Source organism: Drosophila willistoni, unplaced genomic scaffold (assembly GCF_018902025.1).
Source record: "Drosophila willistoni isolate 14030-0811.24 unplaced genomic scaffold, UCI_dwil_1.1 Seg169, whole genome shotgun sequence".
In the NCBI taxonomy this organism is placed as follows: domain Eukaryota; kingdom Metazoa; phylum Arthropoda; class Insecta; order Diptera; family Drosophilidae; genus Drosophila; species Drosophila willistoni.
Genome location: NW_025814128.1, coordinates 3,784,365 through 3,856,453, shown reverse-complemented (window position 1 = coordinate 3,856,453; position 72,089 = coordinate 3,784,365). Strand labels below are relative to the sequence as shown.

Below are 72,089 nucleotides of genomic sequence, written 5' to 3'. Positions count from 1 at the left end.
AACATTACACCCATAGAGCCAACTCCTATACGCACACGAAAAATCTTCATAGATGCCAATTTTTCCAAAGGTGCCTTTAAAAACAAAAGAGATGCAAATGAAACAATGATACTCTCCCTGTATAAAGAAAAAATTATGAACTTAAATTCAAAGAATTTTGTACCTGATTTACACAGATGGTTCAGTTTCTGACGATTTTACTGGAAGTGCTTTTTTCTACTGGGGTCCAACATCACAAAAAGCTATTACAGCAATAAAAAACTGTCATCATTGACTGCGGAACTCACAGCTTTGGAAAAAGCAGTGGAGTTTGCTGATTCGAATCACCTCTGCAAAGTAGCGTTCCTAACAGACAGTCTTGGAGCAATCCAAACAATTAGAAACCCAAAGAACAATAATTGCATTGCTCAAAGCATCCTTAAAAATATAGAAAATAGTTATAATATCATCTCAGCCGAAGTACACCACATACCTAGTCACTCAAACATAAGAGAAAACGATTTAGCTGATACCGCAGCCAAAAATGCCAGACACGATGGAGTGTTTACGCACATAAGCTGGACAATCAACGATGCTATCATTCATATGTACAACAAAATAAAACTGGAATGGGAAAGAGCGTACAATGAATTTTGTATAGATCGAAACAAAGGATACTGCCTTCTATATCCTTATGTGTCATCACAACCATGGTTCCAGGGAAAAGACCAATTCCATAGACTGGAGATAAAACAACTAAACAGAATACTAAGCGGTCACGCATTTGACAAAAACACTCTATTTAAAATGAAAGTCGTTGACAACAACTTATGCGACACCTGTAACATTACAGAAGATATATCACATATTATTTTAAATTGTTCAAAATACACAAAAACCCGAATGAACTTTCCAACACTAACAAAGTGCAAAGATATATATCGATTACTCGCGCAAGAGCCTATCGCCAACTACAAATCGATAACACAATTTACTAAGGCTGCCAACATAGAACTCTAATAACAATCTAATCCACATATAAATAATTTAAACTAAATAGCTAATTTATTTATAACTAAAACCAAAATACGAAACTCATCATCACGAATACGCTGTGGCGTTAACCTGTTATACACGGGGAGGCCAAAGAAATCTTCTGTTCAGAAGTAACTTAATATCAAAAAAAAAAAAAAAAGAACACGTGCAAATTTTTGGAAAGGAAATAAAAATTCGAAAATATAAAGAGAATCCCAAGGGATTAATAACTGTAAAGTAGCGAGTTTACAAATCAAGTGTGGGGTTTGCCCTAAAGAACGTATTTTCATGAAATACACCGAGATCATTAAATTAAACAAAACCGCATTGTTTGAGTTGCTAGCAGAATCAGTCTGGAGAGAGTGATGTACCCGAAGAACAGGCAGTCAGCCTAGCAGTGTCTGCAAATGTGCTTGCCGGACAACTTGTGGATGTTGGTCCGGAGCCTCTTATTGAGCAGCGCGGCTTGGAAAACTGTGAGCAGCCAAGTACACCGGATCAGGTGGGCGCTAACCAGTTGCCGACGATATCTCGTGAGACCTCTGTAGGACCAGACGCGAACGTGCATGTTCGTGAAAGCGCACAAGCGAGCGAAACCGACGAATTGGCTTCGATTCTTAGTAGCATCGAATTGTATACAGCACGTAAAAACCTGGCGGAGCTAAAAACACGTGTTATGGAGCTCTGGAGGAGAACTTAAGCGGATCGGAATATAATTGCCGCATGAACTAACATAACTAACGAACTTAAGCGCCCGATTGGCAAAGGAGAGTCACTCTTGCAGTATTTCATCATTATGCGAAATATTGCTCAGCAGGGCAATTTTGAAGACACCGATGTGGTCAAATACATTGTTGACGGACTACAAGATCGAACCAGATTCTCAGCTCCTTTGTATTATTGTACTTCTCTGAACGAATTGCAAGAGAAGATGATGCGTTTTCAGATAGTTCAGCCACCAGCCAAAAACTACGTTCCTCAGGCTCGTCATACTTCAGACCGTGCGCAGGCCATTACGCCTGCTGCAAAGGAGAAGAGATGTTTCAATTGCCGCCAGATTGGCCACCTAATGTTTGACTCTCCACGCCCGGAGAGACCAAAGGGAAGTTGCTATCGGTGCTTCAAAGTGGGCCATCAATACCGGAATTGTCCAATGCGAACCCAGATCGCCGCCATGAGCTCTAGTAAAGACCCGGACACTATTGATGATAAGTCATTTATTCAATTAGTAAGTTTAAGAATATCTTGTAAAGGGGGATTCACTGATGTTAGTAATATTTTTGCCCTATTAGATTCCGGAAGCCCAGTAAGTTTTGCCAGTAGAGCGTTGATGCAGCATTCAGTTTGCGATAAATTAGTTAAAAGTTCTTTTCATGGTGGCTCTATTCTGACTTTTGGAACAGTCAAATGTTTAGTTCTGTTTTGCAAAAAAATATTACGAAACTCAATTTTTAGTTATTCCCGATAATATTATGCCGACACAACTACTTCTTGGTAGAGACGCCTTGAATAAAATAGGTCTTAAGTTCTCATTGATTGAAAATGTAAGAAAATATGAAAAGAATTCCGCATCATTAAAGAGTACCATTGCTTTTGTTTACAAATCCCTCTGTGCATCCCTGTTTACTAAATATCCTAAGCATAATACCATTAGTAATAACACCACTGATCTAGATAATAATTGTAATAACCCTAATGTAAACACGAATGCATCCCCGTTTTGAGAATGGCTAACAGAGTTGCAAACCGTTTGTGCAACGCTGCCAGATACCGGGAATACTACTGTTGGCAGTGAATTTGGATTAGGCGCGATGCGTGAGTGCCGAGACATTGTGAGCATGAGCATTACATTGATCGATTTTCAATTAATTACGGGTTGCCCAAATATAAGATGAGAATATGTCTGACAGATACAACACCATTTCATAGTAGTCCTAGAAGGTTATCATATTATCAAAGAGGAATAGTTTCTAAAACAGTTAGTGAGTTGTTAGCCAATAATGTAATCCGACCAAGCACCTCCCGTTATGCGTCCGCCATCGTCCTAGTGCGTTAAAAGGGATGGCAATATACGAATGTGCGTTGATTATCGAGGTTTAAATAAGAAGACTGTGAGGGATAATTTTCCGTTGCCTTTGATAGAAGATTGCCTAGAACACCTGGAGGGCAAGACCGTTTTCTCCGTCATAGATTTGAAAAGTGGCTTTTACCATGTAGGCATGGAAGAGGATTCAATTAAATACACCGCATTCGTTACACCCGATGGGCAGTTCGAATATCTGAGAATGCCTTTTGGTCTAACATACTTAGTGATATGATTAGAGATCGAGAACTTGTAGTATATATGGACGACATTATTCTTGCCACCTGCACCCTAGATCAGCATCTTAAGTTGTTAGCAAAACTGTTAGATCGTTTTATTCAGTACAATTTAGAGCTCAATCTGAAGAAAAGCATTTTCCTACAGAAAAGCATAGATTATTTAGGATATGAAGTCAGTGATAAGGGAATTTTACCAAATAATACACATTTAAAAGCTATTCAAGAATACCCAGAACCGCTAAACAGCAAAGCATTACACTCGTGCTTAGGCTTATTCTCTTATTTTCGCAAATTAGTTCCGAATTTCTCCCGCATAGCTAAACCAGTAACTGAATTGCTTAAACAAGCTGGTCCATTTCCGATGAACAAAACCGCTAAAAATGTATTTCTTACATTAAGATCCGCCTTATCCAGTCCGCCCGTATTAGCTATCTTTAACCATAACTACGAAACTGAGTTGCATACTGACGCCAGTTTAAATGGCTTTGGTGCCTTTTTGATGCAAAGACAGACTGATGGCAAAATGCATCCAGTCTCTTATTATTCCCGAAAGGCGACAGCCGCCGAGTCACGTTATTACAGTTTTGAGCTTGAAACTTTGGCCATAATATATGCCGTGCGCTGATTTCGCGTTTATTTAGAACACAGACCATTTTTGATCGTTACCGATTGTAATTCATTGGTCCAAACCTTGAGTAAAAAATCAATAAATCCCCGCATTGCGCGGTGGTCGTTGGAAGTGGAAAACTTTGATTATAACATTGCTCACAGACCCGGTTCAAACATGGGCCCATGTAGACGCATTAAGTCGGCAAACCGAGTTGTTAGAGAATATTGTAGAAGGTGATTTTGATCCTTGCGATTTAGACCGTATGCCGTTTTAGAACAGAGTTGTTCCGAACCGTGTGAGATAAAACCGTGTGAGATAAAACCGTGTGAGATAAAACCGTTTGAGACAAAACAGTGTGAGATAGACCCGTGTGAGAAAAACCCGTGTGTTCATTTAGCGAAGAGTTGTTTCAGACCGTGTGAGCTATGTTTAGAAAGAAGTCGGTTAAAACTGGTTAAGAATAAACCTTACGTTTCTTTAAATGAAAGTTCTGTTGATCCGAGATTGAGTAACCAAATCGAAAGAAGTGACCAGCTCGATCGAAATGAGTCGGCAAACCTGGTTGATGTAGTGGGTGCGTCTCCGCAAGATGTTCATTTATTATTGCAGTCAGAACACAGAAAGGGTTCCGGATATCCGTAAACTAAGAGAAAATTTAGAAAAAGGCAATGATGTTGGATTTGATTTAACAGAGATATAGTGTACAAAAGAAATGCTAAGGAAAGACTGTGTTTGTATGCACCGGCTCGCATGCAAGGGGAATTAATAAGAAGGTGTCACGAGAAACTAGGTCACTTAGGCGTTGAGAAATGTGTAAACAATTTGAAAGAAAAGTACTGGTTCCCGTTAATGAATCCAAAGGTTGAGTCGTTTATAAAAGATTGTCTGCCGTGTATTCTACATAGTGTTCCAAGAACTATACATAATAGAACCTTGCATAGTATTCCGAAAAGTCCGATTCCATTTGATACTATCCATGTTGACCACTTAGGTCCCTTACCGAGTGTTACATCAAAAAGAAAGCACCTTTTGGTAGTGATTGACGCATTTACAAAGTTTGTCAAATTGTATCCTGTAAATTCCACTAGTACCAAAGAAGTTACCGCCGCGTTAGAAAAATATTTTGATTATTATAGCCGACCAAGAAGAGTTATATCCGACAGAGGTACGTATTTTACGTCGTTTGAGTTTGCTGAGTTTGTAGAAAATCGAAATATTGACCACATTAAAGTAGCGACTGCTGCCCCTCAAGCCAATGGGCAGGTCGAACGTGTGAACCGTGTGTTGACCCCAATGTTGGGAAAGCTGTCAGAACCTTTAGCCCAAGCCGTATCTTGACGAGAAATTGAGTTCAGAAAACCCCTGTAACCTTGAGGCCACTAGGCAAGAGGCAAGTGCGAAAATTCAATTATCGCAGGAGCGCAATGAAAAGCGGTACGCCTTAAGGCATAAGGCACCATTATCCTATAGAGTCAATGATTTTGTTGCCATTCGCAATGTAGATGTCACTCCCGGGTCGTGCAAAAAGTTCGCTCATTAGTACCGTGGTCCTTATAAGATAAATCGAGTTCTTCCAAATGACCGCTACGAAGTCACTGATATTGACGATTGTCAACTTACTCAATTGCCCTACAAAGGTATCTTAGAATCAGCCCTACTCAAGCCGTGGATGCTTGCGTGTATTAAAACTGTGAGTTTCTGTTTGTAATATGTATTTGATAAGCAGTACTTGTATATGTATATTGTATGTATTGTATATATGTATATTGTATGTTGTATGTATGTTGAATTGTATGATCGAGGTCGATCAAATGTCAGGATTGGCCGAATGTAAACATTAAGAATATTTTAAATAAGCCCGCTCCTCGTCTCAGTGAATTTCTCCGATAACCGAATTTGGTCACATTAAAAGGGTATAAAATACTAAGGCAGGGTACGGGCACACTCTCTCGAAATATAGTGAATAAGAACACATGTGCAAATTTTTTGAAAGGAAATAAAAATCCGAAAATATAAAGACAATCCCAAGGGATTAATAACTGAAAAGTAGAGAGTTTACAATTTTATCAATATTTGAGACATATATTTGATTTAAAAAAAATAAAAATAATAATTCAAGGGAACATTGATTGAACCACTTAATAAAACAATAATTGCTGTATAAAAAAATTTTAAATTGGAAACGAATCTCAACTTATAAAAAAATAGCCAGAACACCTAACGAAAAGAAAACAAATACATACATATACATATGTAAATAAAAAATATGAAAGAAGCTAACATCGGCTATGCCGAAGTTTAGATATCCTTGCAGTCCTTGGTAATAATAATTTTACATGTTCAAAATTTGTTTTCTGCAACTCAATTCATCAATATACAAACAAAACAATTTTACTCTCTATTTTACGATTTGCTCTTCTTCTTCCCTCATTCCCAAAGCAAAGCAACGCACGCATACACATACAGTTTATGTAGCGTTGCGTCTGTGTATGCATGTACCCTGTTGATGACAGGACGGCAAGCAGCGCTGCCGAAAGAGCTGGGAGCAGAGCCGATTATTATATTGACTGTAACTTGTGTTATATTTATCCGATCACATTCAAATTTTGGGATCTGAGGTTTTATATCACATATGTAAATTTCATAGCATACTCCAATTTTTATGAAAATGTTTCTTCTAGTTCTTCTAGAGCTATATGATATAGTGGTCCGATCCTGTGTTGGTCCGGGTAATAAAAAACCCCGAAAAAAAAGCCCGATAGCTCTTAAGACGGCTGAGTAAAACGCATACGCACAGACGAACGGACGGACGGACAGACGGACATGGCTATATCAACTCAGCTTCTCATGCTGATCAAGAATATATATACTTTATGGGGTCGGAAACGTCTCCTTCTATGCGTTACAAACAACTGACCAATTTTATAATACCCTCTGCAAGGGTATAATAAAATTCGATTCGGCTCATAGTTGCTCAGCAAGTTTGTTTTGTTCTGTAAATAAATAAAATAAAAATCGGTTCGAGTTTGTCCTATTAAATTATTCATATTGCAACAATGGCTCCTCCATCTGGGACAATTCCCAAAGATTACGATGATGCAAAGAAGCGACGAGCTCAATGCGTAAAAAGTATAAAGCGCGTTAGTGACCAATTAAAAGATAGAAGTATTTCGTTTCAAGCAATAGACTTGGAATGTAGATTGGAAATGTTGAATACCAATATCAAGTCTGCGCTGAGATATTAAACTCGAGTGGAGACATTTGACTCCGATGATGAGTATAGGTCAAAGTTAGAAGAGTTGTGTATTTCGGCGAAATCACAACTTAGGTCCGCATTAAACAATTCGTCCGATACCAAAGGGCATGAGGAACGTACGTCCGAACCGCCGGCTCGATCTTGTCTTCCGAATTTACAACTGCCAAAGTTTAGTGGGAAGTACTCAGAGTTTAAAAATTTTATCTCGTTGTTCGTCAATTCTTAAGATAGAGAAATTTAATTATTTGATCTCGTGTCTCTCCGGTGAAGCAATAGGGACTGTTAAGGCATTCCAAGTCACCGAGAACAATGACGACAAGGCGATCTTAAGCCTTAAAAAAGTTTATGACAACGACTGCCTCAATTTCATGGAAAATATTTCCGCGCTGTTCAGCCTTCTTAAGATGGTACATCCATCAGCTGCAGCGTTGAGGGGTCTAGTTGACACTGTCTCTGTCATTTATGGCTCTCTTTTGTCAATTGGAAACGAAAAAGTGATCTTAAATGCAAGTTTAATTCACTTAGTTATGAACAAGTTTGATTAACAAACAAAGCGTGGAAGAGCAGCTCGATTATGCGACAATCCTGTCGTGGAAAGAATGCGAGGCCACACTAAATCGGCGTCATCAACACATGTCGGCTGAAGAATCAGCAAAGCAGTCGGTAGAAGTTGTTAGTCTGATCATCAGCGTTGTCGGTGAAACAACGGTTTGATTTTGCAAAATCCGCCCCGCTTTGGATTAACTGTCTTCGGAAGGGGTACACTGTCGCTAAGTGCAACGCAAAAAAGTGTCGTGAATGCAACAAGTCGCATCATACGTTGCTGCACATATACACAGACAACAGTGGTTTAGCGTTACCACCACCTTCACAAGACGAACAACCTTCCACCTAACATGTTATGCATGTGATGGCGACGAAGAATGTGATTCTTGCCACTGCACTCGTTAGCGTTAGAAAAAAAGCTGGTGATTGCGAGCTGGCCAGAGCTTTGCTCGATAGTTGTTCTACCGAAGAACCGAAGAAAGGGCCCAACGGTTGCAGTTACCTAGAGAAGAGTGTCCAATCGACTTGGGATTTGTGGTTCCAATGTAAAAGTCAAGTAATTAATACACACTGTGGTGAAGTCGCGAGTGAATCGCAGTGAAGTATCCTTGAATTTCGGAATTCCGAAGTCCATTTCGTCGTATCAGCCACCTCAAACCGTTCATATCACTGGGTGGGAAATAACTAACTTTATAAGCCGCAAAAATTAGACATGCTCATTGGAGCAGATTCCTTTTACAACCTTTTAATAATAGGTCAAGTAAAATAAGGTCCAGGACTTCCAACCCTTCCGAAGACTATCTTCGGATGGGTTGTATCCGGGCGGTACTCTTCTAATCTCTTAAGGGATTAGTTCAGAAGACGACAGTCAATTTGAGCTATCAACACGAAGTCTTAGGCTCAATTAACGAGATCTTGCAGAAATTTTAAACAATCGAAAATTTGCGTCCCCCTATAAAAATTCTAGCTCCAGCGCATCAGCTGTGCGAAAGAAACTTCGCTCATAATTTGAAAATTTTACGGTCGGGTCGCTTTCAGGTGAAGCTGCCGTTTAAGTCGAGCCCCGATGCACTTGGGCTTTCATTTGAAGTTGCTAAACGGCGGTTTTTGTCGCTTGAAAGAAGATTGTCGAAAGATGTGGAATTAAGAAACATGTACCTATAATTTATAGAAGATATAAATTTTATCTCCAGCGCATCAGCTGTGCGAAAAATATTTCGCTGATCATTTGAAAATTTTACGGTCGGGTCGCTTTCAGGTGAAGCTGCCGTTTAAGTCGAGCCCCGATGCACTTGGGCTTTCATTTGAAGTTGCTAAACGGCGATTTTTGTCGCTCAAAAGAAGATTGTCGAAAGATGTGGAATTGAGAAACATGTATGTAGAATTTATGGAAGAATATCGTTAATTGGGACACATGTCAGAAGCCGATAATAAAATTCTCACTCATCCACACTATTTCATTCCACATCAGTTAGTTTTAAGACCTAAAAGCACGTCGACGCATCATGCAAGACATCGTCACAAACATCGTTGAATGACATCTTCATGGTCGGTCCCACCATTTATTGTTCGACCTTGCTTCGATTTCGTTTGCATAAGAATGCCTTGACCGCTGACGTCAAGAAAATGTATCGTCAAGTAATGGTACATGAAGCAGATCGAGATTTCCAGTTCATATTGTGGAGAAAAAACCCAGATGATTCTTTGAAAGATTAAACACTGTTACGTATGGTACGGCGCCAGCTACGGAGCAGAAACGGTCTGGCAATACGGTGTTCAACAAAGCTGGGTGTGATGATTGAATTGTCACATCCAAAAGCTGCTGAAGTTATCAGGCACGATTTTTATGTTGATGACATGTTAACTGGTGTTCGTTGCGTTGAGGACCTTCTGACAATCAAGTCTGAAGCGTCACAGGCATTGTGTAAAGCAGGCTTTGAGTTAACCAAATGGTTCTCAAGCAGTTCAGCAGTCTCCTCTTCCCTTAACACAGCAACGCCGAAAACAATTTCAGAATCAGATTCAACCAAGGCACTTGTTGTTGTTTGGTTACCTGGGGAAGACGTATTCCAAATCGATGACTCGTTTATGAGCTTTCGAGCGACAAAACGAAACATTCTCTCGGTGACATCTTGACATCTTTGAGTCCCCTAATTATTAGAGGAAAAATCATAATATAAAAGCTGTGGCTCGAGGAACTTGAATGGGACGAATCAATTCCAATGAATTTTTAGACTGCCTGGAACGAATTAAAATCATCTATAGTATATATAAATCTATAGTAAAATAAAATAATAAATAAAATAAAAATTCCACGATTCGTCCATACAGAACCTCAATCACCGATAGAGATTCATGGATTTGCTGATTCCTCAATGAGAGGACCTCAACCTGCGGAAGATTTCAGCACTTCATTGTTAACGTCGAAATCTAAAGTAGCGCCCCTAAAAACAAAAACATTGCCTAGACTTGAGCTGTGTGACGCTCACCTTCTCGCAGATCTCTGTCACCGAATCAGAAGTATCATAAAGATACAGATTAAGCGTGCATTCCTTTGGTCGGATTCAGAAATAACTCTACATTGGATATAGTCACACCCATCGACACTGGCTACGTTCGTTTCGAACAGGGTGGCTGAAATTCAAGAGTGGTCAGAGAACGTAAATTGGCGCTATGTGCCAACAAAACAAAAACATGTACAACTCTCGAGAGCGCAGTTTGGAGGTGAAAAAATCAGCTGTCATGATTTTTGTGGTCCAGTACACATAACATTGGGAATTCGTGGAAGGCCTCCATACAAAGCTTTTATTGCACTGTTCGTTTGCTTTTCTTCTAAAGCGGTTCATTTGTAATTAGTGTCTGATTTAAGTACTAATACATTTATTATGGCTTTCCAAAGGTTCATTGGCCGGAGAGGAGTACACCGAGTTGTCCACTGTGACAACGTGACGAACTTTGTCGGAGCGAGCAGGGAGCTGCTGGATCTTCTTGGTGGTGCGACAGCGTGGGAGTCGCATTTCGCGAATTCGCTCCGCTTCGTTAGCAAGAAGAAATATGAAGAATAAATAACCGAAAATTTCCTGTGAAAGCGAGCGCAAAATTTCACTCAATTAACTGTCCAGTTATACACATATACTAGTTAAATAATCATAAAAACTTTTATGATTTTTCAAACATCAAGACCTGATATCTACCAGTCACTTATCAAATTAGCGCAAAGGAATAAGAAACCTCACAGCGAACATGTTGCAGCAGTTAAACATGATATGAGGTACGGGATACGCTAACGCAGATTGGGGCAGTGATGTGAGCAACCGCATATCGTACACAGGGTACGTGTGTATCTTGGCAGGTGGCTCGATTTTTTGGAAGTCAGAAAAACAAAGCATATTCATAGTGTCAAGTTATTTAAGTAGGAGGGAAAGCTATGAAAGCCGAAATTTGGGACTTGGTACCTTGGTTAGTGGTCACCGAGCCGCACTAAAACCTACCCCATGCTCCGTATCCCTCCCGCGAAACCAACGCTAAAGTACTACTTCACAAGGGGGACTAGGCACATTTTCCTGGTCTAGAGTTTATCAAGAACTGAAGTTTTAGTTACGCTGACGTTCAGCGCGACGCAAGGATTGCAAGATTGCATGACGACTGCTGCCATGTGGCTAACAGCTAGCCAATTGTTTTGCGAGCTAAGTAGGATATCTCGGCAGAGAATCTAGGACAGACAAACAGGACTTGTTTTGTGTCTTCTAAGTTCCCCGCATAGTGTGTGCAAAAGGGATCTGTCTCATGCTTTAACCTATGCCAGTAGAATTTAAAGCATCCATGTCCCGTCAGTGGGCGCCGTCTTCGGAGACTGTTCTAAACGCGCTTATGGTACTGAGTGCGCATGTTCGGTACGACGATCTGCAGTCCCTGCTGTAGATGGCAGATGAAATCGCTGGCGGCAGCATATAGTATGATCGACCGTGCCATGGATAAGCCATCTGCTCCGCTGCTTGGGGCCGCCGACAATAGGCATAAGTCGAGTTATAGCTGATGTGAGTGAGTTTGCCTCCATCCATTCAAAAATCCTGAACATCGCTGTATTGGTGTTTTCTTCCGCTTGTTGGATATCTCTGGCTTTACTGAGTATGGCAATGTAGTCCGCAAAGCCCACTATACGAGTGTCCGTCAGCATATCCATTTGCAGGACATGATCCTTGCGGTACTCCGCCTGTAATGGTGTGTTTCTGTGGGCCCACTGCCGTGTTGTAGTGTATTACCCGATCCCGGAAATAGCTGTATATCAGGTTTGTGATGTATTCAGATATGTTTAGTCGCTCTAGGGACGCGATATGAGACTGTATTATTAGACTGGCCAAACTAAGCGCATTCCGAACATCCAACGTTAATATAAGACAGTGTTTTTTGCTGCCGCCTTTCCAGCGTTGCCCTTTGATGCATTTAACGGCTATCTCCGCCACCGAACTGATGGCGTTGATAGTGCTACGTTTGCTTCAGTTCATCCTCCAGTCTGTTGCAAATGATGCGCTCAAAAAGTTTTCCAATCACATCTAGCATCTAGCATATAGGTCTGTAAGCTGATGGGTCATCTTTTTCATTTTCTTTCGGAAGCAGGACCAATCTTTAGAGCTTCCACCTCGTCGGGAACTCCCGTTGCAGCATGTTGTTGCCCCGCTTGTACCTTGTGCACAGTATGCATGCTGCTGTCTGGTTACATTGCTTTGAAAGATGTTCCCTGCTACCGCAGTTGAAGCATAGCTTGGATGCGTCGTTCTTGCTTCTGCACCATCTCGGCTCAGTCTTCAAGCGAACTCGGCTTATAAACATGCCTACTCGTATTTTGCCCACCTTCAGCATCTTGTTCGCCAGTTTCGGGTTCACCATCATTGTTGCAGTTTGTGTACCACTGTACGCTTTGCGCATCCTTGGACAGCATTCTGCCGGCAGATCTTCGTCAATAAGTTCCAGGACGGCGCACAGAAGATCGTCTGCAATGTGGAATTCTGCGAGAACTTTTATTTCGATCATGGCCTTATCGCTGAACGCCTTGCTGTGCGTCAAACGGCACATGCGTTCTCCTTGAACTGGTGGATTCCGGCGTCTGTGTGGACTGACTTTAGTACCATCGCGTAGTTGGCTGGGTCTTTGCACTTCACCATGATGACGTCCGGCCTCTTCTTTTTAACGGGTTCTCCATCCTGGTTTCCCTCCTTTCCGCATCTTCATTGGTGGTTTTGCCGGCAGTATTGCGTGTTGCGCATGCAAGGCATAGTCCAACCTTCACAGGATGCTAATGCATCTGCTCCAGTACCTGTAGCCGAATGGATTTCATCTTAAGGTGTGCCTCATTCATACATTGAGTTGTGCTGCGCGTCGGAAGAGCCTTTTTGTTAACAGAGCCATCTATTATCTCGTCTAGAATTTTGCCCAGTTCGGTCATCAGGGTGTTAAATGACTGCGACGGTTTTTTTAGCTTCTTGAGTGAGGTTCCACTTTCGGTATTGCAAGGGGTTGTCAACACTAGTTACTAACTGATTAATTACAATCGGCAAAGAAATAAACGCCAAGAAGTCGACGATAAGGAAAATGATAAAATTGTCACGCCTTATTGCCGTTCGCAATCCAGATGAGTGGCCAGTCTCTTGGCGAAACTTTCCAATTCTTTCCCTCTATTTTCCAGTGATTATACGTCGGTTATATCCTTTTTTCTGCGGAGCGACAGAAATACGCGCTTGAAAATACACATTCCTGCATGTTGTTGGGGAAGGGTGTTGAAAATACCATATGTTTCTGTTTGCACCCCTGTATTATTTGTTACCCCTGGTTATGTCGATTGTACTAAGCTTGTAAGTTATCGATATAAGATACTCTAACTCTGAATATGCTTATTCTTCCTTTTCCGGCATTGAAAGTGTATGGACACTAAATAAAGATAAACTTTTACTTTAACGCAATCCAGTCGATCCTCAACAATTCTTAAGCTCATTGACGTTTAAATATGATGGGTACACTTTATCTCTTTTTTTAATGCCAATAAATTACCGTTATTCTGACCAGCTTATTCATACATTCCACCACAATTCCATGTTATTTCTTTGATTTTTGGTATATCCTCTATGCGACGCTTACGAATTTTTCCTTACTAGCACTATTTTTTATCCAGCACAGTGTGATAGTAGAGTCACTCCAATCATACATTTCAGCTGGAAGAGCAATAGATTGCTGGAATTTTTATATCAATTGCGATAGCATGTGTGCTGCACATTATTCCAATTTAGGAATAGTTTTCATATTTTTGATAGGATTGACTTTGCTCTTACTTTCTATTAGGGTATCTGACTGACCAATTTTAGCATATACCACCTTTGCATACGCCTTTTCTGAAGCGTCAGCTAAACCATGAATATGTAACAACATATAAGGATGTGTCTTGATCCATGAATTAATACGAAAATTAAAATCGGTAACTATTAAAACAGATAGATATTTTGCAAATAGCTAGAACAAAACCTAAAGAAAGTATATCAGTGACTTATAATTCTTAAAGTAAGTTTATACCGCTAACAGTTGAAGATATCGTCTCAAGTCTTCAAGTCTCTGCCTCTTTTCAGTTCAGGAAACTTTGATATTTATCGCACTGCATGAACTGTGATGTAGTGTGCAGATCGAATTTATTGCGATCACAATTATGTGGCGTTTGAAATTTTGCTTAGCGAGAACAGATTAGAAAAAAAGGTTGAATTGTCATATAGGAGATTAGCGCATAGGATTATCCCGTGACGTCACAGGCACATCTTTCTCAAACATAATACGATTAGACCTTTAAAGCTCTTAGCGTATTTAGTGTCATATGCAAAACCCCGTGTATAAAAAATACTGTGCCAGCGTTAATCAAAGCGAACCTGGACCATTTTTTTCAGAAAATACGCGTATTGAATAATAATATCAAATCACTATTGAAGTCGAATATTTCCATTTTGAGGTTATTTTTCAGTTTGTCCAAATAGCGGGGGACATATTTTTCTAAATTGATACCTAAAATTAAATTGTTTTTCTAAAACACTTTTGACTAAGTTCCTGCGTGGAAAAAATTTGCAACTAGTCTATGTACCAAATTTGTTGACCGCAGCTCCTATAGTCTCCGAGATCTAGGTGTTCACACGGACGGACGGACGGGCGGAAGTCTGAAAATTTGTTAGGGAAGCAGTTAGAGTTGCAAGATTAAGGCAGTTGGAAGCCTTAGACAAGCAAGGTAGGTGATCGAGGAAGAAATAAGAGAGTAATGGATGGATACCTAATCAAAACAAATTGCTCCAGCATGGGACATTCCATCATCAGTATTGCAGAGATAAAATACTGAATAGGTGTTAACATTACCTGCCAAAATTATAGCCACAGAGTCCAGGCACTAGTAAGTCTGTGTGCGTTGAAGCAGTGAACATGTCAGAGATGTTTGATGATAGCAAAGGAGAGTCGTACAAATTTGATCAAGATAAGGCGACTTTATCATATAGGGACTTTTTTTTAACATTTAATATATTTGTTGAATCTACTCTTAAATTAGAGCCTAACAAGCTTGTGCACAAGCTTTCTTAGTCTAGTACTTAAGCTAAATCCTGGGGATATTGCAGGCGGCCCTAATCACTTGTTATTGGGTTGGTCTGTCATTTCTTTTAAGACGAGTTCTATTATTAGTTCGCGTAAGGCAATTGGCAAGAGCATTTGAATGTTCATCCAGTTTTTCAGAATAATTTAGCTGTTGATTACGTATTTCAGATTTTACGCTAGGTATATTTAGATCATTTTGAATGTTGTCGTTCCGTATGTGCCACGGAGCCCCCTTGATTGAACTTAAAATCTTCGACTGCGCCCTTTGTATGATATCGACATTGCTGGTACTTGCATTACCCCATAGTACGGCACCGTAAATCCAGATGGGTTTCAGTACGGAGTTGTATAGGAGGACTTTATACTTCAGACGTACAGGGGAACGAGCATTGATGATCCAATGTAAGCTACTCGCTTTCAGAGCTGGACAGTTTCTTCTGTTAACCGTAAATGTAACATGTTTGCATTTCTACTCGCTGACCCGAATACGCCAGGTTGCTAGTCATTCCTCTACCACCTTGAGGTGTTCCTCTAATTTTGCAGACGCTTGTATTCGGCATTTGGATCTGCAGAGGATTGCCGTGTCATCGGCAAAAGTGGACGATGTAAGTCCTTAACTCGTTGGTAAGTCTGCTGTGTACAGCAGGTAGAGCAATGGGCCCAGTACACTGCCTTGCGGTACATCAGCTTTGATTTCAAAGTCACGAGAGTTCTATTGTAAAGGTAAGATTCCATGAGTTGGTGGGTGTATTGTGGGAGTTTTTGCTGTATTTTGAACATCAGACCCTCCAGTTAAACTGTATTGAAAGCCCGGGAAACATCGAGAAAGACAGCCGCACAGTATTTTTTTAGTTTTAATGCTGTTCGTGTTTCGGATGTTATGCGATTGACTTGTTCAATTATCCCATGTTTTTCGCGGAAGCCGAACTGGTGTGAAGGGATTGTGTTTTCCGATGCCAGAAATGAGTTTAGTCGGATCTGCAGGACCTTCTCAAAAAGCTTCGAAAGACATGGCAGCAAACTAATTGGCCTATAGGATGATGGCTGGGTTTTGTCCTTTCCCACTTTAGGAATCATGATGATAGTGGACCTTTCCACACTCTTGCAGACGTATTGTACGGCAATGATAGGGAGTTCTAGGATCATTTTCGGTGTACTTACGTCATGGCCAGGGTCTATTTTCGGCTTTCAGTGGTTTTTAATAACTGCAGTGATCTTATCCGATTGGAGTTCCGAGTACGCACTATCTGTTAATGTGCTCGAAGGGGGAAGAACAAATGAGTTTGATGTTGTATTTGGCTGGAAAACCATTTTAAGATGTGTGGCAAATACGGATGCCCTCTCTTTGTCACTGCAGTGAGTTTTGTCAATAACTTCGTTACTTTTTAAGCAGTTGTCATAAAAATATATATTACCCAATGAAAGATAGCAAATAGTAACTGTGCTAAATTTAATTAAGATCGGGTGATTTTATCATATAGCTTCCATAGGAACTATCGGTCAGAAACAGTGACTTTTATGAATAACTTCGTTACTTTTGACGAGATTGCTTTAAAATTAAACTATTATCCAAAGAACAATCGGTGGTAAACGGTAAACAGACCAATAACTCCGTTATTTCCTGTGGTAGGATTGTAGGCCGTTCTTTCGCAAACGTTAGACTTCTTATATGAAAAATTTTGCACTTTGACGGATGTACGTATGGAAAGATTCACAAAATAATCTTGTGAATACAATAATCTTGTAAAATCCAACTTTCACTCGTTGCAGAGGACGGACGTGTTTTTTTTGCGCTTATCAACTTTTGTTTTTCTCGCGATTAAATACTTTTACATAACTCTTAAATTATCGGTTTAATTAATAACAATTACAACATCCGAATTTTATTTTCATTTCGCGAATTCTTGGTGTCGTTTTTGTTTAAATTTAAATAAAATCAAAACTTACAACAATACTTGCATTAGCGGTGTTGTTGTTTTGTTTATCTCTTTTGCTTTTGTGTCTTTACCGTTTTAACTAACTCTCGCGCTCTTGCGTACAAATTGTTGTTGCATGTGTTCAATTTGACGCGCTCTCCCGCTCTTTCCTATTCTTGATTGATTTGCGCTCTCGTCTTTTGCCTACCCGCGACTCTGTGATACGTGTTTTTGTTTTTGTGTTTTAATTTCTTTTTATTCTTTAGTTGTGAAGGCTTACTCTGCACATTAACCCTTGTGTCAGAACTGGTCAGTATATTCTTATACACAGATTTTTTACCTTTAGAATTTTTATTTTTTATTTTTTTGTATTTCCTTTTGTAATTAAATTAAACTTTTGATAAAATGGTTGTCTGCTCAAAAAATAATTGCATAGTTGCCACTAATGCGGTTGACTCCCATGATTATATTCTTTGTTGGTTGTGTGACAATGCGGTTCACGTTAAGTGTGCAGGTTACACAGGCAGAATCAAGGAGTCTATTGCTAAAGGTGGTGGCTTAAAATATGGATGTGATGCTTTCCGGGAGGTCGAGAATGAGATGCGCTCTTTCATGAGGCGGACTAGAGATAGTTTTGACACTTTAAGGGCAGGTTTTAATAAACTCCAAGCGGAGTTTAAGGCGGTGGAGACTCAGTTCAGAAGTTTATCGCTTATGAATGAGTCTCCGAAACGTTAAAGGACCAGTCCTTGGGGTGTTTCTGTATCTGTAGATCCGCCAGCGTTATCTTCCCCGACCGGTCTCATGCACAGTCCACTCCTAATGTAGAGCAATTGATATCGTTTAAGAGCCCGGATGTGAATGCTATTAGTAAAGAATTACCGGTATCACCTCGGAATGATCTCTTAAAAACGTTGCCTATTGTAGTGTCCGATGTGTCCGGGCAATTACCCATTTCAATGGAAATTGCCGATAGTTCTCAAATTAGGGCCCCGTAAACAAGTTGACTGCTGCAGTGGGTGAGTTGTCCAACGTTACTGCTGCGGCTGACGCTTCGGGACCGCGGCCTCTCGTTGGCATACCACCAAAGAAACATATATTTGTTTCTAGGCTAGACCCTGTTGTCACATCTGATGATGTAATAGCCTATATTCGGAAGAAAGTTAGCGTCTCGAATATTGCGGTGGAAAAGTTTAAATTTTCTTATTCTCGGGACATTTCGTCCTTTAAAATTAGTGTTTCTGCCAATATCTTCGACACTATATGTCGAGAAGATTTTTGGCCTAAACATATAATAGTTAAGGAATATACTGTAAAAAAGAAAAATCGGCAACCGATTCGCTTGCCTACAACAACAACTAATACTATTCCTGCCACATCAGCATCTGCTGGTGTGTCAAAAAACTAGCTTCGTCCTTTAACCTGGGTTACCAGAACGTTAAAGGACTGAAATCCAAACTTCCTAATCTCTATGTAGATAGTCTTCGCATTGCTACAGCTAAGGAAAGAGTAACAAGAAACTAGCAATGGTATACAAACCTTGACGCTGTCAAAGTTAGCCCCGGCCATTTGGTTTTATAATAACTTAGTTTTTAATGTTCTCTGTCGCTAAAACATTTAAAACCGCCGTTCTTAATACCAACCACGATAGTGAGCAGTTGGATTACGATGAATTTAGGTCGATCACAATAATAACACCAGCTTACACAAAAAGTGATCTTTCGAGTTGACAGTTATATACAATAACCTGAAACCGATGAACTTGATAGTAAAATACGTTTACTATCCTTAAGCATCGGTTTCGAGATATTCGCGGATAGCTAGTTCTTAGGCAAATTTTCAAATACTTCCACATATATTGTGGACCGTAAAAAAAAATATATATTTTTGACTAAAAATATCGAACACTGTGTACTCCAAAAATGTTACAAGAAGTTTTAATTTGTTCGTTCTTAGTTCATAATGCCTCCACGTTTTTGATTTTGAAGTAGTATATATATATATATATTTTTCTCCTTAATGCTTAAGAAACATTTTAGATATTTTTTTTCGCGGTTAGAAAAATACCCTAAAATTTAAAGTTACTACCTTTTCGAATATCTGAAAAACCGGACTTGAGATTTTTCTCAAACGGCATAATTTTCTTGATTTCAGCTTTAACTCCCTTGGTTTCCTTACCAAGGACTTATAAATAATAAATGAACTTTGCTCAATTTTTCGGAAATTTCTCCAATAATATTTCCTATCACAGACTCTTTCTATGAGTAGTGAATGTGTACAATTTGTGTAACAATTGAAAAATAATTGGTACTTTTTGTGCTCTCTACGTTCTCATGATTTTTTATTGATTGCTGAGAAATCCTCTATGCTTCTTGGAGCTTATTTTAGGTATGAGTAGTTGTACGCGTTTTTTTAATGTGTATAGTAGACAAGTATCGTATAACTCCCACAAAAATGTTTGGTCGAAAATAACAAAAAAGTTTAATAATTTTTCAAATTAATTTTTCTTATTACATGCAAAATAAAGCCTGATAAGCAACTATTATTATTTAATAGTTTTGATTCTCTAGTTTTCTCATTCAAGTTTATATTTAACGTCTAATTATTAATGTAATTTATTTCAGAATTACGACTACCACCCAAGTCGACAACAATTCCAACGCCCCACGTGCACACAACAGCTAAGCCGCGTCGGAAACAGCAATCCGGCCACAATAAGGGACTGAACGAAGTGGTGCGTGCTAAAGAAACCCATTTCTCAAATCAAATTCGGCAAGGGACTGGCGATTTTGGCGGTGGGATTGGTGTATCCCCGAACACCAGTAGCGGCAATGCTGAGGGTAGCGCGCCGAGTGGAAACATTAACGGCATGATTAACGGAGCGGAAGGTAAGTTGCGATTTGAAAAATTCCACAACATTCATATATGTATATAAATGCAAGAAGGGTAGGGAAGGAAGTCAAGCATAAGCGGTAGTTACAAACACTTACACCATCCCTCTAACCGGGGCGAAATATCTGTATATACATATATGTATGTACATACATATGTTCGTTTATATATGTACATACATACATATGTATTTGTTAATCGTTTTTACACCCATAGTAAAATACCCTTCTGTGGAAATAAACATTGAAATACATTTTTGTATTAATCGTTTACAGATTTTGTAAATAAATTTTTCTAATCCACCACCAATACGCACCTTTCGATTTTATAAGTCTATAATACCTAGAACGTATACGATTTATAATGATGTAAGTATGGCGTCTCGCCAAATTCGAAATACCAAGTGGAACAAATATTTTTAATTGCAAATACCGAACGTACATACATAAATACATATGTTTATTGAATTCTATTTACATGCTTCTCAGCAAACTTATGCTTTCTCGCTCAGTCTTATACACGAGTATTGTAGCGCCGCCCCAAGCCTACGGCCAACTCCGGACGTATCGACCACCTATTCAAAAACCGTTCATACGTATATGTAATTAGAATCTTTCAAAAACCGACTTAAATAAAATTGAATATGTCGGCATGAATTTACTAGTGTATCGAACTTGATTTTGATAGTTAGAAAATCAAAGAATCTAACATCGGCTATGCCGACGTTTATATACCCTTGCAGTTCTTGGTAATAATAATTTTACATGTTTGTTTTCTGCAACTCAATTCATAAATATACAAACAAAACAATTTTACTCTCTATTTTACGATTTGTTCTTTCTTCTTCCCTCATTCACAAAACAAAGCAACGCACGCATACATATACAGATTATGTAGCGTTGCGTCTGTGTGTGTATGCATGTACTCTGTTGATGACGAAAGACATAGTAGACAGCAAGCAGCGCTGCCGGCAGAGCTGGGAGCAGAGCCGATTATTTTATTGACTGTAACTTGTGTTATATATATCCGATCAAATTCAAGTTTTGGGATCTGGGGCTTTATATCCAATATTATCACATATGTAAATTTCATAGCATACTCCAATTTTTATGAAAATGTTTCTTCTAGTTCTTCTAGAGCTATATGATATAGTGGTCCGATCCTGGTGGTTTTCATACTTTATTTTTCCCGGTTAATGAAAAACCCCGAAAAATATCAGACCGATAGCTCGTAAGACGGCTGAGTAAAACGCATTCGCACAGACGGACGGACGGACGGACAGACGGAAAGACGGACATGGCTATATCAACTCAGCTTCTCATGCTGATCAAGAATATATATACTTTATGGGGTCGGAAACGTCTCCTTCTGTGTGTTACAAACTAAATTATATAATACCCTCCAATTTTATAATACCCTCTGCAAGGGTATAAAAATTGCGAGGGGCAATCGCCATATCAAATTAAATATAACTGAAAACAAACAAAACTAAAGAAACCAAATTTGGTTTGATTACTGGCTTAATATTCGTCCATATTATAATTATTATTATAATAAGTAGACGTCACTTCAGCCTCCAAAAATAAAAGAATAGCTGATCGCTTTCCACAATTTTGATTATCAAAATAAAATTAGTTACCAAATTTTATCAAAATCAGACTAGAAACACATAATAATGTACGTACAAACGAATTTTTCGTGTGTATAAAATTGAGAAAGGCAGGTTATGATGACATGTAAAAAAATTTGGCCTTGGAAACTTAAAATATTTTAAAAATATTATTTTTCACTTGGTGCATGGGAGACCAAAATCGGCGAGATGTCTTACTTTCTTCATTTTAAAATAAACGTAGTAAAAAGGCGGAAAATTTGGACTCGGCAAAAATACACATACATATGTATAAATTTTTTAAAATTGACTGTTTTTTTTTGGACTAGGATGCAATTAAAAGCCAATTGAAATTCGATCTCCCTAATTGGCCTTTGTTGGTATATTTAAATCAAATAAGTTTCAAAGTGACCAATTACTTTATACATGTGAAGCTTACATATTTAGCGAAGACTATATCGATATTCAACACTTCTTCTTAAGCTTTATATGTTTAACAAGACAAACAATATTTAAGACCAAGGCATTTTATAAATCCATTATGTTTTTGCTTTCCAAAACATTTTGCTTTGAATTATTTTGAGTTGAAACAATTTATAAACTTTCCTTACTTTACTTTTTCTCGTATGAAGAATACGATTTGCGATTTGTTTTACTGCTTTGACGAGCTAGTGGACTCTTGCAATAAGTGATTAAGTATGTTGCTGCTGTTCTAGATAAATAACGCAATATAAGTCTCGCCGCTGTCTCATACGCAATGTGCGGATTAATGGTTTTGTAAGATTATTTGTAACATATAATTCGATTGAGACATCGAAGCAGTACCTCGTTTACCAGCTCTTTTAATTTCCAGTTCAAGGAAATACTTTAAGAGACCACTATCGTGTTTTTTCATTTTTATATCCTTGCAAAAAGGGTATATTAATTTTGGTCACAAGTGTGCAACGCATAAAAGGAAGCATTTCCGACCACATAAAGTATATATATTCTTGATCAGCATGACGAGACGAGTTCATATAGCCATGTCCGTCCATCCGTCTGGATCAACGCAGACTCCCCCTAGACCGTTAGAGTTACAGAGTTGAAACTTTTCATGTAGGGTTATGTATACTGCAGGGTATGTATATCTCGGATTCTGCCGGATCGGACCACTATTTCATACAGTGACTTTTCTCAATAACTTTGTTGTTTTCTGAGCTATTGTCGTGAAATTTAATATTGGTAAGTTTATTACAGATATTACCGGCTGTGCCAAAATAATCAACATCGGGTGACTATATCATATAGCTCCCATAGGAACGATCGGTCGAAAACAGTGACTTTTGTCAATAACATCGTTGCTTTTGACGTTATTGCTTTCAAATTTGTTAGTTTAATCTATCTGTTAATGACTGTGCCAAATTAAATCAAAATCGCGTGACTATATCACATAGCTCCCATAGAACGATCGGTGAAAACAGTGACTTTGATCAATATCTTAGTTTTTTCCTATGCTAAGATTTTAGGCCGTTCTTTCGCAAACATTAACATTTTTAGAAAAAAACGTTTTTCAACTTTAATGGATATATACCAAAAAAGTTGCAAGGGTATACAAACTTTGACGCGGTCAAAGTTAGCGCCGGCCCTCTGGTTTTAATGTCTTTTTCATTACTTCAAATGGCGGTAACTCATCCCGTGTCTCATTCGCGATTACAAAATTGTCCCAAGAATTAAGCAAACTGGATACAACCATAATTTCACTCTCATCTTATATGCCAGTTAGATTTACGAATGAATTAGCGTACTTTGCAGCGCTGTCACCATGTTTCATTTTCAGTCGTACCAATTTTTAGTAAAGCTGGACTTTTTAAATGGACCTTGTGGTAAATGAATGTTGGAATGGATCGAAAGACGAGAAGCGGTCGATTGTATTGAACTAGTTAAGAGGTGTATAAATCAAAAGCTATTAATGATATCGATGACAAACAATTGAATTATGAGAGAGAGAGTTTTTTGGCGTCAAGTCGTGACGAACGTGTTCCTCGTAGCTGCTCGAAAAAGTACATACTAATGTAATAGTTAAGTGACAAATGTTTAATAAATTATGTTCAATAAAACTGTATTGAAACTTGAGTAAAAAGGCCTGCGAATTTGGAGAAAGAAAGTGGGATTATATTTACGTCCCATAAATTGGTGTCAGAATTAGGATTGCACAAACGGTCCCACATGAAGAGCTCGCAATTTTTTTCCATGCTTCTGACAAAGTTGTGCCAGACTTTAAATACACCAACTGCATTGGCTTCATATTCAGAAATAATCTTGCCAAAACCTTTTGAACTTTTTTATTGCAATGTTATACAGCCTCCGCTTTGTCGTCTGCAGTTTTTTTCTTTTTCTGACACACCACACTCCATAGATCCGCTGTTATTAGCAAAATGCGAAATGACAAACACCACAAATCATAGTTTTTATCGTCAAGATTTTAAACCACGCACTCATAGGGTGAAATCGTATATTAAAGTCGCCAAAATGTATGCAGAAGGAAAGACCCCCGACTCCATAATGTATTTATATTCTTGATCTGCATGAACAGCCGAGGTCTAGAGTTTTCGTTGTTTTACAGGCGGTGATCCTGTGTTATTTGTTCTCTTGCTATCCGAACAAATCGTGATTATCGTGTGTGTCGACCAATATTAGACTTTGCTTTTGGCATTCTGTTAATAATTTAATATCATTAAAATAGTTGGCGAAAATGGCTATAAACGGAATTAGTAAATGAAATTACTTTATTTGGGACTGGCTAACCTTTTTTTTTTAATACCAATCGCAGTTTTGTATTTGGTTTTCATCATAGATAGCGGCAGTAGTTGTTTTGTCGCCTGAAATGTTTTAAAACTTTATTAATATAGAAAATATTAACGCAAAATACTCTTTTAAAAAATGATGCAAGACAGAAATTTGTATTTTAAGTGCATATATGTGAAGAAAAAATGCATTAATTTATCGAATTTATTACATATGTATAATAATTTACATTTACAAAGAGTGCAGCGCCATTTCTTGGCCATACATATACGTAAGAAGTATTTTTGCGCCACCCAATGTACTGTGTTAGTACTCAACTATGTCCAAACAGAATTCCTCGATCTGGGCTCTTTCCATCCAGTATGGAATCAACTTTCATAATCTCCACGTATTAAAGCTGCTCATAATTAGCTCCAGACAACTGACTTCGCACCGACGCGGTGAAATATTGGGATGAATTTATTTCAATTCGACGCAAAATGCACTTGAATGATTAATCAAATAATTCATTTCATTGACAATATTTCGTACCGTCTTTGTTTTCTGCAACTCAATTCATCAATATACAAACAAAACAATTTTACTCTCTATTTACAATTATTTTACAATCACGTATGTAAATTTCATAGCATACTCCGATTTTTATGAAAATGTTTCTTCTTGAGGTATATGATATAGTGGTCCGATCCTGATGGTTTTCATACTTTATTTTTCCCGGGTAATAAAAAATCCCGAAAAAAAATTTCAGCCCGATAGCTCTTAAGACGGCTGAGTAAAACGCAAACGCACAGACGGACGGACGGACGGACAGACGGACATGGCTATATCAACTCAGCTTCTCATGCTGATCAAGAATATATATACTTTATGGGGTCGGAAACGTCTCTTTCTGTGCGTTACAAACATCTGACCAATTTTATAATACCCTCTGCAAGGGGGTATAATAAAAAAGGAAAAACGGTTTTTTTTTCTGGCAATGATGTTAGTGCTACAATTTAATATTATGGCTCGAAAATATAACGAAAGTAAAATTGAATGCAGGTCTGGTCCGAAACGTGTGCTCGCTGTCGTTCCAAACTAAAGAGAGAAATTAGCACTACCAACTGGCCTTAGAAACGATGACCACTTCTGGTTCTCTTAAGATCGGTGCCTCATCATTGGTTCCTACATAGGTATATTCCCTTCGAGGTTGGCTTCGACCAAAACACAATACCGGACATTCACGGAAACAACAGTAACACGAACTGGGACCGAGTCCTGGTCGGGACTAGTCGAGGGCTGATGTGTTCTGTGCAGTCCGTGCAGCCTTAAAGAAAGGCACGCAGCAGTGCTTCAGGGCTTTCGGCAACCAGATTACAGCGGGTTGGATGGACATTAGCCTCCGAAGTAGGGCTGTTTCCGAGGTTTTCTCCAACTGTGAACAGAATGTCCTCCAGGAGTTCCTTTTGGATATGCCTTGCAATGGCGAAAAATCCAGACAATTTTACCGTTGGAGTTGCTTGCGTTCGGTTTGCAAAGTTGGGTTTCCACCATTCTAGGGTTTTCCGACTGTTTTTCTTGGTAGGCCTGTTTGGTAATATGCCGCTAGTAGTTGCCGAATGAAGATGGAGAGGCTGGATTCTACATTTGCCTCCATTTTACTTTCATCAGGGATGCCCCCACTATATCATATGGCTCCCATACAAACGACAAATATCTTCGTTATTTTCTTAGCTATTGTCGTGAAATGTAATATTAGTGAGCTTATTACACATGTAAATGACTGTACCAAATTTGATCAAGATCGGGTGACTATATCATATAGCTCCCATGGGATTAATCGCTCGAAAACAGTGACTTCTCTGAATAACTTCGTTACTTTTAACCCGATTGCTTTCAAATTAAACATTTGTTAGTTCAATATATCTGTTAATGACTGTGCCGAATTTGATAAAGATCGGGTATACAAACTTTGACGCGGTCGAAGTTAGCCCCGGCCCTCTGGTTTTAATGTATTTTTCATTACTTCAAATGGCGGTAACTCATCCAGTGTCTCAATCGCGATTACAAAATTGTCCCAAGAATTAAGTAAACTGGATACAACCATAATTACTTTTAACTCGCCTAAATTAATTTCGCTCTCAGCTTATATGCCAGTTAGATTTCCAAAGGAATTAGCGTACTTTGCAGCGCTGTCACCATGTTTCATTTTCAGTCGTACCAATTTTTAGTAAAGCTGGACTTTTTAAATGGACCTTGTGGTAAATGAATGTTGGAATGGATCGAAAGACGAGAAGCGGTCGATTGTATTGAACTAGTTAAGAGGTGTATAAATCAAAAGCTATTAATGATATCGATGACAAACAATTGAATTATGATAGAGAGAGTTTTTTGGCGTCAAGTCGCACAGTTGGGCCTCTGCTCGGATAGCGTTGCAAAAATACGTTTTTTCATGATCGCGTTTGGCAAAAATGATATATGCAATCGATAGGAAATACTTCAGAGATTATGAATCCGAAAAATTTTTGAAATCGGTTGAGATTCATGGGTGCTAGAGGCGCCCAAAGTTGAGACATTTTTAGTGAAAAGGAAAAAATGCTAATTTAAAAAAAAAAAAAAAAAAAAAAAACTCAACTTTAAAACTGAATATTGGGCGATTTCAACAATCGATCTTGGAATAGCATTAATAGCATGTTTCATAAATTTTAATAATTACTTAAATAGTTATTGAATTAGAAGCGTTTAAAAAATGTACTAAATATTGGCATTTGTTGAACTTTGATGGAATAAAACTAGCAAGACTCAACGAGTATCAATACCGGACTATATACACTAGGTAGGTGAAATATTTACCTATCAGATGTATATAGTCCCAATATGCGGAGACCTGCGACAGCGATGCGTAAGCCATAAAACTAAGGCAACCTCGCCTAAAAAAGGCAACCGCGCTGCAGGTAAAAGGAGGAAGAAGAGCGCATGCGTATTGGCCTGTAGCTTCTTTGTATTTAAATGATAACATTGCGTACTGTTTTTTTGCAAATACTGCCTGTTTACATATATGCCTTTCTACAATGATAAATTGTTAATTACCTGCTTTGGAAAAAATGACAAGACAGGTAAATGTTATTTAAGTTGATGAGAAGTTTGTCCTATTTGTGGGTTGGTCGTTTTTTTTCCGTTTACCTAATTGGATGTAAATATTAAGTTGTTTACCTAATTAATACAAAAAGGGTAATACCGATTTTTCGTTCTACCTAGTTAATTAAAAAAATATAACATAAAGAGCTACTTATTTCTCTCGTTTGCGACAGTTTATTTTTAACTTCATAAGTGGAAACACCTTAAATCAGGACTGAATAGTATTTGTCAATATAATTCAAGACAGTTTTATTTAATTGTGCAAAAATGTTGTTAAAGAATAAAAGGATTTTGAAAGTTTTCAAAGAGTGTGAAAACTTAAACGATTTTGAAATGGGATTGCTAAAGGAGATGAGCGTTTCATTCGAAAACGCTAGTACGGAGCTTAAGTTGAAAATCAAATATACACAAAATAACTTAAGGCGAAAATGGATCGCAAGCGGAAGAAATCTGGCAAATTTCGTAAAAAAAATGAAGTTTGGCTTGAGGAGTATACGACATTCGTAGATTCGGAGCACGAAGATGATCAACCATCAACTAGCCGAGGAAGAGGAAGGCCGCATAAAGATGTGGAAGATTGTTTAACGTTTACAAGGAAACGTTCTCCTCGGCCAGGAGAAACAAAAACGGATAAAACATCTCGTGAGGATATTCAGAGCAGGAAGGAGATTATACAAGCTGAATTCTCTCGCAAGCTGGGACTGAAAGTTGACTGCCCAAAGTACGGATACGGAAATACGAATGATGGAAATACTTCAAGGAGATTTTTTTAAAATGATGAAGTGACATCTTTTATAACAGGTGTTAGTCAAGAGATCATTAAAAGGTTGGCTGTTATCTTGAATATTATAAATTGCAAGGAAACGGTAAATGGTGAAAAATTTGCCGAATATACTTCAAAGACTGCTCATCTTTTGAGTGAATTGTATCTGCAAAAAAAAACTTACCCCAACGGTACATAGGATTTTAACTCACGGAAAGGATTTAATAGAATATCAGTGTTTACCACTTGGAGAGCTATCCGAAGAAGCACAGGAATGTAAAAACAAGGACTACAAAAGGTTCAGATACACTAATACATTAAAAACTTCTCGTGTTAGACAAAATGAACACCTTTTTAACATGCTAGCAGCCTCTTCGGACCCACTTATTGCATCACTGAGACACGTGCGATCACGAAAGGATTTGGAAAATATCAACTATAGTCCCGAAATGTTGAGTTTATTAGATATTGATGTAAATATTGAAAATTATGTTGAAGAAAATCAGCCATCAATAGCAAATTTTCAAAGTTAACCTAAAAAAATTAAAAAAATTTTTTTTTTTCTTTTTGTAATTATGTTAAAAAATCAAATTAAAACATTAAAAAATGTTACATAGTCGTCTAAAACAATGAAAAATTTCATTTGTGATTAAAAAAAACCGGGTTTCGATCCATTTTTAAAGGAAAAACATGCTTTGAAATATTTTCTGACTTTGATTTTGTATATTTCAGCACCACGAACACCCAGCACTTTTGACAAACATTCATTTTTAAGCTTAAGGTATTCTTTATCATATGCTTTTTAAATTTTTGAAATCGCTTTATTGGTTCAGACGCTATGATTATTGCAATGCTAAATGCCACAAGGCCCCACTGTGAGTCGTGACGAACGTGTTCATCGTAGCTGCTCGAAAAAGTACATACTAATGTAATAGTTAAGTGACAAATGTTTAATAAATTATGTTCAATAAAACTGTATTGAAACTTGAGTAAAAAGGCCTGCGAATTTGGAGAAAGAAAGTGGGATTATATTTACGTCCCATAAATTGGTGTCAGAATTAGGATTGCACAAACGGTCCCACATGAAGAGCTCGCAATTTTTTTCCATGCTTCTGACAAAGTTGTGCCAGACTTTAAATACACCAACTGCATTGGCTTCATATTCAGAAATAATCTTGCCAAAACCTTTTGAACTTTTTTATTGCAATGTTATACAGCCTCCGCTTTGTCGTCTGCAGTTTTTTTCTTTTTCTGACACACCACACTCCATAGATCCGCTGTTATTAGCAAAATGCGAAATGACAAACACCACAAATCATAGTTTTTATCGTCAAGATTTTAAACCACGCACTCATAGGGTGAAATCGTATATTAAAGTCGCCAAAATGTATGCAGAAGGAAAGACCCCCGACTCCATAATGTATTTATATTCTTGATCTGCATGAACAGCCGAGGTCTAGAGTTTTCGTTGTTTTACAGGCGGTGATCCTGTGTTATTTGTTCTCTTGCTATCCGAACAAATCGTGATTATCGTGTGTGTCGACCAATATTAGACTTTGCTTTTGGCATTCTGTTAATAATTTAATATCATTAAAATAGTTGGCGAAAATGGCTATAAACGGAATTAGTAAATGAAATTACTTTATTTGGGACTGGCTAACCTTTTTTTTTTAATACCAATCGCAGTTTTGTATTTGGTTTTCATCATAGATAGCGGCAGTAGTTGTTTTGTCGCCTGAAATGTTTTAAAACTTTATTAATATAGAAAATATTAACGCAAAATACTCTTTTAAAAAATGATGCAAGACAGAAATTTGTATTTTAAGTGCATATATGTAAAGAAAAAATGCATTAATTTATCGAATTTATTACATATGTATAATAATTTACATTTACAAAGAGTGCAGCGCCATTTCTTGGCCATACATATACGTAAGAAGTATTTTTGCGCCACCCAATGTACTGTGTTAGTACTCAACTATGTCCAAACAGAATTCCTCGATCTGGGCTCTTTCCATCCAGTATGGAATCAACTTTCATAATCTCCACGTATTAAAGCTGCTCATAATTAGCTCCAGACAACTGACTTCGCACCGACGCGGTGAAATATTGGGATGAATTTATTTCAATTCGACGCAAAATGCACTTGAATGATTAATCAAATAATTCATTTCATTGACAATATTTCGTACCGTCTTTGTTTTCTGCAACTCAATTCATCAATATACAAACAAAACAATTTTACTCTCTATTTACAATTATTTTACAATCACGTATGTAAATTTCATAGCATACTCCGATTTTTATGAAAATGTTTCTTCTTGAGCTATATGATATAGTGGTCCGATCCTGATGGTTTTCATACTTTATTTTTCCCGGGTAATAAAAAATCCCGAAAAAAAATTTCAGCCCGATAGCTCTTAAGACGGCTGAGTAAAACGCAAACGCACAGACGGACGGACGGACGGACAGACGGACATGGCTATATCAACTCAGCTTCTCATGCTGATCAAGAATATATATACTTTATGGGGTCGGAAACGTCTCTTTCTGTGCGTTACAAACATCTGACCAATTTTATAATACCCTCTGCAAGGGGGTATAATAAAAAAGGAAAAACGGTTTTTTTTTTCTGGCAATGATGTTAGTGCTACAATTTAATATTATGGCTCGAAAATATAACGAAAGTAAAATTGAATGCAGGTCTGGTCCGAAACGTGTGCTCGCTGTCGTTCCAAACTAAAGAGAGAAATTAGCACTACCAACTGGCCTTAGAAACGATGACCACTTCTGGTTCTCTTAAGATCGGTGCCTCATCATTGGTTCCTACATAGGTATATTCCCTTCGAGGTTGGCTTCGACCAAAACACAATACCGGACATTCACGGAAACAAGGGCCTGTTTGGTAATATGCCGCTAGTAGTTGCCGAATGAAGATGGAGAGGCTGGATTCTACATTTGCCTCCATTTTACTTTCATCAGGGATGCCCCCACTATATCATATGGCTCCCATACAAACGACAAATATCTTCGTTATTTTCTTAGCTATTGTCGTGAAATGTAATATTAGTGAGCTTATTACACATGTAAATGACTGTACCAAATTTGATCAAGATCGGGTGACTATATCATATAGCTCCCATGGGAATAATCGCTCGAAAACAGTGACTTCTCTGAATAACTTCGTTACTTTTAACGCGATTGCTTTCAAATTAAACATTTGTTAGTTCAATATATCTGTTAATGACTGTGCCGAATTTGATAAAGATCGGGTATACAAACTTTGACGCGGTCGAAGTTAGCCCCGGCCCTCTGGTTTTAATGTATTTTTCATTACTTCAAATGGCGGTAACTCATCCAGTGTCTCAATCGCGATTACAAAATTGTCCCAAGAATTAAGTAAACTGGATACAACCATAATTACTTTTAACTCGCCTAAATTAATTTCGCTCTCAGCTTATATGCCAGTTAGATTTCCAAAGGAATTAGCGTACTTTGCAGCGCTGTCACCATGTTTCATTTTCAGTCGTACCAATTTTTAGTAAAGCTGGACTTTTTAAATGGACCTTGTGGTAAATGAATGTTGGAATGGATCGAAAGACGAGAAGCGGTCGATTGTATTGAACTAGTTAAGAGGTGTATAAATCAAAAGCTATTAATGATATCGATGACAAACAATTGAATTATGATAGAGAGAGTTTTTTGGCGTCAAGTCGCACAGTTGGGCCTCTGCTCGGATAGCGTTGCAAAAATACGTTTTTTCATGATCGCGTTTGGCAAAAATGATATATGCAATCGATAGGAAATACTTCAGAGATTATGAATCCGAAAAATTTTTGAAATCGGTTGAGATTCATGGGTGCTAGAGGCGCCCAAAGTTGAGACATTTTTAGTGAAAAGGAAAAAATGCTAATTTAAAAAAAAAAAAAAAAAAAAACTCAACTTTAAAACTGAATATTGGGCGATTTCAACAATCGATCTTGGAATAGCATTAATAGCATGTTTCATAAATTTTAATAATTACTTAAATAGTTATTGAATTAGAAGCGTTTAAAAAATGTACTAAATATTGGCATTTGTTGAACTTTGATGGAATAAAACTAGCAAGAAAATAAAACTAAGGCAACCTCGCCTAAAAAAGGCAACCGCGCTGCAGGTAAAAGGAGGAAGAAGAGCGCATGCGTATTGGCCTGTAGCTTCTTTGTATTTAAATGATAACATTGCGTACTGTTTTTTTGCAAATACTGCCTGTTTACATATATGCCTTTCTACAATGATAAATTGTTAATTACCTGCTTTGGAAAAAATGACAAGACAGGTAAATGTTATTTAAGTTGATGAAAAGTTTGTCCTATTTGTGGGTTGGTCGTTTTTTTTCCGTTTACCTAATTGGATGTAAATATTAAGTTGTTTACCTAATTAATACAAAAAGGGTAATACCGATTTTTCGTTCTACCTAGTTAATTAAAAAAATATAACATAAAGAGCTACCTTTTTCTCTCGTTTGCGACAGTTTATTTTTAACTTCATAAGTGGAAACACCTTAAATCAGGACTGAATAGTATTTGTCAATATAATTCAAGACAGTTTTATTTAATTGTGCAAAAATGTTGTTAAAGAATGAAAGGATTTTGAAAGTTTTCAAAGAGTGTGAAAACTTAAACGATTTTGAAATGGGATTGCTAAAGGAGATGAGCGTTTCATTCGAAAACGCTAGTACGGAGCTTAAGTTGAAAATCAAATATACACAAAATAACTTAAGGCGAAAATGGATCGCAAGCGGAAGAAATCTGGCAAATTTCGTAAAAAAAATGAAGTTTGGCTTGAGGAGTATACGACATTCGTAGATTCGGAGCACGAAGATGATCAACCATCAACTAGCCGAGGAAGAGGAAGGCCGCATAAAGATGTGGAAGATTGTTTAACGTTTACAAGGAAACGTTCTCCTCGGCCAGGAGAAACAAAAACGGATAAAACATCTCGTGAGGATATTCAGAGCAGGAAGGAGATTATACAAGCTGAATTCTCTCGCAAGCTGGGACTGAAAGTTGACTGCCCAAAGTACGGATACGGAAATACGAATGATGGAAATACTTCAAGGAGATTTTTTTAAAATGATGAAGTGACATCTTTTATAACAGGTGTTAGTCAAGAGATCATTAAAAGGTTGGCTGTTATCTTGAATATTATAAATTGCAAGGAAACGGTAAATGGTGAAAAATTTGCCGAATATACTTCAAAGACTGCTCATCTTTTGAGTGAATTGTATCTGCAAAAAAAAACTTACCCCAACGGTACATAGGATTTTAACTCACGGAAAGGATTTAATAGAATATCAGTGTTTACCACTTGGAGAGCTATCCGAAGAAGCACAGGAATGTAAAAACAAGGACTACAAAAGGTTCAGATACACTAATACATTAAAAACTTCTCGTGTTAGACAAAATGAACACCTTTTTAACATGCTAGCAGCCTCTTCGGACCCACTTATTGCATCACTGAGACACGTGCGATCACGAAAGGATTTGGAAAATAGCAACTATAGTCCCGAAATGTTGAGTTTATTAGATATTGATGTAAATATTGAAAATTATGTTGAAGAAAATCAGCCCTCAATAGAAAATTTCCAAAGTTAACCTAAAAAAATTAAAAAAAATTTTTTTTTTCTTTTTGTAATTATGTTAAAAAATCAAATTAAAACATTAAAAAATGTTACATAGTCGTCTAAAACAATGAAAAATTTCATTTGTGATTAAAAAAACCGGGTTTCGATCCATTTTTAAAGGAAAAACATGCTTTGAAATATTTTCTGACTTTGACCTTGTATATTTCAGCACCACGAACACCCAGCACTTTTGACAAACATTCATTTTTAAGCTTAAGGTATTCTTTATCATATGCTTTTTAAATTTTTGAAATCGCTTTATTGGTTCAGACGCTATGATTATTGCAATGCTAAATGCCACAAGGCCCCACTGTGAGTCGTGACGAACGTGTTCATCGTAGCTGCTCGAAAAAGTACATACTAATGTAATAGTTAAGTGACAAATGTTTAATAAATTATGTTCAATAAAACTGTATTGAAACTTGAGTAAAAAGGCCTGCGAATTTGGAGAAAGAAAGTGGGATTATATTTACGTCCCATAAATTGGTGTCAGAATTAGGATTGCACAAACGGTCCCACATGAAGAGCTCGCAATTTTTTTCCATGCTTCTGACAAAGTTGTGCCAGACTTTAAATACACCAACTGCATTGGCTTCATATTCAGAAATAATCTTGCCAAAACCTTTTGAACTTTTTTATTGCAATGTTATACAGCCTCCGCTTTGTCGTCTGCAGTTTTTTTCTTTTTCTGACACACCACACTCCATAGATCCGCTGTTATTAGCAAAATGCGAAATGACAAACACCACAAATCATAGTTTTTATCGTCAAGATTTTAAACCACGCACTCATAGGGTGAAATCGTATATTAAAGTCGCCAAAATGTATGCAGAAGGAAAGACCCCCGACTCCATAATGTATTTATATTCTTGATCTGCATGAACAGCCGAGGTCTAGAGTTTTCGTTGTTTTACAGGCGGTGATCCTGTGTTATTTGTTCTCTTGCTATCCGAACAAATCGTGATTATCGTGTGTGTCGACCAATATTAGACTTTGCTTTTGGCATTCTGTTAATAATTTAATATCATTAAAATAGTTGGCGAAAATGGCTATAAACGGAATTAGTAAATGAAATTACTTTATTTGGGACTGGCTAACCTTTTTTTTTTAATACCAATCGCAGTTTTGTATTTGGTTTTCATCATAGATAGCGGCAGTAGTTGTTTTGTCGCCTGAAATGTTTTAAAACTTTATTAATATAGAAAATATTAACGCAAAATACTCTTTTAAAAAATGATGCAAGACAGAAATTTGTATTTTAAGTGCATATATGTGAAGAAAAAATGCATTAATTTATCGAATTTATTACATATGTATAATAATTTACATTTACAAAGAGTGCAGCGCCATTTCTTGGCCATACATATACGTAAGAAGTATTTTTGCGCCACCCAATGTACTGTGTTAGTACTCAACTATGTCCAAACAGAATTCCTCGATCTGGGCTCTTTCCATCCAGTATGGAATCAACTTTCATAATCTCCACGTATTAAAGCTGCTCATAATTAGCTCCAGACAACTGACTTCGCACCGACGCGGTGAAATATTGGGATGAATTTTTTTCAATTCGACGCAAAATGCACTTGAATGATTAATCAAATAATTCATTTCATTGACAATATTTCGTACCGTCTTTGTTTTCTGCAACTCAATTCATCAATATACAAACAAAACAATTTTACTCTCTATTTACAATTATTTTACAATCACGTATGTAAATTTCATAGCATACTCCGATTTTTATGAAAATGTTTCTTCTTGAGCTATATGATATAGTGGTCCGATCCTGATGGTTTTCATACTTTATTTTTCCCGGGTAATAAAAAATCCCGAAAAAAAATTTCAGCCCGATAGCTCTTAAGACGGCTGAGTAAAACGCAAACGCACAGACGGACGGACGGACGGACAGACGGACATGGCTATATCAACTCAGCTTCTCATGCTGATCAAGAATATATATACTTTATGGGGTCGGAAACGTCTCTTTCTGTGCGTTACAAACATCTGACCAATTTTATAATACCCTCTGCAAGGGGGTATAATAAAAAAGGAAAAACGGTTTTTTTTTTCTGGCAATGATGTTAGTGCTACAATTTAATATTATGGCTCGAAAATATAACGAAAGTAAAATTGAATGCAGGTCTGGTCCGAAACGTGTGCTCGCTGTCGTTCCAAACTAAAGAGAGAAATTAGCACTACCAACTGGCCTTAGAAACGATGACCACTTCTGGTTCTCTTAAGATCGGTGCCTCATCATTGGTTCCTACATAGGTATATTCCCTTCGAGGTTGGCTTCGACCAAAACACAATACCGGACATTCACGGAAACAAGGGCCTGTTTGGTAATATGCCGCTAGTAGTTGCCGAATGAAGATGGAGAGGCTGGATTCTACATTTGCCTCCATTTTACTTTCATCAGGGATGCCCCCACTATATCATATGGCTCCCATACAAACGACAAATATCTTCGTTATTTTCTTAGCTATTGTCGTGAAATGTAATATTAGTGAGCTTATTACACATGTAAATGACTGTACCAAATTTGATCAAGATCGGGTGACTATATCATATAGCTCCCATGGGAATAATCGCTCGAAAACAGTGACTTCTCTGAATAACTTCGTTACTTTTAACGCGATTGCTTTCAAATTAAACATTTGTTAGTTCAATATATCTGTTAATGACTGTGCCGAATTTGATAAAGATCGGGTATACAAACTTTGACGCGGTCGAAGTTAGCCCCGGCCCTCTGGTTTTAATGTATTTTTCATTACTTCAAATGGCGGTAACTCATCCAGTGTCTCAATCGCGATTACAAAATTGTCCCAAGAATTAAGTAAACTGGATACAACCATAATTACTTTTAACTCGCCTAAATTAATTTCGCTCTCAGCTTATATGCCAGTTAGATTTCCAAAGGAATTAGCGTACTTTGCAGCGCTGTCACCATGTTTCATTTTCAGTCGTACCAATTTTTAGTAAAGCTGGACTTTTTAAATGGACCTTGTGGTAAATGAATGTTGGAATGGATCGAAAGACGAGAAGCGGTCGATTGTATTGAACTAGTTAAGAGGTGTATAAATCAAAAGCTATTAATGATATCGATGACAAACAATTGAATTATGATAGAGAGAGTTTTTTGGCGTCAAGTCGCACAGTTGGGCCTCTGCTCGGATAGCGTTGCAAAAATACGTTTTTTCATGATCGCGTTTGGCAAAAATGATATATGCAATCGATAGGAAATACTTCAGAGATTATGAATCCGAAAAATTTTTGAAATCGGTTGAGATTCATGGGTGCTAGAGGCGCCCAAAGTTGAGACATTTTTAGTGAAAAGGAAAAAATGCTAATTTAAAAAAAAAAAAAAAAAAAAACTCAACTTTAAAACTGAATATTGGGCGATTTCAACAATCGATCTTGGAATAGCATTAATAGCATGTTTCATAAATTTTAATAATTACTTAAATAGTTATTGAATTAGAAGCGTTTAAAAAATGTACTAAATATTGGCATTTGTTGAACTTTGATGGAATAAAACTAGCAAGAAAATAAAACTAAGGCAACCTCGCCTAAAAAAGGCAACCGCGCTGCAGGTAAAAGGAGGAAGAAGAGCGCATGCGTATTGGCCTGTAGCTTCTTTGTATTTAAATGATAACATTGCGTACTGTTTTTTTGCAAATACTGCCTGTTTACATATATGCCTTTCTACAATGATAAATTGTTAATTACCTGCTTTGGAAAAAATGACAAGACAGGTAAATGTTATTTAAGTTGATGAAAAGTTTGTCCTATTTGTGGGTTGGTCGTTTTTTTTCCGTTTACCTAATTGGATGTAAATATTAAGTTGTTTACCTAATTAATACAAAAAGGGTAATACCGATTTTTCGTTCTACCTAGTTAATTAAAAAAATATAACATAAAGAGCTACCTTTTTCTCTCGTTTGCGACAGTTTATTTTTAACTTCATAAGTGGAAACACCTTAAATCAGGACTGAATAGTATTTGTCAATATAATTCAAGACAGTTTTATTTAATTGTGCAAAAATGTTGTTAAAGAATGAAAGGATTTTGAAAGTTTTCAAAGAGTGTGAAAACTTAAACGATTTTGAAATGGGATTGCTAAAGGAGATGAGCGTTTCATTCGAAAACGCTAGTACGGAGCTTAAGTTGAAAATCAAATATACACAAAATAACTTAAGGCGAAAATGGATCGCAAGCGGAAGAAATCTGGCAAATTTCGTAAAAAAAATGAAGTTTGGCTTGAGGAGTATACGACATTCGTAGATTCGGAGCACGAAGATGATCAACCATCAACTAGCCGAGGAAGAGGAAGGCCGCATAAAGATGTGGAAGATTGTTTAACGTTTACAAGGAAACGTTCTCCTCGGCCAGGAGAAACAAAAACGGATAAAACATCTCGTGAGGATATTCAGAGCAGGAAGGAGATTATACAAGCTGAATTCTCTCGCAAGCTGGGACTGAAAGTTGACTGCCCAAAGTACGGATACGGAAATACGAATGATGGAAATACTTCAAGGAGATTTTTTTAAAATGATGAAGTGACATCTTTTATAACAGGTGTTAGTCAAGAGATCATTAAAAGGTTGGCTGTTATCTTGAATATTATAAATTGCAAGGAAACGGTAAATGGTGAAAAATTTGCCGAATATACTTCAAAGACTGCTCATCTTTTGAGTGAATTGTATCTGCAAAAAAAAACTTACCCCAACGGTACATAGGATTTTAACTCACGGAAAGGATTTAATAGAATATCAGTGTTTACCACTTGGAGAGCTATCCGAAGAAGCACAGGAATGTAAAAACAAGGACTACAAAAGGTTCAGATACACTAATACATTAAAAACTTCTCGTGTTAGACAAAATGAACACCTTTTTAACATGCTAGCAGCCTCTTCGGACCCACTTATTGCATCACTGAGACACGTGCGATCACGAAAGGATTTGGAAAATAGCAACTATAGTCCCGAAATGTTGAGTTTATTAGATATTGATGTAAATATTGAAAATTATGTTGAAGAAAATCAGCCATCAATAGCAAATTTTCAAAGTTAACCTAAAAAAATTAAAAAAAATTTTTTTTTTCTTTTTGTAATTATGTTAAAAAATCAAATTAAAACATTAAAAAATGTTACATAGTCGTCTAAAACAATGAAAAATTTCATTTGTGATTAAAAAAAACCGGGTTTCGATCCATTTTTAAAGGAAAAACATGCTTTGAAATATTTTCTGACTTTGACCTTGTATATTTCAGCACCACGAACACCCAGCACTTTTGACAAACATTCATTTTTAAGCTTAAGGTATTCTTTATCATATGCTTTTTAAATTTTTGAAATCGCTTTATTGGTTCAGACGCTATGATTATTGCAATGCTAAATGCCACAAGGCCCCACTGTGAGTCGTGACGAACGTGTTCATCGTAGCTGCTCGAAAAAGTACATACTAATGTAATAGTTAAGTGACAAATGTTTAATAAATTATGTTCAATAAAACTGTATTGAAACTTGAGTAAAAAGGCCTGCGAATTTGGAGAAAGAAAGTGGGATTATATTTACGTCCCATAAATTGGTGTCAGAATTAGGATTGCACAAACGGTCCCACATGAAGAGCTCGCAATTTTTTTCCATGCTTCTGACAAAGTTGTGCCAGACTTTAAATACACCAACTGTATTGGCTTCATATTCAGAAATAATCTTGCCAAAACCTTTTGAACTTTTTTATTGCAATGTTATACAGCCTCCGCTTTGTCGTCTGCAGTTTTTTTCTTTTTCTGACACACCACACTCCATAGATCCGCTGTTATTAGCAAAATGCGAAATGACAAACACCACAAATCATAGTTTTTATCGTCAAGATTTTAAACCACGCACTCATAGGGTGAAATCGTATATTAAAGTCGCCAAAATGTATGCAGAAGGAAAGACCCCCGACTCCATAATGTATTTATATTCTTGATCTGCATGAACAGCCGAGTTGATCACGCCATCCGTCTGTCTATTCGAACACCTAGATCTTGGAGACTACAAGAAATAGAGCAACCTTATTTAGTATGTAGACTCGGATTGTACGTGGATTGTTTCAAATTTCTGCCAAACCTACTTCAACCCTAGCAAATTAGATAAAACCGCTTTTGTCAAAAACTATACTAGCCACAGACATCAAATTTGGTGTGTATTCTCAAATTGCTATTCACTATTTTTATAAATGATCTTCTGTTGGTAGTGATACATTCTCCTGACCTTATGTATGCGGATGTTGTTAAAGTATGCCTCAGCTATAAAGACATATCGTCTTCTTGCCTGCTTCAATCCGATTTGAATAACCTTCACAGTTGGTGTGAAATCAAACTATTTAACTAATGCCTCTAAATTGTAGTAGGCCTTTCTAAAAAAAATCTCAATTATATTTCACCAAAAATTTTCTTTCTGCGTTTGCCAACATCCTTTGGAAAGTACCCACATGCAGTCCGCGTTTATCAGCGGTTTTATTGGCTAAGGTTGTGGATTGACTGCAGGCAGAACAACTTTTCCAGTTGGCATATTCTCTCCATATCACACACGCGGTGAAATATTGGGATGAATTTATTTCAATTCGACGCAAAATGCACTTGAATGATTAATCAGATAATTCATTTCATTGACAATATTTCGTACCGTCTTTGTTTTCTGCAACTCAATTCATCAATATACAAACAAAACAATTTTACTCTCTATTTACAATTATTTTACAATCACGTATGTAAATTTCATAGCATACTCCGATTTTTATGAAAATGTTTCTTCTTGAGCTATATGATATAGTGGTCCGATCCTGATGGTTTTCATACTTTATTTTTCCCGGGTAATAAAAAATCCCGAAAAAAAATTTCAGCCCGATAGCTCTTAAGACGGCTGAGTAAAACGCAAACGCACAGACGGACGGACGGACGGACAGACGGACATGGCTATATCAACTCAGCTTCTCATGCTGATCAAGAATATATATACTTTATGGGGTCGGAAACGTCTCTTTCTGTGCGTTACAAACATCTGACCAATTTTATAATACCCTCTGCAAGGGGGTATAATAAAAAAGGAAAAACGGTTTTTTTTTTTCTGGCAATGATGTTAGTGCTACAATTTAATATTATGGCTCGAAAATATAACGAAAGTAAAATTGAATGCAGGTCTGGTCCGAAACGTGTGCTCGCTGTCGTTCCAAACTAAAGAGAGAAATTAGCACTACCAACTGGCCTTAGAAACGATGACCACTTCTGGTTCTCTTAAGATCGGTGCCTCATCATTGGTTCCTACATAGGTATATTCCCTTCGAGGTTGGCTTCGACCAAAACACAATACCGGACATTCACGGAAACAACGGTAACACGAACTGGGACCGAGTCCTGGTCGGGACTAGTCGAGGGCTGATGTGTTCTGTGCAGTCCGTGCAGCCTTAAAGAAAGGCACGCAGCAGTGCTTCAGGGCTTTCGGCAACCAGATTACAGCGGGTTGGATGGACATTTGCCTCCGAAGTAGGGCTGTTTCCGAGGTTTTCTCCAACTGTGAACAGAATGTCCTCCAGGAGTTCCTTTTGGATATGCCTTGCAATGGCGAAAAATCCAGACAATTTTACCGTCGGCCTGCCGCGCCAGTTTAAGTACTTCTTGGAGTTGCTTGCGTTCGGTTTGCAAAGTTGGGTTTCCACCATTCTAGGGTTTTCCGACTGTTTTTCTTGGTAGGCCTGTTTGGTAATATGCCGCTAGTAGTTGCCGAATGAAGATGGAGAGGCTGGATTCTACCTTTGCCTCCATTTTACCTCCATCACGATCTCGTATTGTCAGACCACCGATTGCAAGTGCACAAAATAGCTAAGACAGTAGGTATCTTGAAAAACCGCGTGGGTTAAATCCTGCTTGAAATTTTGGGCATGAGAAAGCTGTCGGCGCGATGGGTGCCGCATTTGCTTACTCCGGACAACAAGCGCAACCGTAAGACGACATGATACCAGTGTTTGACGCTGTTTAAATGCAATCCGAAGGAGTTTTTGCATCGTTTTGTAATCGTCGACGAGACTTGGGTCCACTGGTATACACCAGAGATCAAGGAACAGTCGAAACAATGCACGTTACCAGGCGAATCTGCTCCAAAGAAGGCAAAGACTGTCCTATCAGCCGGAAAGGTGTTGGCCACCGTTTTCTGAGACTCGCAAGGTGTGATCTACATCGACTACCTGGAGAAAAGCAAAACAGTAACAGGCGCCTACTATGCTGAATTATTGACCCGATTCAAAGCTGAATTAAAGAAAAAACGGCTCCATTTGGCGAAGAAAATAGTGCTCTCGCATGACAACGCACCAGCTAACACCTCCGCCGTCGCCATGGCGAAATTGGTCGAATTCGACTACGAACAGCTGCTCCAGATTTGGCTCGGTGCGCTTTCTTTGTGTTTCCAAACTTGAAAAAGTCACTCGCCGGGCAGAAATTTGAGTCGAAAGAGGAAGTCATCGTCGCCACGGAGGTCTATTTTCCAGACCTCGAGAAAACTTATTTTTCAGACGGGTTAAAAAAGTTGGAGCATCGCTGGATCAAGTGTATCAACCTTAAAGGAGACTATGTTGAGAAATAAATCGGCACTTCTCCAAAATGTTCGTTTTTCATGTGTAGGCTAAGTACTTATCGAACTGCCCTCGTATATACCTTTGGTCTGAGGAGGAAGCTAGCTTCTTACGTTAGCTAATCTATATTGTGTAATAGGATAAAATGTGGAAATGACTCAATTATTATCTGTGCATACAGTTAGGGTCCGATTCTCGCCGTCTGCCCAAAGTGCCAGGTTTTGCACATCCTCTGGTGGAGCATGATTGTCGTGCGCCGTGTAGCAGGATGCTACGATGGTAATTGCCTTTATCGTCTTCAGGGGCTATAACCGTAAGGTCAACTGTGGTAAATTGCGAGAGCAAATAAATGCCTAATCCTTTCCGTTTCAAAACGACAGTTATAGAGCCTAACAAGTTTGAGATATTTTTCTTAGTCTAGTTCTTAAGCTAAACTTATTATTGGGTTGGTCTGTCATTTCTTTTAAACTCGTTTTAAAAGAATTAGTTCGTCTATTATTAGTTCGAATAAGGGAATTGGCAAGAGCATTTGAATGTTCATCCAGTTTTTTAGAATAATTTAGCTGTTGATTACCTATTTCAGATTTTACGCTAGGTATATTTAGATCATTTGGAATGTTGTCGTTCTGTATGTGCCACGGAGCCCCCCTGATTGAAATTAAAATCTTCGACTGCGCCCTTTGTATGATATCGACATTGCTGGTACTTGCATTACCCCATAGTACGGCACCGTTGGTCCACATGGCTGTCAGTACGGAGTTGTATAGGAGGACTTTATACTTCAGACGTACAGGGGAACGACCATTGATGATCCAATGTAAGCTACTCGCTTTCAGAGCTGGACAGTTTCTTCTGTTAACCGTAAATGTAACATGTTTGCATTTCTACTCGCTGACCCGAATACGCCAGGTTGCTAGTCATTCCTCTACCACCTTGAGGTGTTCCTCTAATTTTGCAGACGCTTGTATTCGGCATTTGGATCTGCAGAGGATTGCCGTGTCATCGGCAAAAGTGGACGATGTAAGTCCTTAACTCGTTGGTAAGTCTGCTGTGTACAGCAGGTAGAGCAATGGGCCCAGTACACTGCCTTGCGGTACATCAGCTTTGATTTCAAAGTCACGAGAGTCCTATTGTAAAGGTAAGATTCCATGAGTTGGTGGGTGTATTGTGGGAGTTTTTGCCAGATTTTGAACATCAGACCCTCCAGTTAAACTGTATTGAAAGCGCGGGAAACATCGAGAAAGACAGCCGCACAGTATTTTTTTAGTTCTAATGCTGTTCGAATTTCGGATGTTATGCGATTGACTTGTTCAATTATCCCATGTTTTTCGCGGAAGCCGAACTGGTGTGAAGGTATTGTGTTTTCCGATGCCAGAAATGAGTTTAGTCGGATCTGCAGGACCATTTCAAAAAGCTTCGAAAGACATGGCTGCAAAAAATTTGCCTATAGGATGATGGTTGGGTTTTGTCCTTTCCCACTTTAGAAATCATGATGAAAGTGGATCTTTTTCCACGCTATTATTTATTTTTTTATTTATTTATTTATTTACGTCAACTAACACAGCAGTCGACGAAAAAGCTTAACCTAAAGACAGATAGTAATTAATTGAAGAAGATAGCTTAAATTAACTTTATACACAACTAAACATCCCCGACACGGTGCAGGTGCTTTATTTGCATAAGTTGCCAGCTATGCCCCGATTCACAGCCAATGTGGTTAGGGATGAGTTGCAGCCAATCCAAGTCCAGAATATTTTCATTGGTTTCGCTGTAGATGATTAAAAAGTATAGGGCGAAAGGAAGTGACAGAAAGATGAGGAGAAATTAGGTGAGAAAGATTGTTAAAAGATTGGCAAAGAACACGAAAAGGTTCGTGAAGAGAGTAGTTAGGCAGACATCTACTAAGGTGAATAGGAAAAAAGTTTCTGAGGGAACACAAAAATATAGCGTATCTAGTTAATTAGTAGAAATGACTTCGCCGTTGACTAGTTTATGGAGAAAGAGAATGCCAAAAACGAGCTTACGGTTGTGAAGGAAGAGTAATAAGAAGAAGTCTGTCAGAATAAGAAGATAGCCGAAGACTCGGGTCCCAATTAAGACCGCGTAACGCAAACTTAAGGAATTGCTTCTGTACCGATTTAATACTACGCTGGTGAACATCATATTGCGGATTCCACACTGGCGAGAAATATTCTAGAGTAGGGCGAACTAACGAAGTGTATAAAACCTTTGTTACATAGGGATCATCAAATTCTTTGGCCCAACGTTTAATGAAGCCAAGAAGGCTGCATGCTCTCTTGACAATTGAAGAAATATGAACATTAAATGAAAGTTTAGGGTCAAATATAACGCCTTAGTCTTTAAATGATGGTACACATTCTAACAGAACAGACTTAATAGAGTAATGAGCTAGGAACGGAGACAAACGACTGAAAGTCATAAAAGAACACTTAGAGGCATTAAGGTATAATTTATTAACGTGGCACCAATCACAGAACTCATCGAGATCTGATTGCAAGTAGTGTTGGAAAGAAGGATCATTCGCAGTCATCCACAAACATGAGCATGCGAGAATGAGCCAAGGCCAAAAGCAAATCATTTATAAACAATGTAATTAACAGTGGGCCCAGAAGACTGCCTTGGGGTACACCTGACGTAAGTCAAACAGTTTTAGGTATTGAGGAACGAAAAGACACCTTTTGGGTTCTGCCAATAATATACGACTTTAACCAAGCCAATAGTTTTGGGGAAAAACCCATTATGTTAAGTTTCGCGAGAAGCATAGAATGATCAACCGTATCGAAAGCCTTACTAAAGTCAGTATAAATAACATCAGTTTGACACTTTTTACGGAAGCCATGGTGTACAAGGGTAGTCAATTCTAAAAGGTTAGTAAGCGACGAACGACCTTTCATGAATCCATGCTGACAAGGAGAAATAGTGGATCTGGATAGGTGTTGAAAGGAAGACGTAATAATTTTCTCAAACAGCTTTGGTATTGCCGAAAGTTTGGCAATGCCACGGTAGTTAGAAACATCCGATTTGCTACCCTTTTTAAAAAGCGGTATAATAAAAGACTCCTTCCAAATATCGGGAAAGGTACAAGTCTCACTCGATATAAAGAATAACCGAGATAAAGGCTTAGATAGAGAATTCGAACACATTTTAAGGATGCAACTAGGTATATTATCAGGACCGGGAACGAAGGAAGACGTCATAGATGACAAGCTAATACAGTCTTCAGTAATACTAGGAAAAAACATACAATTTAAATGTGGGATTGAAAAGGGATAGGGTGTGGGATCCGACACAGTAGTAGAATAAGTCGACTGAAAGAATTTAGCAAACAGATCTGCAATTTCTGAAATATTATTAGTCTGGTTATTAAGTCTGACAAAGTTGTAAAATCTTTTGGGGTTCTTATAAAATTCAACCTTACAGCGAACGATATAATTATTGGAGCATTGAGATTTGGCTATACAGTAATTTGCATAGTTAAGTCGCGAACCATTTTTTTTAAATCTTTTAAAATATCTCGATTTAATGTTACGGAGATTAGAGAGCCTACGTGTGAACCAGACTGTCGCGCTGGAGACGGTAGAGACGTTCACATAAGGAACGCATTTATCAATTAGAGAATTAAGAGCAGAGTAGAAAAACTTCACTGCACAATCTATATCACAGCACTCAAATAGAAATGACCAATTAAAAGAGAAAATAAGGCTATTAAGAAGATTGAAATTTGTTCTACGAAAACATCTACGACGAGAAATTGAGATGTTATTAAATGAATTAGTAACGGAATTGTAAGAAATAATAACTTCAATGGTAGGGTGATAAGGATCTTCAGTTTTCACTAGGGGCTGTGTTCGGGACACAGCACTAACAGTGGGATCCGAGACAAAAACAAGATCAAGGCTTCTTTTAGAAGAGTTAAGGACAAAATTCAATTGATATAGCGGACATTCAAGTAGGCTATCAAGAAAAACATGTTGAGATGAAGGAATTAAGAAAGATAGATCATCAACAAGCCAAGAAATATTAGACAAGTTAAAATCACCTAAAACTATAAGGAAATCACGATCTTTAAGACGATTGAAAATAGTTTGCAAAGCATCAGCATGGTGCATATAGGTCATGATATCAGAAGCTGGAGGAATATATGAACAAGAAATATATAAGCTAAAGTTGGAACGTGCAACTTCGACGCAAATAAACTCAACACCTAAGGTCAGATCAATCGGCACAGCACTTGAACACAGATTCGAGTTAACAGCAATGAGTGCTCCACCGCCACGACGACCAACACGATGAAGCCTATAAGAAATAAAGTTATTAGAAAGAATTTCACTATCTGAAACAGAGGAGTTAAGGCAAGTTTCAGGGAAAGCTAATATGTCAGCCGATAAGGTTTGGCTATCGCAGAACAGGTTCGAGAGCTTGGTAAGAAGTGCTCTTACATTTTGATAATGAATGCAAAGACTAGCCGTTATTAGTTTTTTGAAGCAGAAGATAAATTAGGAGGGTTGAAACTGCAGAAGCAATGACGATAGAAAAAAAAAAAAAGTAAAACTGTAAACTCTCTACTTTTCAGTTAGATTGGGATTGTCTTTATAATTTCGGAATTTTATTTCCTTTCAATAAATTTGCACATGTGTTCTTATTCACTATATTTCGAGAGAGTGTGCCCGTACCCTGCCTTAGTATTTTATACCCTTTTAATGTGACCAAATTCGGTTATCGGGGAAATTCACTGAGACGAGGAGCGGGCTTATTTAAAATATTCTTAATGTTTACATTCGGCCAATCCTGACATTTGATCGACCTCGATCATACAATTCAACATACATACAACATACAATATACATATATACAATACATACAATATACATATACAAGTACTGCTTATCAAATACATATTACAAACAGAAACTCACAGTTTTAATACACGCATGCATCCACGGCTTGAGTAGGGCTGATTCTAAGATACCTTTGTAGGGCAATTGAGTAAGTTGACAATCGTCAATATCAGTGACTTCGTAGCGGTCATTTGGAAGAACTCGATTTATCTTATAAGGACCACGGTACTAATGAGCGAACTTTTTGCACGACCCGGGAGTGACATCTACATTGCGAATGGCAACAAAATCATTGACTCTATAGGATAATGGTGCCTTATGCCTTAAGGCGTACCGCTTTTCATTGCGCTCCTGCGATAATTGAATTTTCGCACTTGCCTCTTGCCTAGTGGCCTCAAGGTTACAGGGGTTTTCTGAACTCAATTTCTCGTCAAGATACTCGGTTAATTCCTCTACAAAGGGGCCTCGCTGATCGCAACCAAACAACAACATTAATGGACTTTTACCGGTACTACACTGCACTGAGCTATTAATAGTGAACGATCACACGATTAACTAATTTATACCAATCGGCTTGGGCTAAAGGTTCTGACAGCTTTCCCAACATTGGGGTCAACACACGGTTCACACGTTCGACCTGCCCATAGGCTTGAGGGGCAGCAGTCGCTACTTTAATGTGGTCAATATTTCGATTTTCTACAAACTCAGCAAACTCAAACGACGTAAAACACGTACCTCTGTCGGATATAACTCTTCTTGGTCGGCTATAATAATCAAAATATTTTTCTAACGCGGCGGTAACTTCTTTGGTACTAATGGAATTTACAGGATACAATTTGACAAACTTTGTAAATGCGTCAATCACTACCAAAAGGTGCTTTCTTTTTGATGTAACACTCGGTAAAGGACCTAAGTGGTCAACATGGATAGTATCAAATGGAATCGGACTTTTCGGAATACTATGCAAGGTTCTACTATGTATAGTTCTTAGAACACTATGTAGAATACACGGCAGACAATCTTTTATAAACGACTCAACCTTTGGATTCATTAACGGGAACCAGTACTTTTCTTTCAAATTGTTTACACATTTCTCAACGCCTAAGTGACCTAGTTTCTCGTGACACCTTCTTATTAATTCCCCTTGCATGCGAGCCGGTGCATACAAACACAGTCTTTCCTTAGCATTTCTTTTGTACACTATATCTCTGTTAAATCAAATCCAACATCATTGCCTTTTTCTAAATTTTCTCTTCTCCTTTGCAGCAGGCGTAATGGCCTGCGCACGTTCTGAAGTCTGACGAGCCTGAGGAACGTAGTTTTTGGCTGGTGGCTGAACTATCTGAAAACGCATCATCTTCTCTTGCAATTCGTTCAGAGAAGTACAGTAATACAAAGGAGCTGACAATCCGGTTCGATTTTGTAGTCCGTCAACAATGTATTTGACCGAGATTTAGCAATCTTGTAGTTTGTCATTTGAAGGCCAAATACCTTCACAAGGACATCCTTCAGCTCGTTCCAGGTTGTAGTCTTTTCATATGTCATGTATGCTTTAGCCCAACGACCAACATTGGGCATCACTCAGTACATACACTCTTGCCGCTTTCTCCAGCTCACGAATCCATACGTGAATGGACAGATCACCATCACCAGAGAATTTAGGTACGGTAGTTTCGACATCCTTCAAGTTCATGCGGCAATTATATTCCGGTCTGCTTAAGTTCTCCTCCAGCTCCATAACACGTGTTTTTAGCTCCATTAGGTTTTTACGTGATGTATACAATTCGATGCTACTAAGAATCGAAGCCAATTCGTCAGTTTCGCTCGCTTGTGCGCTTTCACGTTCACGTTCGCGTCTGGCTCTACAGAGGTCTCATGAGACATCGTCGGCAACTGGTTAGCACCCACTTGATCCGGTGTACTTGGCTGTTCAATGTTTCCCTAGCCGCACTGCTCAATAAGAGGCTCCGGACCAACATCCACAAGTTGTCCGGCATGCACATTTGCAGACACTGCTAGGCTGACTGCCTGCTCTTCGGGTACATCACTCTCTCCAGACTGATTCTGTGCCATAACTGCTTTTACGAATGCTCGCAATTGGTAAATTGACGCTTCTCTATCGCAAGGTACTTCCTTGGCCGCTAGCAACTGAAACAATGCGGTTTTGTTTAATTTAATGATCTCGGTGTATTTCATGAAAATACGTTCTTTAGGGCAAACCCCACACCTGATTTGTAAACTCTCTTCTTTTCAGTTATTAATCCCTTGGGATTGTCTTTATAATTTCGGATTTTTATTTCCTTTCAATAAATTTGCACATGTGTTCTTATTCACTATATTTCGAGAGAGTGTGCACGGGCACGGTACGGACCCCGCCTTAGTGTATTATACCGTTTTAGTGTGACCAAATTCGGTTATCGGGGAAGTAGCCAATTCTTTTTTGGGAAGTAGCCAATTCTTATTATAGCGTTGAACCGTTTGCTGATATATTGTAGGATACGGAGTTCTAGGATCATTTTGCTTAAAGGGTTTTTAATAACTGCAGAAATCTCGTCAGATTGGAGTTCCGAGTACAAACTATCCGTTAATGTGCTCGAAGGGCGAAGTACAAATGTGTTTGATTTTGGATTTGACTGAAAAACCATTTTAAGATGTGTTTAAGAATAAACATCGTGTCCATCTGAAGCGGCTTCACCAAATCAGATGCACTAAAGAAAATATAATACAACTATACTTTGGCACAAACAACTAACCTAGCATATGACTAGAATTACAATCAGCCACACGCGTTGTGGAAAAAAAACTTGTAATTGTAAACTAACCCAAACGATCACAACGGCAGGATGTCAAGTGGCCGACGCCGTGCCTAAAATAATAATAATTTTTCAACCCCCGAATACGTGGGTGTGAGTCGTACTAGAATAAGATCTCCTTAAGAACAATTGTTACCCCCTAGAGACTAAGATTTCCTATATAAACTCCGTACTTTTGTAAATAAAATCAGTTCATATTTTGAATTCAACGAATGAAGATTGGGTTATTTTTCTTCTCTCCGGGAATCCCTATTCAAGATATGTGGCAAATACGGATGCCCTCTCTTCGTCGCTGCTGGCCCATCCACCGGTTGGACTCCTTATCGGTGAAACTGTCTCTGTAGGAACGCTTAAAGTTGGGTGGGCTTTCCACAGAGGATTTTTAGTACTGGTTGGACTGAGATTTTCTATGTTTTTCCTTTAAACCCAGCTTTCCTCTTGTCTAAACGCCTTGGAGAGGTTGCGATTGGCATGCCTTAGGCGAAGTTTTGCAGCTGGTGAGCGAGTACTCTGCCAATTTATTTTGTTGTTTATAAGCCTATATGGGCGAACAAGTACTTGAGGTCTTATTAATAGTGTGACTTAAGCATAAAAGCTCTTCAATAAGAAGTAAGGAAGCGCTACGTATATTTCTTTTAAGAGTACATTTACAATAAAAAAAATATCAATGAAGCTAACTTCAGCTATGCCGAAGTTTATATACTCTTGCAGTTCTTTATTATCAACAGAATTAGTTGTCGTATTATTAAAATGCTTAAATATTTTTCAAACTACTGAATTCAAAACACATTTAATGATTATTAGACAATATAAATGCTCCATTGAACGATAATCAGGATCCTGGCGCGCACCGAAGTGGGCCTCTACGTCCCGTTCGCGCTTTTGCTGCCTGAACGCGTCATCCTGTCTCCGAAAAATATGCTGAGCAGTGTTGGACTCCTGCTCCATTGAAGGATAATCAGGATCCTTGCGAGCAGCGAAGTGGGCTTCTGCGTCCCGCTCTTGCTGCCTGAACGCGTCATCCTGCCTCCGAACAATATGCTGAGCAGTGTTGGACTCCTGCTCCATTGAACGTTGTCGTTGTTCAGCAGATTTTCTCGACAAGCGAGGCATTTTAAAATCTTACAATTATAGTATATTATAAATATACGATGACGTATATGTATATGATTTGATGATGACGTAGTAGGCATTTATATCGACTGTAACTTGTGTTCTATTTATCTGATCATATTCAAATTTTGGGATCTGGGGTTTTATATCCAATATTATCACATATGTAAATTTCATAGCGATACTCCAATTTTTATGAAAATGTTTCTTCTAGAGCTAAATGATATCGTGGTCCGATCCTGATGGTTTCCATACTTTTTTTTTCCCGGGTAATAAAAAGCTCCGAAAAAAATTTCAGCCCGATAGCTCTTAAGACGGCTGAGTAAAACGCATACGCACAGACGGACGGACAGACGGACATTGCTATATAAACTCAGCTTCTCATGCTGATCAAGAATATGTATACTTTATGGGGTCGGAAACGTCTCCTTCTGTGCGCTACAAACATCTGACCAATTTTATAATACCCTCTGAGAGGGTATAATAAGTTATATCTGTTTTTCCATAACGTGTGTGGCTGATTGTAATTCTAGTGATATGCTAGGTTAGTTGTTTATGAGAAAACATGAACACGATGTTTATTCTTAAACATTCTGCGAGGGGCCGCCAATTGCGACGATTCGGACTTTATTTGTATAGTTAGTTGTTGATTTAAGCGACCTTTAAATTGTTAGAAACCCATGCTTGCCTCCGCTGTGCCTCTCTCATTCGGACTCCGCTCACCTCTCGTTTCTGCTCCTGCGGCCACCTGGCACCATCCCTCTTGTCTCTGCAACTATGTTGTTGCTCTGCTGCTAACCTGCCGTCTCTTTGCAACGGTTTCATTGCTCTGCTGCTGATCTCTGTTGCCTACTTGCAACTACACACAGCGTTTGCAACGACATTAGTGTATATATACACTAGTTATTTTTGTTATAGTTTCAAGATTACGGCTTCGAAAACGCCAAACAACAAAACACTCCGGCCGCCGAAATTACTACAGTTGCTCCACTAGCCAAACTGCCTTCAAATTCAGACGCACGCATTTTTTATTTATTAAGCAATAATATTTTGCTTTAATTTTGTACTATGTCTTTTACCACTATTGGGGGAAAACAAGAGTTATTTATTTTGCTACCTTTAGCTGGTCTTAGCATTTACACTTGCATAAGATCTCAGACTTTAAGGAGCTAATCGAATCTCTGAGTCTCTAACCACTGGTGGCGGAAAACTGCAGAGTTCTTTTTATCGAAGGTTTTGTTTTTTGTTTGTTTTTGTTTCGTTTTGTATATTTCCTTGGTGCATCTGGTTTGGTGAAGCCATTTAAGATGAACACGGCGTTTATTCATAAACATTCTGCCAAATGTGGCGTTTTGGAATTTGCGTTTAAGCTGTCTTTTAGCGGACGTTGACGATACTATGCGCAGTACGTTCAAGTGGCCCCTACGACACCAGGACAAAGCCTGTTACGCGCGAGCCCAAGCAGATAACTGCCCACCTCCCACCCGACCGACCGAGGGGTGCAGCCGTATAACGCACGGCACGAATCGCGTGGACAAAATACACAATAGAAAAGACAGACAAACACATAATACTATAGCTATCTATTATCTAAACGGGATAGGATAGATGTTTTAAGCATATTAATAGAAAACTCTGAGCCGATTACAGGGGATAGAAGATTGTAATCAGAGCAGAGGACCCTAAAAGGTTCATACATAGCATAGTTAGAAGAACAACGACTAAGGGATAAAGGTATTAAAGGATGTCTACTCCGTCTACATGGTACCGACAGATTCACCTGAGCTAATAACTCAGGCGAGTCGATATCACCAATTAGGAGCTTGTGCATAAAAATGACACCAAGCATAATTCTACGGTTAGTTAGGGACGGAAGGTTAATCAAGAGAAGTCTACTAGAATACGAAGGCAAATTGACATTGCGATCCCAGCTTAAGCCAGCTTAAGAGCAAATAGCAAGAACTGCTTTTGAACGGATTCTAGTCTAATCTGGTGCGACTCATATTGAGGTGACCAAATGCAAGATCCATACTCTAAAATAGGAAGGACAAGCGAAGTAAAAAGAACTTTAGTTGTATAGGGGTCATCAAATTCTTTTGACCATCTTTTAATGAAACCCAGGACACTCATGGCCTTTGCGACCGTGGTGGAAATATGGGTGTTAAAATTTAACTTATGGTCCATAAGTACGCCCAAATCATTCATATTATTTAGACGTTCTAAAGGGCTGTTGTTTAGAATATAAGTGACCAGTTGAGGAGAGTTACGAAAAAAAGTCATTACCTTACATTTGGTAGTGTTAAGATTTAGTAGATTAAACTGGCACCAGGATTGAAAGTTTTTAAGATCAGCTTGTAGCCGACTAAATGAATCTGTATCTTTATAAGTAAGACAAAGCTTGACATCGTCAGCATACATAAGCACACGCGAATGAACAATGACTGATAGAAGATCGTTAATAAATAGTGTGAAGAGCAGAGGGCCAAGATGACTACCTTGAGGTACACCAGAATTCACAGAAATGGAAACGGAAAAAGAAGACTTAAAAAGTACCTTCTGTTTTCTATTTGTTAAATATTCTCGAACCCAAGAAAGGAAAAGGGGTGGAAACCCAATGTCGCTCAGCTTAGAAAGTAATAGGGTATGATTAACGGAATCAAAGGCTTTGCTGAAGTCAGTGTATATAACATCAGTTTGTTTACCATTTTTGAACCCCTTGATAATTATTGATGTAAATTCTAAAAGGTTAGTGGTTGTAGATCTACGTTTCACAAACCCATGTTGGGATGGCGAAATAATAGAGCTGCAAAAATGTTGCAATTGAGAAGTTATAATTTTCTCAAAAGCTTTCGGAATAGCGGACAATTTTGAGATACCCCTATAGTTAGAGGCTTCGGACTTTTTGCCATTTTTATGCAGAGGAATAATATACGACTCCTTCCAAATAGATGGAAAAGAGGAAGATTCTACAGACAGTCGAAACAATTTTAAAATGGGTTTACATAATGCGTTTGCACAGAACTTGAGTATACATCGAGGAATACCGTCTGGCCCCGGAGAATAAACAGGTTTAACTAATTTAAGTTCGGTAAGAATAGAACTTTCATCAATCACTGGATTAAAAATGCAATTAGCCTTTTTTAAATGATAAGGATACGGACTTGCTCGATATTCCGTTGAGGAATAAGTTGTTTTGAAAAAACTCGCAAACATATCGGCAATTGCCATCAGTGCTCGCTTTTTTATTTTGAAAAGACAAAAAAGATGGGTGCACAGAGGTCTTACGTTTAGAATTAACAAAATTATAAAATTGTTTAGGGTCAGAAGAAAACTGAAGCTTACACCGCTGAAGATAATTCTTATAGCATTGTGTATTAAGCATCATGAATTTTGAACGAGCGACTGTATACAGAGCATAATCTGATGAAGGACGTGTTTTTTGGAACTTCTTATAATATCGTGTCTTCACATTTTTCAAATTGGATAGCTCGCGAGAGAACCAGGGAGGTTTGTTAAGCCGCTCCAGCCTACCAAGAGGCACACAAATATCAAAGAGTGAATTCAGAGTATCATAGAAAAAACGAACAGCCGAGTTCATATCACTACAACTGTACAGATAAGACCAATCGGTAGTAGCAATGTTTTCATTAAGGTTGGCAAAGTCAGTCTTACGAAAGCACCTAGTTAGTGGTAACTCATTTGAACCAAGTAATGGTGAAAGCAAGGGCAAATCAATTTTTAAATTTAATGTAGGATAAAATTTGTCTTCTGGAAGAACAAATGGTTCGATCCTAGAAACCTCACAATAAGAAGAATCCAATACAAAAATAAGATCTAGCGATTTTCCATTAGAATTTAAGACAGGATTGACTTGGGATAAAGATAAGCCTAGAAGGCCATCAATAAAGTCATGTGACAAAGAGGGCAGCAACGTGGTAGATTCATCTGTTAGTGACCATGCTAAAGCGGGTAAATTAAAATCACCTACAACTATGAGCATGTCTTGACTCGAAACTAAAGAGGAGACAAACTGAATTGCCTCTAAATGATTTAAATATACCACCATGTATGACAATGGTGGAATATAGGAACAAGTAATGAAAGCATTAAAAGATTTAAAATTTACTTTAACACCGACAAACTCAATCTCCTGGGTACTAGAAAATTGAATCATTTCAGATGATAAAGCAGCATCCACAGCTATCAGAACGCCACCACCTATGCGAGAAATCCGGTCACGTCTGAAAATAGAAAAGTTTGTGGAAAAAACCGATGCATCAGCAATATCAGGTTTTAGCCACGTCTCTGTGAAAGCTAGAATGTTATGCTCAAAAGAAAGACTATCTACATAGAGATTAGGAAGTTTAGATTTCAGTCCTCTAACGTTCTGGTAACCCAGGTTAAGGGACGAAGCTAGTTTTTTGACACACCAGCAGATGCTGATGTGGCAGGAATAGTATTAGTTGTTATCGTAGGCAAGCGAATCGGTTGCCGATTTTTCTTTTTTACAGTATATTCCTTAACTATTATATGTTTAGGCCAAAAATCTTCTCGACATATAGTGTCGAAGATATTGGCAGAAACACTAATTTTAAAGGACGAAATGTCCCGAGAATAAGAAAATTTAAACTTCTCCACCGCAATATTCGAGACGTTAACTTTCTTCCGAATATAGGCTATTACATCATCAGATGTGACAACAGGGTCTAGCTTAGAAACAAATATATGTTTCTTTGGTGGTATGCCAACGAGAGGCCGCGGTCCCGAAGCGTCAGCCGCAGCAGTAACGTTGGACAAGTCACCCACTGCAGCAGTCAACTTGTTCACGGGGCCCTCGAGGGCCGATACTTTTAGAACTATCGGCAATTTCCATTGGAATGGGTAATTGCCCAGACACATCGGACACTACAATAGGCATCGTTTTTAAGAGATCATTCCCAGGTGATACCGGTAATTCATTACTAATAGCATTCACAACCGGGCTCTTAAACGATATCAATTGCTGTACATTAGGAGTGGACGGTGCATGAGACCGGTCGGGGACGATAAGAGACGCTGGCGGATCTACAGATACAGAAACACCCCAAGGACTGGACCTTTTACGTTTCGGAGACTCATTCATAAGCGATAAACTTCTGAACTGAGTCTCCACCGCAGTAAACTCCGCTTGGAGTTTATTAAAACCTGCCCTTAAAGTGTCAAAACTATCTCTAGTCCGCCTCATGAAAGAGCGCATCTCATTCTCGACCTCCCGGCAAGCATCACATCCATATTTTAAGCCACCACCTTTAGCAATAGACTCCTTGATTCTGCCTGTGTAACCTGCACACTTGACGTGAACCGCATTGTCACACAACCAACAAAGAATATAATCATGGGAGTCAACCGCATTAGTGGCAACTATGCAATTATTTTTTGAGCAGACAACCATTTTATCAAAAGTTTAATTTAATTACAAAAGGAAATACAAAAAAATAAAAAATAAAAATTCTAAAGGTAAAAAATCTGTGTATAAGAATATACTGACCAGTTCTGACACAAGGGTTAATGTGCAGAGTAAGCCTTCACAACTAAAGAATAAAAAGAAATGAAAAAACAAAAACACAAAAAAAACCCGTATCACAGAGTCGCGGGTAGGCAAAAGACGAGAGCGCAAATCAATCAAGAATAGGAAAGAGCGGGAGAGCGCGTCAAATTGAACACATGCAACAACAATTAATACGCAAGAGCGCGAGAGTTAGTTAAAACGGTAAAGACACAAAAGCAAAAGAGATAAACAAAACAACAACACCGCTAATGCAAGTATTGTTGTAAGTTTTGATTTTATTTAAATTTAAACAAAAACGACAGCAAGAATTCGCGAAATGAAAATAAAATTCGGATGTTGTAATTGTTATTAATTAAACCGATAATTTAAGAGTTATATAAAAGTATTTAATCGCGAGAAAAAATAAAAGTTGATAAGCGCAAAAAAAACACGTCCGTCCTCTGCAACGAGTGAAAGTTTTTTTTTGATACAAATTATTATTAAAATTAGTAAGTTAACTAATATTAAGGAAGCATGATGGAAGTTTAAGGCTGGTATGATGTTTCATTAATGATTGTAACTTGCTGCCTGTTTTCTCTAATTCTGCCGAATGGTTTACTATGTTTGCTTTTACTGGATTCGATTCTTTATTTGCCATGTTACTAATATCGCCTACGTGTGAGGTTTTAATAACTTCGTTCGACTCTGACTGTACGCTAGCCCGATCTGAGGCTCAAAATTCCTTGTTTTGTATATCCACTACCTCTGGCCTTAGTTTTAGGTGGGTTCTTAAAAAACCAATTACTGCTGCTATCTAGTTCTACCCAGTAAGATTTTGTCCCCACAATCGTTGTGTATAAGCATTTAGAGTTGGTATTTTGTTTAAGAGCTGCCAGCTCAAAGGCGTTGTCATTGGCACTACTTCATGGCCAACATCCTTCACATGTTCTCTTGTTTGACTGCCAGTTCTGACATTTTTGCATAGCTGATTCAGACATTATATGATACGAGTCTATTTCAAAATTATATATTAAGAACTGACACTCTATGTGGACCGTTACTACTTAATTGTTGTTTAATCGTACAGGCACTGGAATAACTTCATATTGAAAAAACGGATGTCTACCAAAAAGTGGTATTTTTGCTGTTACCAAAAATGCCCCTGGCCATCAAAAGAGTATATTTCAGTACCAGTACCTGCCCTTTTATCTGGTAGTACCAATGCTTCGGTCAATTTGTCCTTTATTTTCGTGATTTCCAACTTCATCTGACTTGGATTTAAAATGTTAGGCTTCAACCTACCATGGTTAATGTCTATTAAAAGATTTATAATTCCTCTCTAAATTTTTTCACATTCATGAACCACGGAACTCAATTGTTTTACAATCATGAAGAACTGGATGGATACTCTATATACGTAATAGCTTTCCTTTAGTACTTCTGTCATATTTTCAATCCGGTTGTTCATGTTGCGAAAGTAATTATTTATTTCGTCTATAGTTGTCTTAAGAATTTTTTCTTCGATTTCCGTAATTCGTTTTACCGTGCCGACATGTCATAGTATATTACCAGATACAATGAGGACGCCACTACTTCCACTTCACCCATTGGATCTAAGTATAATGCGGCTGTTGCGTAGAGTTCTTTTACCGTTATATTTGGTCGATTATCTTTAATGCTTGCTGCATTCGAAAGTTGACGAAGCAGCAACAACATTGCTAACATCATTACGGTTCCTACTTTTGACGGATTACAGAATCTCGTACTTTTCCGATATCGAGACCGCCTGGCTGGGTGACAATTCTCATCTTTAATCAGTACGACCTGTCCATTCTCTAAATTTTCTATGGTTCATCGCCACTTATTACTTTGCTAGAGAGTATATAGATATTCGTCTTTCCATTTCAACCAGAAATCTTTTTTCATTTTCTGAATTAATTTCCATCTTTCTAAATTTCCAATTTTTTCTTCTGATATGGACTCGGCTGCTTCTAATGTTGGTCTGTCAATCAAGAAATGACCAGGAGTTAACACCTCGTTTTTGTCCATATTTTCACCCGTCCTATACAACGGCCGTGAATTTAGTACGGCTTCTATCTGGCACAATAAAGTTGCCAGTTCCTTATATGTGAGGTTACTATCTCCTATTACTCTTTTTAAATGGTACTTGACCGACTTTGCCCCCACTTCCCATATACCTCCAAAGTGACGTCCTGCCGGGGGACTAAAATGCCAGCTTGTCTGTTTTCGTTCTAGGACAGGAGCAATATGGACATTATCTTGAACTGCTTTTTTGAACTCTTCCTCGAGTCTCCTAGCTGCTCCCACAAAATTCGTCCCATTATCGGAGTATATGTTAGCGCACTTACGCCGTCTTGCAAAAAATCTTCGAAATGCTGCTAGGAAGGCATCAGTTATCAAGTCACTAACAACTTCTAAATGAATTGCCTTAGTTGACAAGCACACGAATACTGCTATGTACATACCCTTTGAATGTTTTTTGTCCCCGGTTTTTTGAGCATACTGTAAGATATGGACCGGCAAAATTAATCCCTGTATGAAATGGGGATGCCACTGTTACCCTACCCTGTTTTTGGGTAGGTTACCCATAGTTTGCTCCGCAGTTACTTGGCGTTATCTGGCAAAAGTAACGCATTCCATCAAGTATTTTTTAAGTGCGTTTCTTAAACTGAAAATCCAAAAATCCAAGGTTAATTCCTCCGTGTAAGTTTTCCTTATGAGCATCTTTAATCAACAGCATTGTTAAATGTGATTTATCTAAAATCATAGGATTTTTAGTATCAAAACATATGTTGGCATTTTGCAATCTTCCCCCCACGCGCAATATTCCAACGTTATGCAAAAATGGATTAACACTCAAAATTTTGCTTTTCATGTCAATTTGCTTGTTCTGTGTAAGACATGATCTGAAGATAACCCTGAAGACTCTCTGCTAAATTGCTATGCTTGTTGGTGTTTAATTATAAACTTTTTAGCATCCTTAAGCTCAGTGACGGTAAGATATAATGGGAACACCTTATTTCTTCTTTCAATAGCATACATTTCAGCTGGAAGAGCAATAGATTGCTGGACTCTTTGTAGCAATAGCGATAACGAGTGTGCTCCACATAATTCCAATTTAGGAATAGTTTTCCTATTTTTCATAGGATTAACGTTGCTTCTCCTGCCTATTAGGGTAACTCCCTCACCAATTTTAGCATTTAGCAGCGGTCTGCCCTTTCTGAAGCGTCAGCAAATCCATGAATCTGTAACAACATATTAGGCTGTCTTGATCCATCGGGTGTCTTGATAATCTAATTTTTCCAGATACACCAAATTGTCTTTGAAGGATATAACGGTATAACCTTTACCATTAAATCATCCATGTAGAATTTATCTCGGATAATTTCACTAATTACTTTATCCTGACAACTGTTTGCTATTTCTGCAAGTACTCTTGTAAGGTGCTGATGCAGTACCGTACGTTACTGTTGTCAATTTATATTTTCTTTATTTTTTCTGCGATGAATTTCTCCACAAAATATGCAAATATTTTTGATCATCTCATCAATGTTTATCTTTCGATACATTTTCTCAATATCTGCAGATGCTACGAACTGCCATTTTCGCCATTTTAATATTATGTCGAATATGTGTTTTTAAAGTCCTGGGATGATCCACACTACGTCATATAGACATTTGTTATTTGTTGTTTTCGCGGATGCGTCAAATAAAACTCTTAGTTTAGTTGTCAGACTTGTTTCTTTAACTAGTGCATGATGGGGCAGATAATAGACACCTTCGTCCTTAGTTTCGACCATATGACCCAAATCCAAATATTATTTAAGTTTTGGATTTTCCTGGAATTTTTTTTCTCAGTTCAGAAACCGCGCAGTTGCTTGCACCTTTGAGTCACCTAATTCCATTTCTTGCTTAAATGGGATCGTGACTATATACATTTTCATGAGGCATCAATCCTAGTTGTTTTGTAAAATTTTCTTCACATTCCCTAGCTTCTGAATCATCTTTTTCATCTGCCTTCATCTCCCAAAAACGCTCCATATCCGTGATATCTATTGTTGAGTGTTTTGTCCCAGCAAACCACTAATCTTGGCAACTCCACTTATTATCATATCAAGCTTTATAGGTTTATTAAAGGACTTATAAGTAAAACGCCGAGTGAACTTTAAGCAGCTCGACGGCTTAATGGGTAGAGGTCCTGCCTAAAATTGACGAAACGCGGCACGCCCCATTGCCTGTACATTTCAACTCAACTACCTCTAAATATTCCTTGAATTGTCGGACTCTATCCTTAAATATCTCCTGATAAGAGTTCTCATTATTGGAGGTCGCATTTTCCCGCAACTCTCCGTTGCTGTCCTCAAAATTTTCTAACATCGTTGCATCTGCTTCAATGTCTTCCGAATTATCAGTGCCCTGCCTGCTTTACTCTCCTTTGGCTATTAATCTGGCTGCCATATCTAAACCTTCCTCATATTTTCCATCTGTAGCATTTGGCTATGGTAACTAATCCAATGCTTCTGTATCTCACTTACTGCGTTAAGAATCTTGCTAGTTAACTTAACAGCATCTAACTTTTCTAACTTGTTTAACTTTTTATGCAACTCGTGTTGCTTCGCTAACAATTTTTTAATTTTGGTAGGGAACATTTTATGTGGTGTATGTATGTGAGATTGATATGCGATGTATATCGATATATATAGATTGATTTTTTGTAATATGTATTTTTTATACCCTTGCAGAGGGTATTATAAAGTTGGTCAGATGTTTGTAACACACAGAAGGAGACCTTTCCGACCCCATAAAGTATATATACTCTTGATGAGCATGAGAAGCTGAGTCGATATAGCCATGTCCGTCTGTCCGTCCGTCCGTCGGTGCGTATGCGTTTTACTCAGCCATCTTAAGAGCTGTCGGGATAAAATTTTTGGGCCCTTTTATTACCCGGCTAAGATAGAGTATGAAAATCATCAGAATCGAACTACTATATCGTATAGCTGTAGAAGAAACATTTTCATAAAAACTGGAGTATCCTAATGAAATTCACCAATATGATAGTATTGGACATAAAACCTAAGATCCCAAAATTTTAATCTGATCGGATAAATGGAACTCAAGTTAAAGTCAATATAAATTGGCTCAAGCGCTGCCTACTACGCTTTCATCAAATCAACAGAGCACATACATACACACACAGACACAACGCTACATGAACTGTATGTGTACGCGTGCCGTTCTTTGCTTAGGGAATAATGGAAAAAGGAATTAAAATTCTGGTAAAAAGAGAAATAATGTTTTGTTTGTGTATTGATGAATTGAGTTGCAGGGAAACAAATTTCAAAATGTTGCAAAAAATTATTGCCAAAGACTGCAAGGGTATAAAAACTTCGGCATTGCAGAAGTTAGCTTCATTGATATTTCTTCTATCTATAACTTCTATTGCGCTTCTTTTTCTAGCATCAGCTGGTCGCCGGATGGCTCGCTAATGCTTCCTCGAAGGCGTAAAAGGCGGTCTGTCTTATACGCTCGTTTTCAGCTGCTGATGTCCAGGGCCTATAGGCTCAGGCTGTCACCGGTGCCGGTCAACGCATCAGATTTCCTTGTACACGTGTATTGGCAGTGTACGCTCTCCAGCAGCCCTGGGCAGTCCTTGGGACACTCTCTTAGTCTTCTTTGCAGGGTCCAGTTTTTTTTTTTGCTTCTCTTTAGCTGTGACATTGCTCTGCTACTGTTTTTTGTTGCCTACTTGCAACTATTTTTGTGTATACTTATACAGTGAATGTCACTGAAAATCGTACACTTTCGATATTAGGGCTTTGAATACGCCACACACTAAAAAACTCCCGCCGCCGAAAATACCACAGTTACTCGACTAGCCAAACTGCCTTTATAATCGTACGGACGCACTTTTTATTTGTTAATCAATATTTTGCTTTAATATTATACTCTGTCGCTTACTACTGGTGGGGAAAAAAAAGAATTATTTTATTTTGCTACCTTTTGCTGGTCTTAGCATTTACACTTGCAAAAGAGCTTAGACTTTAAAGATCTGAGCTTTAAGAGCTTGCACTGCTTTTTTAGTATTTGTCGTCTTTGTTGGATATAGCTTGACAAATTTTGTAAAACCGTCAATAATAACAAACAGGTGCTTCTTGCTTTTGCCTGACGCTATAGGACCACAATGATCAATGTGAATTAGGGGTCGATTCCCTTTAGGAATACTGTGCAATATTCCTTCCCTTTTATCAGACTTGGGCGAACACACTTGAATCAATTGCTAATGTGTTTCACGACCTTCTCCTTTATGTTAGGAAACCAAAAAGTTTTCGAAATGGCATTTATTACTTTATCTCTGCCGATATGATCTAGTTCGTTATGACACTTGAAAAGGATTGACTCTTCCATTTCACTCGGTACGCAAAACACCAACCTTTCGTCATTAGTTTTTCTGTAAACTATTCCGTTTCTCATCTCAAATAACTTATCCTCCTTTATTTTCACTTATCCACTTTCATTTTCAATTTCAACTGCCGCGGTGTACAGACGTGTTTTTTAATGCACTCCGCAAAAATTGAGTGTAAAAAAAAAGACCGTGTTTGCAAAAATTTGTGTAGGGCTCTCAGTCGCCTCAGAGACGCCTATTTACAATCATATTGCTATTAGATTGCTCTAATAGCAATAAATACAATAATATAAGTTGCAACAACAAAGTGCGTAATTTTTACAGTGCAATATGCATAGCCTTAAGTATATCTTACACTTTTCTTTGTTATAAAATTAGTTTTAAGTTCTATCTTACTCTTTCCTTTGTTATGCAGTGATACAGTGACTCACTCATTACAAAAAAAAAAACGGAAAACAAAATAAAAAAGAATGAGAGCTGCTAAGTATTTCACTCACTATAATTTCAGAATTGGCTATAATTTATAGGTCTGCATGCTTTGTGATATCCCGTTAGTAGTTGCTGAGTGAGGTTGAAGATTTTCCACCTACAACTCAGATTGAACTTTACCAGTGCTACACAATCTGCTGGACACTGCTATTCTGAAACGTTTTCCGTTAGTGTTTCGCGGCTTCCTGAAAGGTTTTTTCGACACTTTTCGCGCGAATTCAAAATTAAATCGGATATATCTATGGTCTGAAAAGAATGGTTTGCTAAGAACACTCTATTCTTCTAGAGATAATACGATTTTAAGCCTTTCCGTGTCAAAATGACAGTTCAGTTTGACACTATTCATGGCTCTTAAACAAGGGCAAGCTCGGAAGCCTTCTCAATGGTAATCAAGAGTTGGTGAGAGATACAAGAGATACTGGTGTATTCTCGGTATTAGCTCCTTCGTCATGGCGTCTACGAGGGTCTCATCTCGGTCTACCTCACTGCCTTCTAGACTAAGACCGTCGGTTGCCTTAGTGATTGCAAAAAGGCCCAAGTCTCTCTCCTCCTCACTTCATGTTTTTAATGCCCCATACAATTTTTTTCAAAACCGCGGGAATACGCCTTATTGATCTGTAGGATGCAGAGTAGCCCAATTCCGCTATCAGAAGGCGGGGTAGCGACATGTTACACCCAATCATCGGAAGGAACTTCCGGCTTCTGGTACCGAAACAATTTTAGCGCCTGCTCGTTCGGTACGACCCTTGGGATTTTGTGCACCCCAGGCTATACAATGTGGCCGGCGTTCCTTGAATCGCCATATTGGTAAGGATGGCGTCTAGCAGCTTTAACTACCGTTGATCAGCCGGCCTCCTATTTTACAGAAGCATCACAGTAGAGGCGTGTAAGACCGGGTTTCCAGATTTATTAAAAATGATTCAGTGTCTTTGGGTTGCAGTTTTAAGATTGATTTTTATTCAAAAATTAGTCTTTTGCTTAATCTATGTTCAGCTGTTCATCTGCAAAAGAGAGGAAGAGTGTCAGTACATACATACACATAATTTGGCGCTTGCTTCAAAGTGCTTGGTCAGCGTTCATACGCTGGCTTAGCCCTAGCTCATGTTATATTTGTGCTATATTGCTTATGTGAGCTCCTGTATGGAGTATAAAGTCCTCCTATACAACTCCGTACTGAAGCCCATCTGGACTTACGGTGCCGTACTATGGGGTATTGCAAGTACCAGCAATATCGGAGTCATAAGAACAATCACGGGGGCTCATTGGTACATACGGAACAATCAAAACGATACAAATATACCTAGCGTAAAATCTGAAACAGGTACTCGGCAACTACATAAAATATTCTGCAAAACTAAATGCACATAGAAATGCTCTTGCCAATTCCCTTACGCGAACTAATAAAAGAACTCGATTTATTTTGTTTGCTTAAAAAAAACTTTTACAATTTTAAAAGCTCCAATTTAGACAACATTGTATGCAAATTTTATGTTAGACCATATTCAAATAATTTCTTACAATATCTGATCTTATTCAGGTTCTGCATCGATGCAGTCTTTATCTGGTCTATTGTAGATTACTGCCTTCCTCTTATTGCCTAAGAGCTGTTAAGTCTTGGGTTAACTGTGGCTGCAATTAATATCATTGGTATTTTTGTCTTTGCCAAAAATTGACCAGAGGTATCAATATATAAGCAGTTTTGTTATCGTGTTGTTCTTCCTAATCTTACATCTTCTCGAACCAATATTATTTCATTATTCAGAGTCAACAATGGGAAAGTCGTCGAAAACTTAATTTGTTTTTAACACAAAATTTAATTCAAAAATCTTTGATTCATTTTTTTAAATATACAATACAAATGGAAGATAAGCTACTAATTTGGCGGCATAGGTCAGGGACATGTGAATCGAAATTACCGGCACAAGTCAGAGACCTGTCAACTTATTGTACAAACACATTGAAAAATAAAAATTCAAATGTAGGTAACAGAAATTAAAAGAAAATATTTTTTTTTTTTTCAGTGTTCACTCAAAAGCCTGCACGTAATGACCATGAAAAGTTCCCTGGTACGGTACCGTCGCTACATCCTCCCTGGATCTTTTCTAATAAGGGATCGCAACTGGTTTTCAACTTTATGAAATCAACAAATGCCTTCATATTTTTTTTCTTTTTATCAATTTTGCCTAGCTATATTTAAGCTTGCTTAAAATCGTCGAAGCTCTAGTAAAGATTTCAATCAAGCTTTACTATTAGTATCTTATATTGAACCTTCACATATAATAATCATTAGGTTTTGTTGCAAAACTGCCGATTGCTTCCACTAATATTAATATGTACCAATATATTTGAAATGGAAATAGAAATGATGAATGTGCAATAGTAAGTATGTACAGACATGCATATAGAACAGACACATAAATACAGGTTTACATACTTATGTATATGTAGACACAAAAATTATATTTATATTTAACACTCCTTAAAACAGCTTTAATGTTTAAAAAATGTCCCATACTAGATTCAATGTCTTTTTCATTTTTTTCAAGAAATGCCATGAATTCAGAGTAACTTAATATCAATTATATATAATAATTTTCTTTACGTTTAGGAAATATTATACTCAGCGCCTTTTTTAAAAAAAATTTTACTTTCACTTAAAAAAAAAATTATTTTTTATCATTATTTTTGATTTTTTATATCCTTGCAGAGGTATTATTAAATTGGTCAGATGTTTGTAACGCACAGAAGGAGACGTTATATATTCTTGATCAGCATGAGAAGGTGAGTCGATATGGGCATGTCCGTTCGTCTGTGCAAATCAACTTCACGCCGCCATCTTAAGAGCTATTGGGATGAAACTTGATATTTGAGCAACATATAAACTGGATAAATTTTGAAAATTGTCAGGATCGGACCATTATTTATTAAGTGCTACACAAAAAATTGGTGAAGAGGTGGGAGTACCTCTACCAAATTTACTAATGAGTTAGTTTTCCACGTAATGCATTATATCCCATAGATCGGATGAACGGAACATAAGTTACAGCAAATATAAATTGGCCAATATAAATCTGCTCAAACGCTGCCGACAGTCCTGCCAGCAACAGGGCAGCTGAGCAAAGCTGAGCATACATACACAGACGCAACGCTACATAAACTGTATGTTGATGTGTGCGAATCGTGTGCATGCATGTACACATATCAAAAAAATATTCCGACCACGGAATACAATTGTACATGTACTCTGCTTCTTTGATATTTATGTTATTAAAAAAAATATTGATAATCAATTTTATTTAATAACTAAATAAAAATGTTAAAATCATAATTTTCATAAAAGTTATTTTATTATAATCTTTATAGTTTACCGTCCCTGATATTGTGAAGCTCATAAGCCTGAATACAGTCAAGATTTGATATGAGATGGTTTTAAAATATCATTAACTTATGCTCACAAAAGCATCTATTTCAATCGCAAAAGCTTAACTCACTTTAGTCGGTGCATTACTATCAATAACTACTTGGTAACTGATGCGCTTTAATTGTGATTTTCCGAAACAACTCAAAGTACGACAGCCGAATATACGCCCACAGTATTCAGCAACTCAAATTTTTTTGTGTTCTCTACAATCACAGTTTGTGCATTTATATAGAATGATAACGTTGTACTTAAATAATTAATCATTTTTTGTTTAATTTGTTATTATAGCACCTGCTATAGAGTTTAAAAACCAGAAGGCAGGGGCAAACCTCAGACTCACCGAATCTTATATATCATTGCAAGTTTTTTATACAGAGTTAAAACTGTGCTTGTAGGCTTGTATATACTGCAGGGGTTGTATATTTTGGATTCAGCCGGATAGGAACTCTATATAATATAGCTCCCATACAAACGGCAAAGTCACGCACAGTATCTTATATCTGTTAATGACTGTGTCGAATTTCATAGAGATCGGGTAACTATATCATATAGCTCCCATAGTGACGATCGGTGGAAAACACTGACTTTAATCAATATCGCAAACATAAGCCTTTTTAGATAAAATGTTTTTCCACTTTGATGGCTAAAGACAAGGAAACAGTTACCAAAATAGTTGCAGGGGTATACGAACTTTGACGCGATCGAAGTTAGCCCTGATCCACTGTTTTTATACCATACACCCATAGGGTGAAATGGTATATTAAAGTCGCCAAAATGTATGTAACAGGCAGAAGGAAGCATCTCCGACCCCACAAAGTATATATATTCTTGATCAGGATCAACAACCGAGTTGATCTAACCATGTCCGTCTGTCCGTCCGTCTGTCAGTCTGTCCGTATGAACACCTAGATCTCGGAGACTGTAAGAGCTAGACCCACCAAATTTGGTATGTAGACTCGTGTAGTATGTAGAATAATCAAGTTTATTTCAAATTTTTGCCACGCCCCTTTTCGCCCCCGCAATTTAAAAAAGCGTTTATCTCAAAAACTATTCCAGCTAGAGACACCATATTTGGTATGTATATTCGCTTAGTAAATGCACACATGTTGTATGTATAAAAAATTTTTCGCCCCCGTAATTTGAAAAACTTGATTATCTCCCGTATTTCTTTACCTTATGCAATCACACTTGGCACACTTAAATTTAATACTAATATCTAGCAAATTACCAAATTTGATCAAAATCGGACAAAAAACAGTCGAGTTATGCATATAAACGTTTTTCAATAAGGCCGGAGTTGGCCGTTGGCTGGTAGGGGCGCTAGGGTGCTCGTATGATTGAGTGAGCGAGATACTAAGATATGCTTGTAAAAAGCATGTGAAAATGCATTTGTTTAATAAAGTTGAAATATTTGCTTTACTGGTGTATGGTATACCTAAGTCGGCGAGACGACTTACTTCATTTCTTATAGTCTAAAAAAATGAAGCAAGTAAGTCGTCTCGCACACTTCGGTATACCCTGCACTTGGTAAAAAATATTTTATATTTCAATGTACACATATGATTTTAGTTCTATTTACATGCCTCATAGCATTTGCTATCTCACTAACTTTTACCAACATAGGAGACCCGCTAGCCTACGGCCAACTTTGCATATAGGAGAACGCCTGGTAAAACTCGTCTATACGTATATTTTCCAAGTTTCTAGTCTGATTTTATTAAAATTTGGTAGGTTGGTAAATATTAATAAGGCCCATCTGAAGTGTGCTGAAATTGGTTTCGATAGTCAAAAAATTACAGCAGGCAATCGTGCTTTTCTAGATTCTGGAGGTGCATAATAAGCCAATATAAATACCAAATTGGGTGTCTTTAATTTTGTTATTTTTCGAGAAAATCGGTTTTATTTAATTTGCGGGGGCGGCAGATCGCATGGCAAACATTTGAAACAAACTAGATAACTCGATAACGAGACTACATATCAAATTTGGTGGCTCTAGCTCTTATAGTCTAAGCCTAGTCGGTGGCTCAGTGGAGGCCTACTAAATGTAAGTGGAGTGTTCCCCTGATGAAGCAATACTACAAGGTAGTTCCGTCGGGGATAATGGAAATGATTGTGGATAACGAATAAAATAAAATAGCTCTTTTAGTCTCTGAGAGGGTCTACTGGTTCTAACGGACGGGCGCACATGGCTAGATCGTAGAATGTATACACTTTATGGTGTCGGAAAAGCTCTCTTCTGCCTGTTACATACATTTTGGCGACTATAATATACTTTTTCACCCTATGGGTATATGGTATAAAAATCAGCATTTTATGGTAACTTCTGCTAAAAAATTACAGATCTAGCATTCTTTGATTTACATGTCTCCTACCATTTAAGCGGTTTAAAATGTGCAGTCGAAAGAACCTAATGTAAAATTAAACCAGAGGGCCGGAATAAATTCCACCGCGTCAAGGTTTGTATATATCGCCGTCAAAGTGGAAAAACGTTTTAAAAGTCGAATGTTTGCAAAAGAACAGCCTACAATTTTAGCAAAGGAAATAACGAAGTTTTAACGAAGTCACTTTTTACAATCGATTGTTCATATGGGAGCTACATAATATAGTCATCTGATATTGATCAAATTTAGCACAGTCATTAATAGCTATGTTTAATTGAGAAATATAAATTTTTATATTTGCGTAAAAAGTAACGAAGTTATGGACAAAAGTCACTATTTTCCACCGGTCCTATGGGAGCTATGTATATGATATAGTCACACGATCTAAATTAAATTATTGATATTAAATTTCAGAAAAGTCACTGTTCGTGATTTTGCCGTTTGTATGGGAGCTATAGTGATCCGATCCGGCTGAATCCGAGATATACAAGCTGTGCACTATATACAAACCTGCAAGCAAAATGTTAACTCTGCATACGGACGGAAAGACGAATATGTCTATTTGAGATGCTTCCTTCTATGCGTTGCACACTTCTAACCAAAATGCAAGGGTATAAAAATGATGATAATTTTTTGGTTTGTTAAATATCCCTTATCTCAGCAAGAACCAAGTATTTTTTTATGAAGGCCTATTTGGCAAATAAATAGAATTTTTCTTATATTATTAGGCAATGTCAGCAATTAACAATGCCCAATTTAGAGCGAAATATGAATGGGCACATTTACACAATTCACATCTGATAGGTAAATATTTGATCTAACCAGTGTATGTGGAGGACCACAGGTTGAAAAAGGTCAATATTTAGTGTATTTTTTAACCGCTTCTAGTTTAATAACAATATTAGTAAATAATCAAATGTATGTAGCAGATTACTAATCAAGAACATACTTTTCAGGTAAAATAAAAATGTTCAAGGCTGATTGTTAAATTCGTCCAATATTCAGTTTTAAAGTAGAAGTAGATTTTTGTAAAAATTGTCATTTATTTGTACATATTAAAAATGTCTCATTTTTGGAAGCCTTTAGTACGCATATTGTAAGCCGATTTCCAAAATTTGCATTTATAATCGGTGTTGTATTTCCTATGGATTGCATTTTTAATTTTTTCGAAACGCGATCATAAAATAAAAGATTTTTGCAACGCTATCCGGGCAGAGGCACCGCTATGCAACGTTTGTGATTGTATTTTCCATTTCTTTTTGTAAAGCAACATAAACAGTGCTAATGAGGTACTAGAAGTTACAAATTTCATCGCATGCCATCTTGCTCCCTCTTATGGTATTTTTGTGGTGCTATATAGGTTTATATAGGTTTATATAAAGAAAAAAATTTGCAGCAATTGAATTTCGAATTTTTGAAATCAGGGACGCCCCAAATTCACATACATACATAACTTTTAAACTCTCACTATATCCATTTCTATTTTGCTATACCAGTTAAATTTCGGGTATATGTATGATGTTTTACTGTAAACAGTGTTTGAATAGTATTTCACAAACATACTATAATTCCTTCATTTTGTGGTTTTCTTGCAGCACTAAATGATAGTGTTCTGATTTGAACGATTTTAAAAGGATATACATGTAGGGACGGAGAGTATTATATAATTGGTCAGATGTTTAAAACGCATAGAAGGGGATGTTTACGACCCCATAAACTATATATATTCTTGAACTCGGAAGACATTTATAGTCGGCTCTGCTTAAATGCTGACGTCAGCGCTGTCACACTACTACGCTATTTTTTGAATGCGAAAGTCACACACATACACATTGCCAATTACTGGTATGTGATACATACACATTTACAAAGATCTTGCAAATAGAACGGGGAAAGGGTGAAGAAAAAGAAATCTAAACGTAAAGGGTCAGAGTGACAGCTCAAAAGAAATCTAAATGGACAGAGTGAGACTTGAAATATAATGGCCCATACTTGTGGGGTTTGGACACCTCCAAAGAGCTTGCCTCCAAAGAAATCTAAATATAAAGGGACAGACTATAAGGAAAAGCTTAAATTACCATTTCACCCTATGGGTGCATAGTATAAAAATGACCAATAATTCATAATTTTTCAAATTTGTGTATTTTGGTTTTTCGAAAAACTGTGATTTCTTAATTATCTCGAAAACAAGAGCTAAAGTAGGTAATTTTCGAAATTCGTTACCCTCCATTTAAATTTTTTTTTGTTGGTTTGTATTATAGTATATACACTCATAGCGAGCAGTAAATATTGGTTGAAGATTAATACTGAACTTAACGCACTGCTGCGTTACACTGATCGTTCA

General features: G+C 37.7%; 1 protein-coding gene across 1 annotated transcript; it reads left to right on the top strand.

Annotated features, from left to right (window-relative positions):
* Positions 1-15,069: 15,069 nt before the first annotated feature.
* Positions 15,070-66,330, top strand: LOC6652750. The gene is made up of 3 exons (XM_047012589.1): positions 15,070-15,088; positions 19,900-20,163; positions 65,965-66,330. Exons 1-3 carry the CDS (start codon positions 15,070-15,072, stop codon positions 66,138-66,140), a joined length of 459 nt encoding a protein of 152 aa, XP_046868545.1. The 3' UTR covers positions 66,141-66,330.
* Positions 66,331-72,089: the final 5,759 nt, after the last annotated feature.

Bases quoted from the DNA above. Each gene is read 5' to 3' on its own strand.
- LOC6652750 (XM_047012589.1), top strand. The intron at 20,164-65,964 runs GTAAGTTGCGAT...TTTTTTTTTCAG, and splicing joins CATGATTAACGGAGCGGAAG to TGTTCACTCAAAAGCCTGCA.